This window comes from Miniopterus natalensis, chromosome 2, assembly GCF_054644295.1.
Source record: "Miniopterus natalensis isolate mMinNat1 chromosome 2, mMinNat1.hap1, whole genome shotgun sequence".
Lineage (NCBI taxonomy): Eukaryota > Metazoa > Chordata > Mammalia > Chiroptera > Miniopteridae > Miniopterus > Miniopterus natalensis.
The window spans coordinates 143,821,294-143,893,382 of NC_142082.1; the positions used below are offsets into that span (position 1 = coordinate 143,821,294).

General features: G+C 41.4%; 1 protein-coding gene across 3 annotated transcripts; it reads left to right on the top strand.

The window, feature by feature from the left end:
* Nucleotides 1-4,075: 4,075 nt before the first annotated feature.
* On the top strand, nt 4,076-51,093 carry SENP1 (SUMO specific peptidase 1). 3 transcript variants are annotated; one of them, XM_016201195.2, is made up of 19 exons: nt 4,753-4,887; nt 8,195-8,242; nt 10,219-10,349; nt 11,577-11,661; nt 12,497-12,538; nt 17,195-17,354; nt 22,068-22,239; nt 26,022-26,113; nt 26,194-26,477; nt 28,494-28,548; nt 34,730-34,768; nt 35,629-35,713; nt 35,948-36,103; nt 37,162-37,293; nt 46,928-47,131; nt 48,277-48,356; nt 49,232-49,316; nt 49,832-49,927; nt 50,745-51,093. In XM_016201195.2, the coding sequence occupies exons 2-19, from the start codon at nt 8,239-8,241 to the stop codon at nt 50,805-50,807; spliced, it is 1,965 nt and encodes a 654-aa protein (XP_016056681.2). In that variant the 5' UTR covers nt 4,753-4,887; nt 8,195-8,238; the 3' UTR covers nt 50,808-51,093. The 3 variants fall into 3 exon arrangements, with proteins under 3 accessions (XP_016056685.2, XP_016056681.2, XP_016056683.2); XM_016201199.2 differs by lacking the exons at nt 4,753-4,887; nt 12,497-12,538 and adding an exon at nt 4,076-4,260; XM_016201197.2 differs by lacking the exon at nt 12,497-12,538.
* The last annotated feature ends 20,996 nt before the right edge of the window (nt 51,094-72,089 follow it).

Consider the following 72,089-nt stretch of genomic DNA (forward strand, 5'->3'; position numbering starts at 1 on the left):
AGTGTTAGGTATAGAGCAACATGGGAATGGGAAAAGCAGGAAAGATGAGGGCAAATAAGAAATAATCAAGCCCTGCCCAGGTAGCTCAGTTGGTTAGAGCATCATCCAGATATGCCAAGGTTGAGGGTTTGATCCCCCGTCAGGGCACACACAAGAATCAACCAAAGAACGCATAAATAAGTGGAACAACAAATTGATGTCTCTCTCAAATCAATAAGTAAACACTAAGAAAAAAGAAATAATCTATGCAAATTCAAGAAACTAGGACAAGGCAATTCAATAGGACAAGGCCACCAGCTGGGCTTATTTCTTGTACCTAGTGGCTTTTTATGCATGGGCAAAGCAAATCTGATTAAAGGGACATAGGCAACACACACTTGCCATATATGGACCAAAAAGAGGAGCCACATACTAAACCTGAAAGCTCAGGGGAGCCAGCATGGCAGGCCCTACAAACTCAGAGACTGAAAGTAACCATATCCAATGGTCTGAACATAAAAATTCCTGACTAAAAGGGGCTCATGGCAGGTAGTCACATCCTAGGCCTGTAGCTTCCTTGACAAAGGTCAATCTTTACTTAAGTAAGCCTGTCTATTGTCTTTTTGCATCTAAGATAACATACCTCTGTGTTTTGTTTGCTTGAACCTGGGGAACGTCAGAGAAATCTTTTCCAGACCCCTCAGGGCATACCCACAGCACCAGAGCTGAGACCACAGAACCTCTCGTTGTTATGTTGTTCCTGAAGACCATCTCTCTGTGCTGTAAGTGTTGTTAATTATCTACACCCAGCCATGTAAAAGAAGTATGTGTCTCTCCATTTTACTCTTCACCCAATCTCAGAGATTTCCCCATTTTGCTTTCTCCTGACTCTCTAATCTACCACCAAAGAATTTCATGTAACCCCCCTTAGAGCTCCTCCTTTGATGCTAATGTATAAAATAAGCTGTAAAACTGTCATTATCAAAAGTATCTTCTCAATTCATTGAGACGCTGCATCCTAGCAAATTGACATCCTCTTTTGAAATTCAACTTTTTGAACCAAAGTAATCAAACTCTTAACTTACACATTGTCTCCTATTATCTCCTTTCTTAATCGGCAGCTTCTGGGGGATGGGCAGTGTCTAGTTCATTTCCTCATCTCCTATTGAGCCTAGTACAATGACTTCAAATAGTAAATGCTCAAAAAAATTATTGAATAAGTTGTGCTATATATTTCACAAGTGCTGGGAGTGATTATTCCAATGAATTTAACTTCTTGAGGAAAACCTTCAGACCTGAATTCCTTCTGAAAATATAGAGAGTTGGACACATAACCTCTAAGGAATTTCTAAAATGTAAACTATTGGGACAATGGCAGGGTTATGTGTACACACACACACACACACACACACACACACACACACACAGTGTCCCCCCAAAAATATATACACACTTTAACAGCTGATAGCTCAATTTTGAAAATGAAATGTATTTTAATAAACACTGACTTCATAATTATTCGAAGTGTGTGTATACATTTTTTTGCATCATCCTATATTTAAACTCTATCATTTCAAGTATATTACTGGGCACATAGTGGGAACTCAATAAATATTTGCAGGAACTGACTCCAATATAGACATATTTCAGTTGAGAAGGAACAGAGATGTGTTTCTGAAGTTTCATATAAACTGCTTATGAGTTGAACACTACTTAATATATACAAGAGAAATTTGTTATTAAATGGTTCCTAAGGTGAATATTTTTTACTATATTTGGAATCACTTTGCAATATAACTCCTTAATCTAATCCGTTTTTAAGTTTCACATTTTTATCTGTCAAGGTTGCTGATTGGTAGCTTATAATTATAAGGGCATCAATTGACTTACTATTGATGAAATCACACTATTCTTCAGAGAGAACTGTCCCTCTTTCTACAGTTTTCAAGATGATCTCTCTCTCTCTCAACTTCCCCTCCCCGCCCCCATACACACACAGTTTTTCCCTTGTATTTTAACTCATATTTCAAATTTGGTAGGTCTATACTAAATTATAATGCTATGCATAAACTTTTCACTTTCCAGTACTCCTTTCCACATTCCTCCCCCTTGTTTAACCACATGCCTCACCATTTTTAAAAATAGGTATACCTTCAATGGTGTCTGGATCATCCATAGAATCTAGACTCTTCGAAACATCTGTCTCAGGTGGTGTCTTTTGTATGAGCATGCTGGAAGTGGAAGCTTCCCCAGCTGAGAAACAATATCTTTAGGTCACCCTCAGGGTAGGATCCAGAGAAGGGAGTGTGCTCCTTACTCACTTTCATTTCCTCTATGCCTCTCCGCTGTCCAGGGCCGTTTCCCCATAAATCCAGTGAAAAATCATAAAAGTGATGACTCTTCTCAACAACTATCTTACCTCAGAAAGGTTCTACTCCTTAGATATAAATGGGTAAAAGCAGAATATGTAACTAGATTCTTTGAGACTGGGGTAGAAGAGAAAGCCAGTTTTCTTTGGGACTCTTTATTTTACAGGCTTTGGAGTATCAATTACGATGTCAAGAAGAACTCCCAAAAGTGAGCCCAGAAAGACTGAAATAATTCACAAAGGACAAGAAATCAACTAGCAGCTCATGTACTATAAATCTCACTTTCTTTCCATTTCCAGGTCCTCCTTATCTGCCTGGGGCTTAGCCCCACATACCAGGCCAAACTCTCACCTGATACTTGTACCAGGAAAAAACAATGACTGATTGACAAATATTTTATCACAGTGGGAATGGAATAAAAAAGGAGGTTGGCTCCTAAAGTCTGCATTTACACTAGTAAGTCTCACATCCTGTACTGAGACTCCCTTCAAGAGAACCCATTCAGGAGACAACGGTACCTGTTCTCTGAGGAGTCCTGCCTAACTGGCGAGATTGAATCACACACATGAAAATTTTCAGATGCATTTCCTCTTTATGCATGGCTGTCTCCTAGAAACAGAGAGAGTTTAATCCAAATGAACAGATTTATGAAATGATTAAGACGGACAAAAGTGACACGGACCAGGTATGCTCAATACTAATAGGCCTTATGACTAAAATTCAGCATATGAAGTGATACAAATAATCTAGTTTTATACAGTTGACCCAGCAAGATGCCCTGAACTGGGCAAGCACCTCCTTTTCCCAGCTGCTAAGAGGAGCTAAAAGGCTGGGGGCCTCCAGAGGCTTCCGTTCATCAAGTCTGAGCTCAGACTGTGGCTGTCATTTGGGTCTACTCAGAAGCATTTCTGAACTTCTAGACGGGGCCCGAGGAGTTGAGGGGCTTGGTTAAAATTCTGAATGAACAAACATATTTCCTCCCATTGTTTTCTCTTAAAAAGTATGGCACAGATTGTAGGTTAATCAATGCAGTCACAGGAACACCACCAGGGCCACTTAATTCTTCAGAAGGCAGACCTTTTGGTCCTTTCCCCTCTTTACTTAGAAAAGTAGATCTCTGGTGGACCCCCAACAGCTTTCCTCACACCTATACCAGTGTTTCAAACTCCACCGAGTTCTGGAGGTTTCTACATGTTTACAGTCTAACCTATGCCAATCCCAAGCTTTTATTTTTTTCCTTTTTCGTTTCCCAAATGGCCAATCAAGCATGGCGTGGTGCAGAGTACAGGACTGCAAGTTCAGAAACTTGTTTCCTAATCTCAGATCTGCTATGCACTTTATAACTTTGGGAAATGACTTCACTTCTCTGAAACTGGTAGACTAAACTACCTCCAAAAACCTCTACAAACACCAATGTTCTTTGATTCTCAATAAAACACAATATAGCCTGAGCTTGATTTAGCTCTCAGGTCTACATCTGCCAAGGTGGCCACAGGTTCCCGCAGATGCAGGGCCACAGAGAAAGCTGCCATGGAAACCGGAGCTGTAAGCAAAAATCGGCCAGCGGAACCAGAAGACGGCGGGTAAGGGGGTCGGGGGAACAAAAAAGCGAAGGACGAAAGGCGCACTAACTGTGTTCCGAGAACAAGGAAAAACCCAAACTGAAAGGGGTTCAGGGAAATTATGACTACAGCCTTAGACGCCTCCTTGGTTTCTGAGGCCTCGCCACACTGCGCAGGCGTTCCGCGGGTCCTTCATTGTGCTCTTTGACCTCCCGCCCAACCCCCTTCATCCGCAGCCGCCCAACGGCTCTTCCGGTGTTGGGGAGGCGGTTCCGGTTCGCGGCAGTTCCCGGGTTTTGCGTTCCGCGCCCGGCCGGAAACCCCTTCGTATAGCAGCCGGTTCCGGTTCGGTGAGTGGCGGCGGGAAGCTGGGGGAGGGGTGAGGATGGAGGGAGCCTTAGCCGGGAGGCAGTGCTGCTCGGGGCCCGGCAACCTGGGCTGGGCTGGGCGGAAGCCGGGACGGCTGTGGGGACGGCGCTTCTCCCTCTGCCCCGCCCCCTGGGACCACCTCCCCTCCCCCGTGCTGTTCGTCAGCGGCGACCTGGCCGGCGGCCGTTAGGCTCCCAGAGGCCGTTCCTTCAGGCCTTTTCCTTCTGGGTGGTGGGGAGGCGGTCTCCCTGCCGTTACCGCAACCCCCCTCTCAGCGCCCAGCTCTCCTCGTGGGGAAACAGGCCGGTTGGGATTTCGGGACTTTCCCGCCAGAGCAGGGTCATCTCTCACGCGAAAGCTGTTTTCACCGGGAAGATCAGCTTTCTGTAACACCTGCTTCCTCTCCCGCCTTCCGTGAGACCTGAATGATATTTCTCGACTACTTCTGCGTCTCACGTAAACATTTCTCCAACTCTTTTACTCTGGTGTCTCCCTGAGATGTGATATCGCTAGTGCCACCACCAGAAAGAGACGTCTGGACCTTCCTGCCCAGGTTCTGAAAATCCCCTTAACTGCCACGGTTTGCTTACCTGGCTCATCGCCTTCTGGTAATTCCCTTGAACCGTCTCTTTCTTGGTTTACCCTAACGTGGTCTCTCTGGATATATGCCCAGTTTCTCTTGAGCTTGGTGATTTCTGTTTATCGCTGCCTCTGCAGTATTTGCACTATCTTGTTGGCAATAACTTGCTCTTTATCACTTTCAAGTCAGCCTTGTTAAAGTCATTTCATTTCACGTTTGGTACACTTACTATATTTGGGGTGATGGTGATTATAAAATTTATGTAAAGCCTTTTGTAGGTTACCAACTATTTGACTTAGGGCTCTGGTTCTAATTGGATATTCTGGATGGAATAGACCAGATGGTTTCCTAAATCTTTATAATTTGTGTTCAGGATGCATATTGAAAGCTAAATGACACTAAATTTGAAATTACTTTTACAGTGGAACCTTAAGCATCTCTTTAAGCATAATTTCTCAACTTTCTTCCAATTTAAAGGTTCCCTTCCTCCTCCCACCCCAGTTCCATTTTGGAAGCCTCATTCATTTTTACCTGATTCCAATTAATTATCTCAACCGTAAAGATGGTCTTCATATCACTCATCTGATGAGTTAAATCTAGAGAGAGCAAATGGATTGAAAAACAGGTTCTGCTACTTTAGGCTAAGATGATGTAACTCTTAACTACTGCTTTGGAAGTCTTTTCTTTACCTGACTCCCACACCTGCCAATTGCTCCAGCTTTATTGTCTTGCTGGAAGTATCCATTTATGGATCTGACTTCAGTAGACAGTGAGCTGCTTAGCAGCACGGACCAGTTCTTATTGTTCTTATTCCCAGTACCTTGTATATAATTGGTGTACAGTAAATGTTTGTGAAAGAAGTTGAATACTTAGTATATAAAGTGTTAGAGTGTTGAAGTGTTTCCTATGTTAGAGTCTAATTGGGAGAGAATACATGTAAAAATATCAAAAACAAAAACATGATGATATATAGCACAACTTGTATCATATAACAACGTTTTCCAGAGTTCATAGTAGGGTGATTCACATGATCACTTCCACACCCTTTTCATATCATAAGTTGTTCTAACCACATCTTAGTCCTAGATAAAGCTAATTGTACAGTGGTTCTCTACAGTATATACTTTCTAATAACTTAATAGCTCTAAACATTCTCTTTTATAATCACCCCTTTGCATGTATATGAGCTTATAAATGTTTTACCATACTTGTTACATTCTGTTACTGTAAGGACTTTGCCATTTTTTTTCTTTCAGATTTTCTATTATCCTCTGTTCAGTTACTAACTTGACTTCACTTGACTATCTGTAACTGCTTATGTTCTTTCAGGAAAATTAATGACCAGTGTGAACTAGGAAATGAGTTATTGGAATACTTTTCTTAAAAGGAAAAAATGTTTGTGCTTGCAAGAATTTGGTGGCATCAAAGGTTCCAGATCCAGCATTTCATGTTGAATATTGGGGTTGAATATCCCTTCTACCAATGTTACTGCAAAGTGACAAAATGAAAGTACCATAAGCACACTGAAGAAGCTGGATATATTTGTATTAAAATGTAAATTTGGCTCTTTAATTATTAAAGTCATAAAACGGCATAGATTTCCCCAGAGTTAGCTAGGGATTACTTTTTATCTTGCTAAAGTGTATGAATCCTTGAATTGAGGATGTTAAAACGGGTGGGGAATTGCAGGCCGTACAGGGCCCATGAAATCATTTGGCCTGGCCCCGCCAAGGCAACAGCAGTTCCAGCCATTACATTAGGGGTGAGTTAATTAAATGTTTGGCCAAATATATAGCAGGCTAATTTTTAAGTTGATAATTTTGTATGGCCTGCAAATAATGTTGTAAATATCCAAGTGGCCCTTTACAGAATAAAGGTTCCCCACTCCTGTATCAAAGGATGAGAAGTTTTGTGATGTTTCTGAAATCACACTTGCTTGGAAGTCAGGATACCTGGAGTTTTGTTTTCCCTTTGCTCCATCTGTGTGATTTTAGGCAAGTCACTTAACCTCTCTGGACATAATCTCTAAAATTCTTTGACTTTTTGATTTCTTGTTTGCTTCCCTTTTCACATCTATCTCAGCAGTGCAAAAGAAGTTAACATGGGATTTGTTCTGCTGAGTACCAGGGTTTTAAATTGGCATCCTTCTTAATACAGCAAAAATGCTAGCGATGACAATTATGAAATGGCCTAATAGAATGAAACGTAGAAAAGCTACTAGTTTATTAGCTGATGGGATTCCCCGCTCTTCCCTAATCTGAGACCCAGGGGATTCTGCTTTATTAAAAAGGAAAGAAAGGGAAAACAAAAAAAGTAACTGGGAGAATTTCCAGGTGGATAGATGCGTTTTGTTAAGTTGAGCATTTGCAAACATATTTACAGCCTAGATCTAAGGTTTAAATTCTTTGGGAATCCTCACTGGCAAGACTAGGTAAATCAGATGATTACTCTGCTTAGTCTGTAGCTATGCCAAGAAAAGCTGAAGCCCCCTTTCTTTGTGTTTGCACTTCGTTATTGTGACCATACAGAATACCCGTTAGCATCAGCCAGTCTCCTTAGTAGATTGAAGCCCTGATGTTGCTACGTAGTTGATGAAGTATTCAATCTTTTTAAAAATAATGGTGATAGGATTATGAATAATAAAAGTGTGACTTATCATCCCTAGTCTTCTTTTCTTGGAAACCTACCAAGAAGCATGTGTGCCGAGAGTATGTTTATTAACCTAATTCCAAGCAGTTAGGCTTTTAACTTCCTTTTTTTGGGAAAATTGGATCTTTTAGAGGAGAAAGTAATTTCATATAGGCAAAAGGGCTTTTCTGTTTAGCAGTCTAACACTGGGTGAGAAAGTACTTACTGTAACCTCAACCTGCTCCTTGACTGTCCTCAGAGTGTCAGTAGCTTTACGTTTGGCTATTGAGTAAGACATTTATGAAAGACAAGTCTTAATAGGACCACCACAGGAATATCACTTGTTTATGAAGTGCTTTAGCATGAGCAGTGGACTGGGAATAATTCTAGGCTGTAATTTCAGTGTAGTCACTAACCAGCTTTATGACCAAATGCAACTTAATGTCCGAAGGGTTGGCTCTCCCCTCTTGCTTCTTGTCATACCCGTGCCTCTGGGTCGCCCCTCCTGCTGTTGAGCACCGACCATGCGTGCGATGGCCTCCCGCTCGCTTCTGTTCTCATTCTCTCCAGTCAAGCCAGCTGTTCTTACCACCTCATGCTTTTCTGACCTAAAAACACACATGTCACTTCTGAGTGGTTTCCTGTTTTTTAATTAAATGAAGGAGGTATTTCGGTGCGTAACATTTGTTTTCTGTCTTCTTCTATAGGACTTTGTATCCCTGCCAAAGTCAGTGATGTGAAAAGACCTGACATGGGTAAGACTGACTATGAAGTAGTCGTTCAGTCCTTCTGGTTACTCGAATTAGTTAAGCTGGAGTGAAAGAGCAGGTTTTTCTAACATTTTTAATATTTGCACTTTTGTGTATAATAATTTTAAGGGAGATCTCGTACTAATTGGCTAATATAGTATACCAAACAATTTTCTTTTAGTTGAGACATTGTCTATAGCATTATTTGGAAGCATTTTCTCATTCATTGTATTGAAAAAGCCAAATACACACTAGCAGACCTTTACTGTGTGCTAGGCTCTGTTCTAGTTACTTAAAATATATTTATTTAATTTACGGTCACCTTACAAGGGTAGCTATAGTACGTACAAAATAGGTACTGTTAGTATCCCCATTGTATTGACAAGGAAACTCAGACACAGAGGTTAAGAAAGTTGCCTAGGGTCACATAATTATAACTGGAAAGCCAGAATTTAAACTCAGGCAGCCTGGTTCCAGAGTCCTTGTCCTTTAGTACTATGTTATAGTTCCTTCTGTATGATAAATAATTTAATTAAGGTAAATTTTAAGTTTTATTTAGCTAGTGGCACTGATAATTAATTGTGACTGGAACATTTTCCACTATTCATAGTACTTTATGTCTGTAAAGGGGGTCAATATAAGGTCAGGACTAGTAGACAAGTTAAGAATAGGTTGAGAGCCCTGCCTGGATAGCTCAGTTGGTTAGAGCATCATCCCGATACGCCAAGGTTATGGGTTTGATCCATGGTCGGCACATACAGGAATCAACCAATGAATGCATAAATAAGTGGAACAACAAGTCAGCATTTCTCTCTCTTTCCCCTTTTTTCTCTCTCTAAAGTTAATAACATTTTTAAAAAAGAGTAGGTTGAAATCTATTCAGTTAGATCTTACAACATTCCATCTGCTCCTTTTTAATTCACATTAGTCTTCTCTCTTGTTTCTGTTTTTTCTTTTGCTTTGTCTACCTTCTCTTAGTCATTTTTTCCCTTTTTTCTCATTGCTGATATTATAAGTTGTTGAGTTCCCTTATTCTCATTTGTTTCTATTCTAGCTCTTTTATAACAAAGTAACAAAGGTCTCAAAAAATGGTTATAAAGATTCTGCCATAATATTACAGAAATTGAGCTAATGCCTGTTAAGAGCCATACAAATAGCCCAGCCGGGCGTGGCTCAGCAGTTGAGTGTCGGCCTAGGATCCAGGTTTGATTCCTTGTCAGGACACATATCTGGGTTGCTGCCTCAATCCCCAGTGGGGGCCGTGCAGGAGGCAGCCGATCAATCACTCTTTCATCATTGATGTTTCTATCTACCTTTCCCTTCCTCTCTCTGAAATCAATAAAGATATATTTTTTTTAAAAAAGAGCCATACAAATAAATACTGCTTTTTGTAGGAAAAAAGTTTTAGATCGATTAACTTTCAAAGCACTTTTTTTGAGTTAGAAGAAATAAACCAGATTAATAAGTGTTTCTTTTTTGAATTGTGAATTTCCCCCCCATTCTTTTTATAATTAAAATGTTTTCTATAGTTAAAACATTCAAAAATTTCTTTTGGGAAAATTTCATTATTTTAAAAATTTTGAATTTAGCTCTTGACAGTTTTGAGATTTCTTTCCAATGGTTATTTATGAAGGAGAGGTTTTATTTAACTGTAGGGCTGGTCTTTAGGAATTATTATTATTATTATTTTTATCCTCACCTGAGGACATGTTTTTATTGATTTTTAGAGAGAGAGGAAGAGAGAGAGACATCAATCGATTGCCTCTCATATGCACCCTGACTGAGGATTGAACCTGAAACCTAGGTATGTGCCCTGACTGGGAATCAAACCCCCAACCTTTTGGTGTGTGGGATGATGCTCCAACCAACTGAGCCACCTGTCTAGGGCTGGGAGTTACTTTTATTAGGTAAAAAGATTGGTGTGTAAGAGAGTAATTATTAAAGAATTATGTGACTTGAACTAACCCGGACTCTTTCCCCAGATGATATTGCTGATAGGGTGAGGATGGATGCTGGAGAAGTAACTTTAGTGAACCACAACTCCATGTTCAAGACCCATCTCCTGTCACAAACAGGTTTTCCGGAGGACCAGCTTTCACTTTCTGACCATCAGGTTAGGAATAATTTTCCTTCCTCAATGAATTATTTGGCTTAACTTTTTATCTGATGTAGTTTAAATGCCAAACTCAAAAGTATAAGCATAGATGTAAACTTTTTAGAATCAGTGAGCCTAAGTTTGAAATTCTGTTTAATATATTAAAAAGTTAAGACAAGAACCAGGCTTTGCATGAATTCTTTGACAACAGTACCTTTGAGAAAACTCTTTATTATTCCTCTGAATATTACAATGACCAATACTCAGATCTGTGTTGTTTTAAACTAGTATCATAAAATTGTTGAGCATTAAATGGGGTGTGTATATTTGTAAATATACAGCAGTTCTGAGATTTCTCTGTTCTACAAAGCTTATATTCTCCAAGGACCAGCAGCTTCAGCATCACCTGGGAGCTTGTTAGAAATGCAGAATCTTGGGCTTCACCCCATGCCTGCTGAATAAGAATTTACATTTTTTAAAACCTCCAGCTGATTTATATGCACATTAAAGTTTGAGAAGCTATATTAATAAAGCAGTCTTTCTCAGTAGAAAAGTCATTACTAATTTGAATGAGGTGATTCTTTGCTGTGTGAGTCTGGCCTAAGCTTATCAGAATGTTTAGCATCCCTGGCCCCTGTGTACTAAATACCTGTAGCATCTGCCCCCAATAATTATTTTAATAACTGAATATATATTCACACATTTCCAGATTTATGCTGGGGTACAGCACCACCCCTGATTCAAAACTAAAGTTTTCAAAAGAATCAAAACCAGGTTGATTTTTTCTGCCTTTTTAATATATGATACACTGGCTTTCGGAACAGGATATACTAAATGCATATTTATCTTCTCATGAGCATTTTTTAAATTAGGTTGTATAACAGATATTTTCCCCATTTTTTCCCTCTTGAAGCCTAAGTCATTTTATTAGATTGTCTGTGTTTTCCTTCTTATTAATATGTTGTTTAATTTCTAATATCTGTAAATAATTTATACAGGGGTTGGCAAAAGTAGGTTTACACTGTTTTTACACTGTTCATATGGAAAATAATACAATAATTAATAAATAATAATACAAGAATAAAGTGTGTTTCCCATACAACTGTAAACCTACTTTTGCTCCACCCTGTATTGAATTCTGAAATATGTCATAGTCTTGTTTAATGATATATTTTTTCTAGTATAAATTCTTATTTCATTTTATTGTCAAAATACGATTTAAGAAAAATCTTCTGCTTTGTTTAGATATTACCTTCCAGGCAAGGAAATTTGGATGGCTCTTATACATGTTCTACAAGAAGTGCAGCTTATGGTCCAAATTATTATTCAGGTATGACACATTACTTGGAGTCAAGACATTTATACCTTTCAGATTTCTTCCTAGCACATCACTTGTGTTTACTATCTCTAAAAGTATGAAAGCATTGTCAAAAGCAAAATCGCATTTTCTCAACTAAAACATCATTTTAATAAGCTGTGTATATGTGCCTGTGTATGTGGTTGTTATGATATTTTACTGATCTGGTCTCAACTAAAAATTTTTTAATGGGAAAGTTGTTTTGAAATTCATTCTCCTACTTGTTCATTATGTCATTGTAAAAAGCTACAGCTTTTTTTTTTAAAGATATGTCTATATGATGTAAAGGTTATTTGTATTGATTTAAAGCTCACAGCTAGCCTGTTTCTATTCTGCTTGAAACTATGAATTCTGAAAATTTATTTCTGCCCAAGTTTATCCCTCCATCAGGGCAGGAAATGTTAACTACATGTCTCTGTCTAGCACCTGCCACAGCCATGCTTGCATATTCAAGGGCTTGCCTATTCAACTTGTGATCCATGACAGAAGTCAGCATTCTCTAGGCTATTCTAGCCCCTGGTCCACCTGACTTTGCATCTTCCCTTCCTAAGGTTTGGACTTCCAAAGATCTCCTGGCTCTGTTTTGTGGAAATGAAAAGTTTTGTTCGTTAGCCTCCTGGCAGTATGACCCAGGAAGATATTAGTGTCCTCCTATCTTTTTTCACTCCTGCTCAGTCTCCTCACCCTATCACAAATGTGGGAATATTAGTAATACCACTGAACCTGCCTCAGTGAGATTTTTATGAGGGTAAATTGAGATAATAAATATGAAATGCAAATAATAATTATTGTTATTTGGCTTCCTCAGGATTCTTTGTCAGCAAGATGAGATCTCCTCCCCTAAAAAGACGTTAGTATGATGCTCTTTTAGATTTACATTATATTTAAGTGTCATTTAGGTGGGTGGTAATTTATCCCGGGTACTGGATTTCCTCTCCTAGCATGGGAAATGGTCTCCACATTAGAATGTGCTTAGTTTGTTTAGAAAAATCAGTCATCATCATCATTGAAAAATCCTTCCTGATGAGCAGAAAGCCTGAAATCTGGTTTGATAGCTCATTGTTAATCCTAGAGGAAGGACAGTTGAGTGGATAATGAAATCAGATCATTAATATTTCCATTTGAACTCAGGTTGTGTTTCCTTGTAATTTCATGTGCTGATTTACCATTGGGCATAATGTTTGCTTTTAGTTAAAAATAATTGCTCAATAATAAACAGTTATATAGAGAAAATTATATTCATAATCTCTTGACCATAATTCAACTCTTTCTTAACTCTGTTGCCTTTTCTGGTTTTTACCTCTGTGTACAGGCTTAGTGTACATTGTATGATTTGGTACTTATAATCTGTTTTTAGCCCAATATTTTTATTTTTACTTTCCATCTTTTTTCATGTGTTTCTTCATATTTACCTTTTTCTGTTAATTTCTAATAATCCATGGAATTGATATGCACATTCACAATTCTTTTTTTATTTTTATTTTTTAAATATGATTTTATTGATAGCAGAGAATGGAACTGGCAACCTCCTGGTGCATGGGATGATGCTCAACCACCTGAGCCACACCAGCTGGGCACATTCACAATTCTGTATGTGCAATTCCAAAATCCAAAAGGCTCTGAAAACCAACATTTTTTTTCATAATTCATTTGGCATCAAAACTTGACCTGAATTCATTCCTTGGCAAAACCTACATGAACTAACATGAAACTATTTATATTTTGTCTTTTATCTATCTCTGTAAATATGAACATTCATACATTTTATGCACATATATCAGTATGTGTGATTACATTGTGCTGCTTCAGCTTATGTGGAAGCATTACATAGTATATTCCAGGTTATCTTTCTAAAATTCCAGAAATTTTAACTCTGAAACAACTCAACCCAAGGGGCTGTGATTTAGGATAATGAGCTTGTGCCTTCATTTGCTTTATTGTTTTCCCTGTAATTTAGGTCCCCTTCACTCTTGCCATTTTCAGCTTTTATAAATCACATTACTTAAAAACATGTTATATATAGCATGTTTTTAAAAATTTTAGTAGACCTTTGATACTCACCTTTGTAATCTCAAATCATCATGTTCTTAACTATAGTGATATTTGACCAAATTCCTGCTTTTCATCTCAGCTGTGTGATTTTTGAGAGTTACATTTTTCCTATATTTGTTTTTATACAACAAGTTGATCCTCCTCTTAAAATCTTACACTGACATTTTCTCTCATTTAAAGACCGTCTTTTTAGGAAAAGAAAAAGTTACTTTTTATAATAGTTACTGCATACATGATGATGAATGGAGAATAACAAAAGTGAATGGTAAGGCCACATTGAAATGTGGATGCTGAGCTATTAGACTTATTCTTTAAATTACAGCCTGAAGCAGTTTGCCTCTACCAAATTTCCCCTAGTCACTGACAAAAAAAAAAAAAAAAAAGGCATGTCACAAACCTCTAGGGTCACTCCTTAGCAACAAGAGTTTTAAGTCTTGAATGCCAAGGGTCTATATACCTTTTTCTTATAATGAAGTCTTTAATTCAAATCTACTTTTTACCATGTACTTTTTAAAACTTTGTTTCTTTGCCATACCCCTTTTCCAACTCATTGCATGTCCTACGGAATTTTGTCTCTGCTATCTCCTTTGGATGTATTATTTTCTGACAATCTCCACATTGATTTCTGTGGTCAGTCACTTTGAGCCTTACCTCTTGATTGGGCTAGATTAGACAATGGTTCCCAAGTTTACCTGCCTTAGTTTTCTCATTCTGACTGTGTTGATATTTCTCTCCTCTCTCACCTTCCTGTCCTTTCCTTCACCAAAATGAAAACGAACACAGGAAAGCCTCAAAATTTAGAATGTAGGATCTTGAGCTTTCTTATTGCTTTACTTGATCTGCCTCTTGATATAAAGTAGCCTTCTCAATGGCATGTGACAGAGAGGCATATCAAGCTTTTAACAATCTGCTTCTTAATCCACTTTAGATTATTAAAAAATTGATTTAAAAACAATTTTTAGAAAGCAGAGAAAATGCAGCACTTTCACTTTAATAACTTGGTGCTGGTCAGGCTGTAAGACCTCTTGATTTTATTAAGAGTACAATTGAAAAGAAAATTAAAACATTTTAAACCCTAAACAAAGAAATGTAGAGTAAGGTGAAATGATTTTGCTCATGCTTAGAATCTTTATCAGTGTCTTCTCTTTGAAAATATGTTAAATTAGGTTGCCAAACTGGCATTTAGTAGGTAAGATGATTTAAAGCATCCTGCTGTTTATAATAACTAAATAAGTCCTGAAGTTAACAGGAACTACTGTTGGTTACTTTCATAGTAAGTGATTGATATACTTTTTTAAAGACATAAAGTTTATTTGATTATGTCCATAAAAGTATTGCCTGTCCTGTATAAAATTAATAGAGAAAAGTAGGAAAATACCCATTATTTTATTGGAATAGAGCCAAAATTAAATTTTAGTTTTGTGTGTGTTTATGTGCACATGGTAAATAATCTTATTTGTGGCATAGGCAGTCTCATTTCTTAATGATGACAGAATACCAGGCTAAATCTCACCAAAAAATGAGTGTCGGCAATCCCATTGGTCCCTCTCTAACTTTGTTTGATCACATCAGCAATAGAGGACTGTTCAGTGATTTCATTGAGTAGGGATAGAACCACCTTATTCTGGTTAAACAGACTGCTTGATTCTGTGCCTTTCCCTTGCATTTTATTTTTATTTTTTTAAAAATATATCTTTATTGATTTCAGAGAGAGGAAAAGAGAGGGAGAGGGAGAGAGAGAAGCATCAGTGATGAGAGAGTCATTGATTGGCTGCAGCCCTCAACCTGGGCATGTGCCCTGACCGGGAATCGAACCCCGATGGCCTGGATCCTAGGTCGATGCTCAACCGCTGAGCCACGTCCGGCTGGGTTCTCTTGCATTTTAAAGCTGAAGTCTGTCACATGCCCTTGAGCAGGCTACTCTGGTTTATCCTTAGTCTCAAATTTCACATCTGTCAGGGTAATTTTCATTTTTTGGTAGACATCTCTAGTGAGACCATTCCCTAATCAAATTTTAGCAAAAAGTGTGAGAGACAAAAATTTCTATTATTACTTTGCATTTAATTTAAAGATAATTTTCTGGTCCTTTATTTAATGAGACTCATGTTCATTAGCCTCATGTCTCTATCTTGAAAGTAATGGTAATAGATGCTAAGCATGATTACAAAGGAGAAAGGTTATAATTCATTTTGAAAGTAAATTTAATCATTAGATTAGATTTATCCACTGGTGAATCAACTGGTACTAATACCACCCTGACTGCTGCTTTTTTATATCTTACTTACCCTGAATCCTGATAATCCTGATCAATTGAAAACAAACAACATAATACAAAACTTACAGTTTTTTCAGCCGCCATACTTTTTGGAGAGAGTATCAAGAGCTACATTAAATATTTTAAATAACGTAAATACACAATGTGCAAAGTTCTATAGTAATATGCTTTGAAAGAAGATCTTCAATGTGATGTAGATAGACCAAAAAATTTAGGAAGTAGAGAATTATCATTCTTGTTTTTCCACTGATGCTCCTCTCAGTTCCAAAGCCTAACATCTGAAGTTATTTTGAAGGTGTTTTAAATTGTTTAGTCCTGATGATTAGGAGAGGAGGGTATAGAAATTATTCTCAGCTGAAACTTGGAAATACAGGGTGTCCCCGCAAAATGTATATACACTTTAACAGCTGATAGCTCAATTTTGAAAATGAAATGTTATTTTAATAAAAACTGACTTTATAATTATTTAAAGTGTGTGTATACATTTTTAGGGGGACACCCTATGTTTATCATCTTTGCTTGTAAGCCACAAGTCAGAAAATTTAAGAAATAATTCTCACTTAGCCTGATTGCAGCAGCAAGCATTGGAGTATTGATATGTCTGTTGATTATGGCATTAAGTGACTGAAGGATACCATATCAGAACCAGATGAACATGATGGGTCATTCTTGCCATAAGCTGGCCAGAATAAGCAGCAGCTAGGTTATCTCTGCTCTTAGAGTCTCTCAGTTGTGAACATGGTAATTAAAAACAGGAGATACCAGCTGCTTATTAAGCAATAACTGTTGTTCATTTGAATTACAATTCTCGGCCCTCCACCTGCTTTCTTACTGGTCTGGCCTACCTTCTTTCAGGCCCAGGCCTGGGAGTGCTTGCAAGATATAGTTGGGGTAAAATGTTGACTTTTGGTGGACACCACGGAGTCACATTGATGCAGATAAGGCACATGGCTGTGGCAGGATTCAGCTCCTTCAACAATTTTCAGGTTAGTATGGCTGAATCAATTATAGTTTATAGAAGTTCCCTTACTGCAGACTTTACTGGCAGTTGAGACTGGGATCTTCCATGAGAGACATGGTAATATGCCACATTACTTTAGAATACAATGTTGGACATGGTTGCAGTCATATGGAGAACCACTGTAGGTATTCAATTTATTCAAATTTTTATTTCTTTAGATAACCCTTCCTTAGACAGTTTTCTTGGCTCAGGAGACTTAAGAACCTTTGGCCAGAGTGCAAATGGCCAGTGGAGAAATTCCACTCCAGCATCAGGTGCAGCTTCACAAAAATCAAGAAACAGTAGAAGTCTTTACCTCGAAACCCGAAAGACCTCAAGGTAGGTATTCTGGCTGCTTAGTTCATAAGCCCTTCCTGCGATATAAGAGAAAGTGGCTATAAAATAGTCGTTACATTGGCATTTTAAAAGAGTAACACCATTTTTGAACTTTAAACCAGAGAGATATGGAGAAGTCCATTTTAAACTTTCAACTTTTAATTTACTCAGTGCTGAATTTTGGTGACAGCCAAATCTTATCATTAGAGGAGAGAGTTTTGAGGGACATCTTGTTGGATATGCGTATATTGGGACCCTTCAGGATCTGTACAGCTATTATGAATCTCAAAGTGAAAATCAGTTTCTACAACTTCAGTAGCAAAGAAACTAGCACATGTTGTGAGTTCTCATATAACAGAGACCTGACTTAAATTGAGGCAGCTCTGCACCTCATGGTCTTAGTCACCTAGACCTAAGCTACTTCTGTTAGAAAATAGAGTCACAAAGAACTTGATCCTATCTAGCCCACTTCCTAAGCCCTACCTATTCCCTCACCAAGCTTATACTGATTATTAAAGGCAGATGAAATTTGGCTTAGAAACTTTTCCGTCAGGTGTTTTATTATATTTGTAAAAATCTTTCTTCTTTAAAGTAGTATTTATGACTTCTTCAATTTTATAGTGGTGATGGGTTTTAGGAATGTGATATCATTTAATTTCCTGCTTAGTCAAGGCTAAGGCTAAGCTTTCTGGTGTTGATTGAAACTAATAAGATGGCTTTTATTTTATTTTGTGATTATCAGCACATGAACTCTGGAAATGTGTCAGTATGCCCAGAATCATTTTCCCGCTTCTTAATATTTTAAAAAATTATACCAGAATTCATTAATAATTCATATTGTAAAAATTAAAACATTACTCATAAACCTAAAGACCTGTGACCGCTATCCACAATCTTATTCTTCTCCTCTTGGTGTGTTTCTTTCTAAACCTTTCCTACTCTTGTTCTTCTTACACTTTCTTATATATAGCATAATGTATATGCTGTGTATACTATGAAATGTGTAATACTATTTTGTCTTCATTAAATATATTCTGTGTGCACCCGGGCAGGTGGGCTCAGTGGTAGAGCATCAGCTGGCTCACCAAAGGGTCTCAAGTTTGATTCCCAGTCAGGGGCACCTACCTCGGTTGCAGTTTCTATCCCTGGACTCGGTAGGGGTACATGCAGGAGGCAACCAATCAATGTGTCTCTCTTACATCGTTGTTTCTCTCCCTCTCCCTCTCCCTCTCCCTCTCCCTCTCCCTCTCCCTCTCCCTCTCCCTCTCCCTCTCCCTCTCCCTCTCCCTCTCCCTCTCCCTCTCCCTCTCCCTCTCCCTCTCCCTCTCCCTCTCCCTCTCCCTCTCCCTCTCCCTCTCCCTCTCCCTCTCCCTCTCCCTCTCCCTCTCCCTCTCCCTCTCCCTCTCCCTCTCCCTCTCCCTCTCCCTCTCCCTCTCCCTCTCCCTCCCCCTCCCCCTCCCCCTCCCCCTCCCCCTCCCCCTCCCCCTCCCCCTCCCCCTCCCCCTCCCTCCCTCTCCCTCCCTCTCCCTCTCCCTCCCTCTCCCTCCCTCTCCCTCTCCCTCCCCCTCCCCCTCCCTCTCCCTCTCCCTCCCCCTCTCTCTCCCTCTCCCTCTCCCTCTCTCTCCCTCCCCCTCCCCCTCTCTTCCTCTCCCTCCCCCCCACCTCCCTCCCTTCCACTCTCTAAAAATCAATGGAAAAAATATCCTCGGGTGAGGATTAACAAAAAAAATAAATGAAAGATATTCTATATGCTTCACTTGGCAGGTTGCTTTTTTTACTTAACAATGCCATACTGTTATTTTTTAAAGTAACATTACAAAAACAGTACATGTGCTTTGTAAAAAATTGAAAAATACAGATAAGCAAAAATGAAAAATAGAAACTTGCATTCCCACCAGTCAGAGATCACCTTTGTAATATCTTAGTACATAGCCTTCCAGATATTTTTCTCTGCATTCACACACTTTTTTTTCCAAAAATGAGTTTATACTGTGCATACTTTTGTTATCTGCTTTTTCAGTCATCTCCTTTTTACCATTCAGTAAATTTTATCTTGTAGTCTAACTAAACTATATTTAAAATTTCCTAGTTGACTAAAAGTATCCTTTACAGCTAATTTGTTCAAACCAGTATCCAATCTAGGATTACATCTGGTCGCTATTGCCCTTAAGTCTGTTACAGTCTAGAGCAGCCCCTATTATTAATGACATGACTTTTTTCTGCATTATGTTTCCCTTTTTGGGTTTGACAGATTTCTTCATAGTATCATTATTTTGTCCTCTATATTTTTTGTAAACTAGATTTTTGACTTGAATAGAAGGTGATGCTGTCTTATGTCACATTAGGAAATCTACAATATCTGGTTCTCCTATCATTAGTGAAGCTGGATTGACCTCGATTAGGGAGATAGCAGTCTGGTCCTTATTTGTACAGTTAAGTTTCTTTTCCCCTTGTGACTAGAATGTAATGTAAATGATGTAACTTCGGCATTATATGAATGACCAGTTTCACATCACTCTAATAGTAATTAATCTCAGTTAATCTCAATTGAGAGTAATTACTCTCAATCTGGTAATAATTTTTTAAAATTGAAGTCAGTTGGCATATAACATTAATTTTAGGTATACAACATAATGATTCGATAGTGAAATGATCACCACAATAATTCTTGTTGACATCCATCACCACACATGGTTCCAAAAATTTTTTTTTCTTGTGCTGGGAACTTTTAAGATGTAATCTTCACAACTTTCAAATATACAGTACAGTATTATTGACTGTATTCACCATGCTGTACATTACATCCCCATTACATTCATTTTTTAGTGGGAAGTTTGTACCTTTGGGCCCCTCTGAGCTTATAATAATTTTATTAGAGTTAATGAAATAATACTTTTCTAATTTTCTCCTACACTTATTAATTGGCACTCTGCTAAAGGAGAGCTTTTTTCCCTCATTAGCTGAGGCTATTGGGTGACTCTGGAATACATTTCCTACTGGGAAAGCAGGATATGTAATTAGATCTTTCTTTTTTTTGTCCTCACCTAAGGATATTTTTTCTATTGCTTTTCTGAGAGAGTGGAAAGGAGGGAGGGAGGAAAAGAGAGAGAGAGAGAAACACATCAGTGTGAGAGAGACCCATCGATGGTTGCCTCTTGCAAGTGCCCCAACCGGGGCCAGGGAGTGAGTCTGCAACCAAGGTACGTGCCCTTGACTGGAATGGAACCTGGGACTTTCAGTCTGGGGGCCAATGTTCTAACCACTGAGCCAAACTGGCTAGGACATAGATCTTTCTTTTTTTTATTACCAATTTTCAAAATATGTTTGTTGTTTTTTTTTAGTGTCATTGTGGATTTAATGTGTTTCAATCCACTACAATCATTTTTTTTAATGCTTACATTCTCTCAACTTTATCCAAGCTTACTTCTGTGTCTGACCCAATCTTGTTAATTGTTGGTAGCACCCTTGCTGCCTAGCATTTCAAGATGCCCTTATACGATTTCTTTAGAAAAGAATCTTTCATTAAAAACACAAATACAACATGCTCTCTAGGAAGCATAAATACAGAAGACATTGAGGGAAATTCATTATATCTTCACCAAACAAATTATATTACCCTTGCCGTCTTTTCCTAGCTGTATCCACCCATCCTAAGAAAATAAGCCAGTTCCTGAAATTCTGAGTCCTTGCTCCTTTCTCTACTCTTAGACACATAGAAACCATTAGAGTTTTAAGAATTAGAGTATATGTGCTTTTTGATTTTTCTTTAGACCTAGTCTGATTCATTTCAGCCCAGACCACATGTACTGATTTAAAGAGTTGATTTTATTGGATTCAGTCTAGTCAACTATGTAGCTCTATTTTGCATCCTCAGCCAAAAAAAAAGAAAAAGGAAAAAGAAAATTCATTATGTTGATAACAGGTACCTCAGACTTGTTTGGTAATGATAGATGAGAAAGAACACAGAGAAAAAAATTTTAAATTACTTACCTATCCTTAGAGATAAAACTGAGTTTGAGTTTACAAAAATATTTCCTGCCAATTTTTCCCATTATTTGGGGTGCAAATAATGTAAAGAAACAAAAACAAAATTCCCTTCAGAGGAGGTAAACAGTAAGGCCAGAGGAGAGTTCACAGAGAGTGGTGCAGCCTAATAAAAAGCCTCTGGTTGTTTCTGATGAAGGATGGGAGCCCTCTGTTGGTGTTTTAGGAAATGTTAAAATTCAGTTTGAGAGCTTAGTTGAGAGGCTTCAGTTTTATCCATCTCTGTATATTTAACCTTAAAATAATTCCCTCCAAAAGGCTTGGGGTAGGGGGCTGTGGGGAGTAAAAAGGAAGTATATTGTGTTAGCATACTGGATATGTTAGCATACCTAGAATTCAGGTTTTCTGAAGAGGTCTAATATGATATGCTTTCTGTCATACCACACAGGTCTGTAGGTCCTGACTAAAGGAACTTATAGATTGTGAAGCTGAGACATATAATTTTAGGTGTTTGATAATTATAGTTATATAGTTTGGCAGTCTAAGACCTCTTAAGTGGCAGAACCTGATGCAGCAATCCATGTATCATTTCTTGTGTATTTCCCTTAAGTGGTACATCTGTTGTTCTACCTGTTAATTTTTTGTTTTTGTTATTTCTTGAAAGTGAAATAATCACTGGTTAGATTTTCTTACCGTACTGTTCTTATCTTTTCTTACAAACTTTTTTTTTAGTGGATTATCAAACAGTTTTACGGGAAAGTCAAATCACCACTGCCATGTGTCTGCATATGAAAAATCTTTTCCTATTAAATCTGTTCCAAGTCCATCTTGGAGTGGTTCATGTCGTCGAAACCTTTTGAGCCCTAAGAAAACTCAGAGGCGACATGTTAGTACAGCAGAAGAGGTAAGAAAAACCTGTAATAAAAGCTGTGGTTAGAATCTTTCCCTATATTCAGCTATTTGTGCCCTCCAGTCATGTTTATTAACCATTCCATTTATTTAATCTTTTCTATGGTTTTTCTTTCTTACTCTTTTTGAGTGTTGTTATCTGTTCTAGTTTAGAACTTTATTATTTTTCTTACCATCTCTATTTCTGTTGGACAGTAGACTTAATTTTCATTATTATTTGAATAACTTCTCATACATCAAACTATCTCTTCTCTCTTTTTTGGACCCCTTCTAAACTTGTTTCATTTGGCAAAACTGTTAACCTGGCTATATTTGATAAAATACCCACCCTTAACTTCTTACTAGGACAGTTTTTCCTCAGTATAAAAGAAAACTCAAGAAGCCAGCTAAATAATTTATATCCTTTCAGTATGAATAAGATCTTTGAGATCATAGATTTTTCCCCCAAAGAAAGATGTTCTCTTGACATTTGGGTGCTTATATTTATTCAGTAAACCTGAAGGAAAAAATAGATTATGTAAATGTAATATAGCATATAATTTATACAATAAGAAATGTGCAGCATGGCTGGTGTGGCTCAGAGGTTGAGCATGGACCTATGATCTGTAAGATCACAGTTCAGTTCCCAGTCAGGGCACATGCCCAGGTTGCAGGCTCAGTCTCCAGCAGGGGGCATGCAAGAGGCAGCTGATCAATGGCTCTCTCATCATTGATGTTTCTCTCTCTCTCCCCCCCTCTCTTCCTCTCTCTGAAATCAATAAAGACATATTTTAAAAAGTTTTTTTTGTAAAGAAATGCAAATGTGCTTATACCTGTTCAATTAAATATTTATCATGCATCTCATCAGCTTTGTACCGATTGCTTTGGAGATGCAAATGAGTAATAATGACCTTACATTTATATAGCATTAGAGTTACCAGTGTGCTTTCCACACGTATTGTTTTGAAATTTTTTATCTCTGTTATACAGGTAGAAGTGAGGTAATACCCACATTTTACAGATTTGGAAAGTAAAGGTCAGAGGTCATACAACTAGTAATTGGCCAGCCTGCAACCCAGGTCTTCTGAAGGAGTCTAGTCTGGTGTGCTTTCTGTTATATAACCTGTTGATGTGGTTCCTGCCCATCGAAGCTTACAGATGGAGAGTCAAGAATAATTATATAATTTGGCAATGAAGACCTCTTAGGTGGCAAGACTTGATTATTTGTGACTTAGTAACAGTGCTATGCATTTTTTTGGTGTGAAGTTCGTATGGAATCTAAAATATTCAAACGCCCGGCCAGCCGCAGCTCAGTGGTCGAGCATCTACCTAGGATCCAGAAGATCACGGTTCAGTTCCCATTCAGGGCACATGCTCGGGTTGCGGGCTGGATCCCCAGTTGGGGGCATTCAGGAGGCAGCTGATCAGGGACGACTCCCGTCATTGATGCTTCTATCTCTCTCTTTCTGTCTCTGAAATCAATAAAGATAATATTTAAAAAAAAAAATTCAAGCAGAGGATGGCAGAACTAGTAAATCATAGTAGGAAAAAGGATAGACAAGAAACTGGCAAAAGTTGGTGATAAGAACTGAGCAACAGTTACGAAAAGGACTTATTTTTCACTGTACCTTTTGTACTACTGAATTTAGTACCATGTATCAGATACTGCATACGTACTTTTTAAAAAAATTACTGGAGTTGGAGTTATGCTTCTGCTGGAGCCTTGGCAGCCTACAGGGTAAGAGAGGCTTGTTGGGGAAGGAGACAGCAATAGCATGGCAGCTGGATACAGGCCTTCCAATACTCCCCTGCTGTATTGCTGCCCCTGGGATCACCAGGATCCTTTAGACTGTCTGTGTTCATTGTAGGCCCACCATTTACTCACAAGTCAACCAGTCCTTTGGACCACTCAGCCCCTTCTCCTTTTGCTTCCACTTCTAGCCTGAGGACTTGTGCTAGCTGGGCCACAGGTTGGGACAATGGAGGACATGAAGCTAAGGTTCCTCTTCCTTCTGTAGTGTCAAGAAAATGTCAAGGATTGAACCTATCCTATGAAACAAAAGATAAAAGAAATTTTGCCTCACTTGTTTTTATGTCTATATTCTGCTATGAAAAGCTGTAGTACATGGAGTAACCCATATAATATGAATAAGACAAAATATTGGATCAGACTTTATTAAATCAGACTTTCAACAGATTATTTGCATATTGAAACAGCACAGTGCAAGATGCTGCTAGCCCTGGCACAAAGTATTATAATTATTTTGTGAAGAATGGTGGTTGTATTAAACTGTATATAAGATTTAAAAGGGAAAAAAGTACTGGGCATATTATTTAGTGAATGCAGCTTATTGCTTTAGGGGATCTGTATAGAGTAGATGCTTTACCATGGTTACAAGTCATTATGTAATCTGTTTTCCTGCTAAGTGACCTAATTTCTTACTACTATTCTGATTCACAATGACCTTACTATTCCTTAAACATATCAAAGAACAAGCCTGGGTCAGGGCTTTTGAATTTGCTGTTTCTTTGTCTGGAATATTGTTATAAATTTCTTTGACTTACTTCCTCCCTTGATTTAGGTTTCTGTTGAAATGCCACCATTTAAGAGAGTTCTTACCTGTTCCCATTGTTGGCCCTCCATCACTTTCTATTATTCTCTTATCTTTAATTTTGTTTATACTACCTAACTAGTTTTTTGTTTTTCTTTCTTCCTTTCCTTCCTTTCCTTCCCTTCCCTTCCCTTCCCTTCCCCCTTCCCTTCTCTCTTCCCTTCCCCCTTCCCTTCCTCCTTTCTTTCTTCCCTTTCCTCCTTCCCCTTCTTCCATCCACTTCCTCCCTCCCCTTCCTCCCTTCCTCCCTTCCTCCCTCCCTCCCTCCCTCCCTCCCTCCCTCCCTCCCTCCCCTCATCGAGGATATTTTTTCCTTTGAGAGAGAGTGGAAGGGAGGGAGGGGGAGAGAGAGTGAGAGAGAGAGAGAGAAACATCGATGTGAGAGAGAGACATCGTTTGGTTGCCTGCTTCACGAGCACCAAGGCCAGGGTGCGAACCTGCAACCCAGGTACGTGCCCTTGACCGGGAATTGAACCTGTGACCCTTTGGTGCATAGGCCAACACTAGCCACTGAGCAACATGCCAGGGCAGTTTTTTGTTTTTCAGTCCTTTAACTGTAATGTAAGCTCCACAAGAGCAGGAACTTTATTTTATTCAGTGCAGTATTTCTAGTGACTGGAGCATAGTCGGTATTAAAGTCAATGAATGAATATTATGGAGCATGTGCTTTCCCCTAAGTCCAGTATTGGGAGTTAAGAAAGATAAATATGCGTTGGAGATGAAAACCATCTCTGGAAAATACGCTCTTAAAAATAGAATAGAAAACTGTTAGCAAGAGATCTTGACTGTTCTGGTTACTTCCTTGCAATTTTTCTAGGAGGTATAAAAATCAAGGATTTTGTTGGAATCTTAATTTAGAGGTCCTCAAATGTTTTATTCCTGGGGCTCTATCAGTTGACTTAGAAATGGATGCCTGCTGGCCTTCTGGTTTCATATCCTATATCTCCTCTGCACTGTTATTTACATATATGCCCCATAATTTTCTAAAATATACTATCTAGTATTTACTTCACTAAACTCTTCTTATATATACTTTATAATTTCCTAGAATATCCTTAATGAACCACAGTTCTTAACTACCCTGAAGACTCTGCCTGAGCTTTGGCAGGGCTTTTGGGAATCTAGATGCTACTTTGGGAAATACTTGCCTCATTGGATGTGCTTAAGATTTTTTTTTCTTTTATAGACAGTTCAAGAAGAAGAAAGAGAGATTTACAGGCAGCTGCTACAGATGGTCACTGGTAAACAGTTTTCTGTAGCCAAACCCACCACACACCTGTGAGTCATGAAACATACTTCAAATGAATTTAATTCTACGTGTGTTATATGATAATTGAAATATATTCTTCTTTTGCCAGATCTCGATGTCTTAGTTCCAGTAGGAATACTTTGCAAGACTCACTGTTTAAAAATGGAAACTCTTATGCAGCTCAGATTATTGGCTCTGATACGTCATCATCTGGATCTGCCAGCATTTTAACTACCCAGGAACAACTGTCTCACAGTGGATATTCCTTATCATCTTATACTCCAGATATTTCATTTAGATCCAAAGATTCTGATCCTCTCCATCAGCTCCAACATCACCACTCTCTTCCACATCAGCCAGATAACGTTTCTGCTTCAAATACACAATCTAAAGGTAAAAATGATATCATATACTATCTTTTCAATATAATTTAACTACATTTCCTAATAGCCAATTTATTGGATCTTTGTGAATTATAACACAAGGTTGTAACGCACATGTAACTTAAATAACATATTAATACCTTAAGTACATATAATTCATTTAGCCATGCTACGAGTAAACCTATAAGTAACTTTTTTCTTACATGGAGTAGCAAATGATTTTATATAGTATTTGACTTAAGTACTCTCTCTGTTTCTAGTACTTTACAATGAAGATTAAGTACAATTGACTCTTGAACAGTGTGGGGGTTAGGGTGCACTGACCACCCCTACCCCATGTAATCGAAAATCTATATATATGACTTTTAACTCCCCCAAAAACTTAGCTGCTAATAGACTATTGTTGACCAGGAGCCTTACCAATTATATAAACAGTCAATTAACACATATTTTGCATGTTTTCTGTATTATATACTGTATTCTTACAATAAAGTAAGCTAGAGAAAAAAACATTAGTAAGAAAATCATAAGGAAGAAAAAATACAAATACTTAAAGTATTTTTTGGAAAAAACCCACATATAATAGACCTGCGCAGTTCAAACCCATGTTGTTGAAGTGTCATCTGTCCTTTGATGTTCTAGGAGCTTTAGAACATCAATTAAATATTGAAGTAAAAGTTCTTAATCAGGTAATACTTATAAACCTGTATATATTTATATATTTTAGAATGGTTGTCAGCAAGTTTTGGAAACAAAATGAGTTTTCTGCTTAACTTTCAGCTAATGAAAATATTCTGCCTCTTAGCATTCTAGTTAATTAAGGTTTTGCTATGATAATTTTTTCTTTGTTTAGTTTCCCCCTTTTTAGGTATGTGTTATGTGTGTATTTATGGCATGCATTTAGGTATGTAACTTAAAACAAGTTTTAGGTTAAGTGATTAGATATTAGGAATCTTTTGATAGATCCATCTCTAAGGCTCTCCTTCCTGAGTCATTTGATTTTTTTTTAAATCTATTCCTCACTTTCTTAAAATTCTCATTGGGAGATTAAAATTGTTGGGAGCATCATTATGTAGCTACACATATTCATGAAAACTTGTATTGAATTTTGTGAGGTGATATGAGAACTATCATTTTTTAGCCTTTAACCTCAGAAACATACATCATATGGCAAATGCTTAGATACAACTAAACTGGGACAAATGTATTATATCGAACTGTTCAGTTACTTTCCTTGTTCTATTTAATAAATATTCTAAATAAGGTTTTAATCGTAGTGCTTTAGAAGGATATGATTCTTGCCTTTATCAACACACAAAAAAATGAGAGTGATAGAATTTGTACTTTTTGTCTCTGCTACTTCTCTAGCTGGTTCTTTCTGTTTTCCCTCCCTCTCCCCCTCCCCTTTGCTCTTTCATCTTATTCAGTCTCATGGTAGTTCATGAGCTAAAGACTTTTGAGATATCCTGGCATGCTTGTTCCCCAGGAACAGAAAGGAAGCACAGGGAACAAGCACACCCCAGGAGTAGTGGCTGAAGCCATATTTACTTACATTTCAGAGTGACTGCTTTATTTGTGGGGCAAGCTCTTCACTAAGCCCTATTCTTGGCTCAGTGAAAATGGACCTGCCTTTCTCTCTCTTCCACTTTATCTTTGTAAATTTATTTTAAAAAAATATATATATGTCTTTATTGATTTCAGAGAGAGGAAGGGAGAGGGAGAGATAGAAACATCAGTGATGAGAGAGTCATTGATTGGCTGCTTCCTGCATGCCCCCGACTGGGGATGGAGCCTGGAGCCCAGGCATATGCCCTGACCGGGAATCAAACCACGATCTACTGGATCCCAGGTCAATGTTCAACCGCTGAGCCATGCCTGGCCGGGCTATCTTTATTTTTATCTTTATCTTTATGCTTTGTTGTTTTTATGGGAATAGGATATAACAGAGTATGGGAACCACAGGCATCTAGAATGTATAACTCTGGAGTTTTATCAGTAATGATATGCTCTTGTGTTTGTTGTTTAGGATCAGACTCTGTGATTTTACTCAAAGTGCAAGATTCCCAGACTCCAGCTCCCAGGTAAATTTTGGAAAAAAGACATTATTAAGATATTTTCCCCCTCTTTATTACAGTTTCTTTACTACAAATTACATAATATAAAACTAAAACTGCCTCAGTTCAGACCTCTGTGATGTGTTGTTTGAATTATTTCTATGACTTTCTAAGTGGTCTTCCTTTCACCAACTTCCATTTTGTTCCTCATTCCATCTTCCACCATATTTTCTAATCTATTCTTTGCATTATTCTTTAGTCCCTCTTTCATTCTGCAACCAGAGTGATCTAAAATGCATAGCTGGTCATTCATTAAACTCCCTCAAGGTGGCTTATCAGACAAAGAATCAAGCCCAAACTTCTTAGTGTGGTATACAAAGCACTTTCTTCATAAGTCTCACTTTCTAGCACACATTCTTTCCTGTAACAAGTACTTATTAATAGCCTGCTGTGTGCCAGTTGCTTGTACAGACATTGGGATAAAAGCAGTGAACAAAATGAAATCTCTTCTCTCCATCAGTTTACATTCCTGGTATTGTTCTAAGTTGATACAGTTTTCCCTTGCTCATTATCCTTTAGGGCCAGAGAATTTGATTCATCCACATCTAGAGTATTTCCAGGAATGCAGCAGGGGTGGAGTGAACCAGGAGTTAGGATGGGTGACTTGAAATCTACACACTTGTATTTAATTGAAGAGTGTGTAGCTCCAGTTAGTAATCTGCAAATATTGAATATGAATAATCAGATAAGACACTTCCTAGTATAAAGAAACCAATAAACTTTACTTTGGGGTACATTAAAGTCAAATTCAGATAAAATTTTAAAATTTTAGCATATGTATAAATGCTAAAGAGTAACCATATGATAGCTATGTATAAATCTATTTTAGAGATATACAAGCAGAAATTATGGAATGCCAGAGCAAGTTGATTTAGGCTGCTTTTGTCTAATATAAATAATGCAGAGTGCTGCAAACATTCAGGTGCACTTAACTGAACATAATTAAAATATTGGAACATACTCTGAAAATAAGTAGTTAGAAGTATCTGCAATACTAATTCAAAGTGATAGTCATATGGTGATTATATTATACAGCTTACCCAGTATTTTTGCGTTAAAGTACACTAGTAAAATTTGCGTTTAATAAGAAAAAAGAGGAGCTTGCTTTCTAGCTGTAAGGGGTGTAAGGAGGAGGGGAGGGGGGGGACAAATAGTGAGCAAATAAACAAATGAACATATATGCCTGGTGGTGATAAGTGCTGTGAAAGAAAAATAAAGTAGGGTAATATATAGATGGCGCAGGGGGCGGGGGGTCCTATTTATCTAGGATGGTCATGGCAAGTCTCTGATAAGGTGACAGTTGAGAGACATGATAGAGGTGAGAAAAGGAGCCATATGGAAATATGAGACACTTTTATGTGTTTATTAAATGCTGAACTGTAATATGATACATATTTTCTTCACATTCAGTATTCTTTCTGCTGGTGTGTTCTTCCTACTTCAACTTGTCTATCTGGCAGTAGTTGCTTTCTTATCTCTTAAGTCTCAATTCAGGTGTGATCTATATGAGACTCTACTCCTCAGGGAGTTATCCAATACTTCTTCCTCTGTAATCTAATAGGTTATTACTTAGATTACTATGTCTTTGCCATATATGGCCTTAGCAGTTTAATTGCTAGAGTGGTAATAGCATCAGTTTTCCATTGAGGAGATTAGGGATAATAAAATGTTATTTTTTCTCATCTCAGTCCCCCTAATTCTGTGCAGCTCCCCTCTATGTTCTAAACTTAGATATTTTTTTTAAAATGTTAACAGTTTCTCAGAGAGACTTTACAGTTTGGATTCTTTTTTAAGAGTCAGATCTGGGCTCTGTTCTTGTCTTTTCCAGGCTTCACATAACTTTGGACAAGTTACTCGTCTTAATTTTAGTTTCCTTATCAATAAAATGTCAATATTAATACCTTACTCTTGAATTGTTGTAAAGATTAACTTACAGATAAAGTACTTATAAAAGTTTTCCACAGGTACTACACAAAAGTAGGTATTCTTTCTTGGGAAAAGGTTGATCTCATTTAAAGAGTGCTTTCAGGTCTGTAATAGTTCTTCATTAAGTCTGCCTTTCCTTTATGGAGGATTTTTCCTAGTGATAACTGAACAATCAGATGGGAGGAGAAATGGTATATTGGTTAAAACTTATTGAATAATGCTGTTTATGGAAATTGGAGTAACGTTACTCTCACAGCCTTGATTGATTGGTTCTTCGTACTTAGTCTCCTACCAGCAATGAAGATTTGCCCTTATTTCCCAGAATATGCCATGCCATTTCATGCCTCTGTGCTGTTGTACATTCTGATATTTCTGCTGGAATTCCCTTTCCTTGTTCACTTGCTAAACTCTTATTTTGCTTTTTAAAACTTGACTTGGGTGTTATTGTTTCTCTGACTTCTTCAGGTAGCATTAATCTTTTTCTCAAGCACTTCTATCCCTGTATCTTGTTAGCTACTAACACCTTTGCATTTATCACTCAGGGCCAATAATCATAATGCCTGGTACATGATATGGGTACTTAGTAAATAAATCTTTGTTAAATAAATGAATTTCCTGGAAAGCCTGCTGTGCTCTCAGGTACTCATCACTTTCTTTTTGGTTTAATGCTTTGGTTTATTAAAAGACACTTTACAATAATAGAAAAAGCACTGGTGTTAGAATTGGACGGACATAGTTTCTAATCCTGGCTCTTTCAAGACGAATGATCCTTCTGGGCCTCAATTTCCTTTTCTGTATAGTATGAGTAATAATTCCTTAATGTGTATTATTGAGGTTTAATTAATATAAGGATTATCATGAGACTTAACTAATGTGTAGTACACCTAGAGCAGAGTTTTACACATAAAGCACTTAGTAGGTGTTCAGTAAATAGTTGTAGCTATGATTACTGTATGCTTCAATTATATGAGAAAAGCAAACAGATTTTGTTTTTCCCCCACATTTTGCTTTCCTAAGCCAGAAGGTACCTCAGTCCATTAAAGAGAAGTACTTGTCTTACATTTTCAGTTATTCAGTAAATATTGAGTGCCTGCTGTGTGCCAGGGACTATTCTTGGTCCAGAGGACACAATAGTAAATTCAAAAGACGAATTTTGTCCTCATCGAGCTTATATTCTAATATGGGAAGTAGACATATTTTGAATAGCCTGACCCAATACTATGCAATTCTGGGTGGTTCTTGTCATCTCTTTATATTGTGCAATAAATGTGTTCTCATATTTTTAGTATCATACACTAGCCCTTCACTGCTACCACAGATTCTGTGGCTTTCTGTGTTAGTTGTTATGTCAGTTGTTCACTGTCCCAAGGGAATAAGCCACCTTCTCTTATGCTCTCCCTTTATTAACCTCAGTGATGGTGGGGAGGCAATAGAATAGCGTTGTCATTGCCAAAATTAGGAATACTAATTCTCATGAGTTAGGCTAAGGAGCAAGGCATACCCTCTGAGCCCTTTTTCTTGCCTTCACTAGGGCAGATTGTAGAGATTTAAGAACTGAAAGGGACTCTAATGTCCAGAGTTCACAAATCCTAAAACTGTCTCATAGAAATGACTTGCTCAAAGTTACAAAACCTAATCAGGATCAGCTCCAGGAGTTTCAGGCCTCTCAATTCCCAACTTGATGCTCTGTTTACTTGTTCGGCGTATCTAGAAGTTTTCTTTGGAAAAGAGTTCACTCTTCCATTTGTTTCTGCGAGAGATCCTTCAGTCAGGGGTTGGCAAGGAGGTGAGGAAGTTTGAGAAGAGCAAAAGGCTTTGGGACATACAGTTAATATGCCTGCAACTCTGCTAAGCATTTTGCACATAGGTTGTCAGCAAGAACTGAATTGATTTCCCATCTTTGGAGTGGAGCTGTGCTGCTGATCCTTTGTTTTGGTTTATTCATTGACTCGTCAGCTGTTTGATATGGACTGTCCTGTGGGTGGGGATTTTCAGTATCTACTTTGATTTGATGGTTGTTCCAAGTGCACTTTTTTTTTAATGTCCAGCTGCTTTTTCCTCCCAGTTATGGTTGACATTCAGTATTATATTAGTTTTAGGGGTACGCATAGTGGTTAGACATTTATATCATCTAGGAAGTGATTCCCCCTGATAAGTCTAGTACCCCCTTGATACCACACATAGTTATTACAATATTATTGACTATATTCCCTGTGCTGTACTTTAAATCCCATGACTGTTTTGTAATTGTAATTGCCAATTTGCTTTTTTTTTTTTGAATGTTTTTTATTGATTTCAGAGAGAGGAAGGGAGAGGGAGAGAGGGATAGAAACATCGGTGATGAGAGAGAATCATTGATCAGCTGCCTCCTGCACGCCCCCTACTGGAGATCAAGCCCGAAACCCTGGGCATGTGCACTGGCTGGGAATTGAATTGTGACCTCCTGGTTCTTGGGTGGACGCTCAACCACTGAGCCACACCAGCCGGGCCCAATTTGTACTTCTTAATCCCTTCACCTTTTCGCCCAGCCCCCTAACTCCCCCCCTCACCTGGCAACCATCAGTTTGTTTTCTGTATCTATGAGTTTGTTTCTCTTTTGTTTTTTGGTTGTTTGAATATATTTTGATTTAATTAGACTGACAAGAAGTCTAAAAACCCATAAGATTTTATTAAATTATTGATAAATCTGTCATTCTGAACCATTTGGGAAGAGTAATACTCTAGCTTAATGTATTATCTTGACAAGTGATGTACTCTTTCACATAATGTTGATCTCATGCAAGTAAGGAGCTATGTTAAATTTAATTTCTCTGCTGAACTTTGGGTCATCTTTTTAACTATAATACAGGTGTAGAAGCAAATAGAAAAGTAAGAAACAATAACATGACAATTGCATTCAGAAGGGTTTCTTGACCAGAGAGTGTCCAAATACAAAAACAGTTTTGCTGAAATCAGTAAGATGCAACACAAGAGAGGTAGCTTTGCATGTCAGAACATCTGCTGATGCAAAACCCAGAGCTGAACTAAGAACATGAGTCATAAAGAGTTTCTCAGACATGATGGGAAACCTGTTCTTTTGGATCTGACCTCATCTGTTTAGGAATTGTCTTCACTGTGATGCCCAGTGGCAGGACACATGTGTCAAGCATGTTACTGCTATGTTCTTGCTTAGAAGAGCTGGATTTTATGAAAATATGAAAATGTACCTGAATATCATATCGGTTTTCCTGCATAAAAGCAGGGACATAACCCAGTCTCCTATCTGCAAGTTCAGAAAACTCACCCCTATTCAGTAGTGGATTGGAGCCAGCTCTCAGCAGCTCATAAGAGGTAATTGTTAAATTTTCAGGAATTTTGAGAGCTAGTTATTAAGCACAGCCTCTATTCATAATTAAATTACATAAGCATACAGTTATATAAATTATATTGAAAACAAAAGTAATAAATATTCAAAAGTCATCATTTCCTACTCATTTTACTATTATCTGTGTTCTTAAGGTTATTGACATGTATCGTATCTGTGTGGTGGAAGTACTGTAGAATGATGTCATGTTGGTAGGTTGAAGTAGGCCATGGTGGGAGCAATTATGTCACAGAAAATTCCCACACCACAAATCAGGGCTTGATTTATTATTTTGTTGATGGACTAGTTGTAAGGAAGTGATGGAGAAACTGTCAATAACTCTGATTAAAATTGTGTGACGTCTGCAGTGATTACATTGTGAATAGTACAAAAGACTGAAGATAAATTCTTCAGGAATTAACTATTATCTGATTAACAAAGCAGCTGCTCACATTATTGACAAATGACTTAAGTGAAGTTATGACATGTGTCCTTGTTACTTTCATCTTACTTCTTGACATAAATGAAACTGTCAACCACCATGCATGTTGGACCTATACTCATTTGTCAGTTGCCACCACAAGGTTGCTGTGGATACAGAACTTGACAGAAATCAAGGAATGCATTCTGTAAGAATCAATTGTAATGCAGTCAATAAAGTGTTTTTTATTATGGGAAAAAACCTAATATGTATATATGCAAATTACTTATTTGTATTTCTTTTGTTCCCAATTGCAGTTTTATGTAATTTAGGTCTTTGTATTTATTTTGTACTTGTAAAGTATTCTTGTAAATTATTTAAGTGATTGGTTTTCTTGTTGATGTTATTTGAATTTTCTCATAAGCCTCCTGCTCACATTTTTCTTTTCCCACCCATAGTCCTACTTTTTTCCAGGCAGAGTTGTGGATCAAAGAATTGTAAGTTATTAGTTTTGGTATCATTTTTTTCTTCTCTATCACTTCCTAATTTTAGTTAGGAGAAATCAATTAGCCAATGATCCTACCTGTGTTTAGTCAGTAAAAACTCCCTGTTTATAGCTATTTAAAAAACAACTTAAAAGTTAGTGGGTTTTTTAATTCTATTGGTGTTAGGACATTTCTATGCTCAAGTTTATTAAATTTATTGTTGAAGCTAATTGAATTGAGAAAATATTTCAAAATTAGCAATTATATAGAAAGGAAAATAAGTGCCCTTATTTTTACATGGATACAACTAATTTATTGACTAATTTCTATTTCTGGAGTTTGCAAAATCACTAAAAGCTTTTAGTCTGCAGTTTTAAGAACTCACTCAAGTTATCTAAACCCCTTGGTCTTGATTTTTTTTTTTTTTTTTAAAGAAAAAAAAAATAAACCCATATTTTTCCTTTTGGTTCATAAATACAATATTTGAATTACAACCTCAATGATATTCTGTATTATTTTCTCCTTTGGGATTCAGTCTCATTTTTGGATTTGCAAAATAAAGCTTAATTTTCTCATAATCTTAGGAGCATGTTAAAAAAAAAGGACTATATATTTACAGATATCCACAGGAGTCATCTGTTCACATTTGGCAACAAACTAATAATTTTTATTATTTCACTAAAAACAATAGGAAAATTTTGATAACAATGTGGTTTCATTCTGTTTTAAAATATAAGCATAATGATAAGTTAGTGAAAGGATTTTAGACTTTGTATATAAGTGTTTTATATTTAATGCTCACTGTACATCAACAATGGGCTGATGTTAAGCAAGTGGTCTGTATTTGTGTCACATTTCTTTTCACTTCCTAGAACTAGTGTTTATGATTCTCGAGCACGGGAAAGATGGCGCCAGATTGAAGAGCAAAAAGCACTGGCATTACAGCTTCAAAACCAGGTAAAAAAATTTTGAGATAAGATTATAAATAAATAGCATATCCAAGTTGAAACTAATTTGGAAGGCTACCTGTATTTGGGGTCAGAGCTGTTGAAATTACAAGATAGTATGATCCCATAGTATTGTGTGAGAGGTGGTTGATGTTCTTGGTCTATCTAGCTGGTACTATTCAGTTTACATAGAGATATAATGCATATTTCTTTATCCCACTTATCCTGAACTACTGTCTTTCAGAGACTGCAGGAACAGGAACATTCAATACATGATTCAGTAGAACTGCATCTTCGTGTACCTCTTGAAAAGGAGATCCCTGTCACAATTGCCCAAGAAACAGAAAAAAAAGGTCGTAAATTAACTGATAGTGAAGATGAATTTCCCGAAATCACAGAGGTAAATTACATAATATAAATTCTTGCACTAGCAAGTGTTGTGTTTATAAACAATGCTTTGGATGAGGGGGGAGGGGAGTTGGGAGACTGTGTGGAAAAGGTGAAGGTATTGAGAAGTACAAATTGGTGGTTACAAAACAGTCATAGTAAAATGCAGATAGGGAATGTAGTTGAGAATATTGAAATAACTATGTATGGTGCCAGGTGAATCCCGGAAATATTGAGAGTAACACTTTATAAAGTATATGATTGTTCAACCACTAAGATGTACACCTTAAAATAATAGAAAATAATAGCGAATGCAAACTGTAATTGAAAAATAAAATTTTTTTAAATGTAAAAATTGTATTGCATACTCCTGCTTTCATTTGTACAGCCCAATCTCGGCTTTATTTTTAAACGATTATTCAACATTGAGGAAAGAATTATGGGTAGCTTTTAGCAACTTCAGTGAAAAACCATTTAATAAATTTGTTTCATGTGCAGTAAGCTGAGGCTTATTTTTATAAGTAATAAAAACTTGGTATAAAATTTGGAAATTACACAAAGTCTGTCCATTTTAAAGTAATCTTTTCCTTAATTCAGTCTTCTGTTTGAAAAATTCACACAGCTGGTGAGTATAACGCATGTATTATAGTTGTATTGGATTCCATGTTTTACATTAAAAAAGGAACAACAAAAAAAATCCAGGAAAATGTATCTAAAAGAGACTACCTTTACTTAGCTTTCCTACCTTTTAGGAAACATTCTATTTCTCAGGAAACTGTTTAGACCAAAAATAAAAAATATAATTAGGTCTTCTCATAGAAGACTTAGAAAATTTGGTAGGAATAATATGAAATGAGGGTCTGAACTGTTGTGCTGAAAAAGAGAAGGGAGGACAAGGCAAGGTAGAAGGAAGTAACCAGGAGATTACTACTAGAAGGAATAGAAACCAGAATGTTAGAAGTAAACAGCTGACTAATGATAAATAGCTTGGGGATTGTGTAGGGCTTGGTGAGAAATCTGGTGTGTCTGAAGGCATGTTTGCTTAATCTCTGACACCTCTTGCTTCTCTAGGAAATGGAGAAAGAAATAAAGAATGTATTTCGTAACGGCAACCAGGATGAAGTTCTGAGTGAAGCATTCCGCTTGACCATTACACGCAAAGATATTCAAACTCTAAACCATCTGAACTGGCTCAATGATGAGGTAATCATGCACCTGTTTTTATGTTCAAATAGTAAGTGAACAACATTTAGTGGAAATTAAATCAAGGCATTATCTCAGTGTTTCTCAAAGTGTGGTCCTTGTATGACCTGGATCAGAATCAGCTGTCACAGGCTTCTCAGTTCTCCTGAATAAGTATGAAGCAGTGTGGTAGAGATATGCATTTAAAAAAAAAAGATCTCAGGTGATTTTTACGTACTTTAAAGTCTGAAAACTGCTGGTTTACCTTTTTATGTATTGACAATTTGGACATTGAGGGAGAGGACATTCACTCATTAGTATTGTTACGGTCTTTAAGGCACCTACCCTACAGCTCACATCATCAGAGAAAATACTTAATAGCTGACTATGTTGTAGCATGAAGGAATATTGTACATGTAGGAATCCGTTTATATTATTAAATATTTGATATATTGGGTAAAAAAAAGTTGCCCTCAACTTTTGAGTCTTAATTATTTTAAGTAAATTGATTACACTACAGTCTTTAAGCTGATCTGTCTTATTCTATGCCTGTAGGAGTTTGTTTTATTTCAGAAGAATATTTTCACAACAAAAGAAGAAAAATGTTTTTTCCCCCTAAATACCTGTCTCATTTCTTCGGCTCACTAGTACTATCCCTGCCCGATATTTTTGGGTGTACTGAAGATTCACAACTATGGAGGATTCTAAGATACTGAGTCTAAAAAGCACTAGTTAGTCTAGATACTTATGTTCTGGTATTGTATGTGAAGGACTTTCCAGATAATAATACTGGCTAACATCTATTGAGCATTTACCTCATGTTAGGCACTGTTCTAAGTGTTTTATGTTTTCTGCTCATGTAACGGCCACCACAACCCTTGGAGGTAGATAAATTAATTATTATATCTTTATTGATTTCAGAGAGAGGAAGGGAGAGGGAGAAAGAGAGTGGAAACATCAATGGCGCGAGAGTCGTCATTGATCAGCTGCCCCCTCCATGCCCCCGACTGGTGATCAACCCCGCAACCTGGGCATGTGCCCTGACTGGGAATCCAACCGCAATCTCCTGGATCCTAGGTTGATGCTCAACCTCTGTGCCACACCTGGCCGGGCGTAGATACTATAATTTTATCATCTCTATTTTATAGATGAAGGAACAATATATAGAAAGATTAAGAAACTTGCAGGGTTAAATGGCTAGTAAGTAGCAGAGCCAGGATTCAGACCCAAGCATGGGGTCTTACGCATTATATCATACTGCTTCAGAATCTTAAATTGGATCCTGTTTTAGGATTAGGTGTATGGAATTTGAGAGCTATATGTCATGCCCAGCATGTTGCTTTTGTTTGGGGCCAGCTGGACTAGCCCTGTTCTCTTTGCCACTGGTGAATTTATAAGATAATAAATTTTCATCACTCCCTGAATAATATCTTTGACCAAGAATAGTAAAGAAGGTATGATTTGATACTGTCTTACTTTAGGACAGGGGTGGGGAACATCTGGCCCACAGGCTGTGGGCCCCGAGAAATCATTTGGTCTGGCCCTGCCAAAGTAACACAGGTGGAACTCGAAATTCAATAAATCTAGATTTTTTTCATAGCTAATTTTTAAGCTGATAATTTTGTATGGCCGATGAATGATGTTATAAATATCCAAATGTCCCTCTGCAGGAAAAAGATTCCCCACCCCGGCTTTAGGGGATACTACCCTTGCTTCTCTTGGCGCATAATAATGATATTAGAACATTGGATCAAGTAACAGGGGGAAAAAAGAGCTTACTAAATCAAAGGACAAAATGAAAATCAAGGACAGTCAAAAGTATCCATCAATTAAGTGTTTTTGATTTGGAGACATTAATCTGTGGTCTCTTGCCAATTTTTGTCTGCCGCTGCTAAATGGGAAGGGGTTAATTATTCTACGGGAATGTAGTCTGTTTGCTGTAAATTATGCAAAACCGTCTAGGGGGCAGCAATGAGTAGGCTATTAGCTGAGTTCTTGCTATTTACTATGGTGGTTACCTCAGTGAGATCCCTTACAGAGGCAACATTCATCAGGACATATTTTCCATTCCCTGGGCCCATCAGAGGCTGGATTTTTAGCAAGCAAAGTTAATGGAAATTACATTATTTAGAAGAGATGAGGGGAAGGAAAAATTCTTTGTCCACTTTATCTCTGTCAAGCCTACCCTTAACTTGTGGGGAGTGCTTGTCTCCTGAGTTCAGAATAATGGTAACGGTGAAAGCAGGTGCCAATTCACATTTCCATGATGATGATGATGTGAACCATTTTAAAAAGCACCATTTTCAAAGTACCTCGCTTCTCAGGCTTTCAAAGTTATTGCCTGTTAGAAGCTAACATTTTGATGGGGAATTAGTAGGTTTTCTTAAGTATTTGTATTCATTTAATAATACTTAATTCTATTTCTCAGTTGTGAACTCTGAATCTTCTTTTGCAAGTAATTTGTCCTCTCTTCAATCCTGTTCTTCTTCCTTCAAATAGATATTTTCATTAATAACCATTCCTCATCCTTTCAATTCTCCTGTCAGTTTTATAGGCTGCATTAAAACTTTCTCCAAAATAAGGTGATTGACAGATTATGCTTTACCATTTTTTAGACAAGGAATATAAGATCCTAGAAGTGAAATGGATCAGATTTAGTTTATAAGGAAAATAAAATTCAGAAGTTTCATATTTGGGATATGTACAGAAAACCATTAGGCTGCCCTTAGGACTAGTGATTGATAGAGTTGACATTATACCTTACTACTAAGAAAATGAAACTTCTCAAAAATGGAATGTGGGAACTGGCTGCCTTGTAAAGAATACAAAAGGAAGGCTGGTAATATCAGAGACATTGTAGATGGGGTTTCTATACTTGGTCTGCTGATGAGTTATTAATAGAAATATCTAATTAAGGGAAGGAGGACAGGGTTAAAGAGGAGGAATTAGTTGTGAAAGTAGATTGAAAGTCACAATTAAGAAACAAATGAAAATATTTTTAAATGGATATCAATAATGGAAATTATTTATTGATTTCTGGAGATTGAATTGGATAACTTCTGGAACCCAACTCTGATTCTAGATTAATGATCCTGAGGAGAGTACTGCTTTGGGCTTTGTGTTTCTCTTTATGGCTTGATAATTGTGCTGCTTAGAGGGTCTAGGAGTTGTTTTAAAAGGCATCAGATAAACTTAGAAATACATGGAAATTATTTAGGCATACAAGTAAATGGATCTGACTTCTGCTTCTGGTCATGATGGAATTAAATGGATTAGATTTACCCCTTTGAACTACCTGGAAAACTAGACAAAACATGAAACAGCAATTTTTGGACATTGGATAACAGTGATCCCTGAGAGAAGGGTAATGATTTCCCCAGCTTACTGGGGTGGTGTGTTGAGGGCGGAGGGCTGGTAGAACCTAGTAGTGCCTGACAATTTTGCTGAGAGGAGGAGACAAAGTTCAGAGTTTGGGAAGGCCAAAGTGGCTAAGATTTGTGAGGTCAAATACTGGAGGGGAGGTTACTGTAAAAAAGAAAGTTCCAGAAATGTGCAGAGCCCCCTCCTTGAATCTTTGGTTGAGTACCCACCTGTATATATTTGGGAAGAAACTTCCAGAGGCTGGGAACTGCCAGGAAGGAGGGAATCAGAGCAAGCCTCAGAGCTAACACAGGTGCCAAGAATAGTTCATGTTCCAGCCAGCCATAATGGAAAAGTCATGGGGCATTGATTGACTAAAGTCCTCAAAAGGGTATTATAGCCTTAAGATTGGGGCCAAACTGACCCTAGAATAAAGGCTGCTCTGGACCCATGGTAACAAAGCTTAAATACAAGTCTTAAAAGATTGAAACTTCCAAGTAACTTAACTAAATCACAGAACAAAGCCCAACAATATTAAAAGGAATACAATAAATTTTAGTAACAAAGCCCAACAATATGAAATTTACAGTATCTAGCATCCAATCAAAAATTAACAGACATGCAAAGTAGAAGGAAAATTAAACTTAATAGCAAGGGAAACAATCACTAGAAATACCCAGAAATGACAAAAAAAATGATAGAATTAACACACAAGAATACCAAAACAGATATTATCAACATATTCCATATGTTCAGGAAGGTAAAGGAAAACACACATTATGAGAAGAGAAATGGAAGATATATAAAAAAAAGACAGAAATTGAATTCGTAGAGATGAAAAATACAGTATCTGAATTAAAACATACATGAGATGGAATTAACAGTAGATTAACTGCAGAAGAAGAAAAAAAAGGTAGAGCAAAGGAACCATCCACATGAAACACAGAAACAAGGCTGAAGAAAGATAACTAGAGCATCAGTGAGGTGTGGGACAATATCAAGCAGTCTAAGCATGTAATTTGAGTTCCAGAGGGAAAGGTGGAGTGTAAGTGGTGTCACACAAATTAAGAAACATTGGTGGAAGATTTTCCAATTTGAAAATGTACAGCGACAGATTCAATTCAGCGTGCCCCAAGTAGAAGAAACACCACACTAAAATATATAATCAAATTGCTGAAAACTGGTGATAAAGAAAAAAATAATAAAGGCAACTAGAGGAAAAGAGACACATTATATACAGAGGAACCGGGATCTTTCAGAAACCATGTAGGCCAGAAGACAATGTAGTTATATCTTTAAAGTACTGAAGGAAAAAACAAAACTTGGCAACCTAGATTCTATATCCAGCAAATATATCTTTCAAAAAGAAGGCTATACTTTAAAAAATAAATAAATTATTATTTAATTATTTGAGAGAGTGGAAGGGAGAGAGAGAGAGAGAGAAACATTGACATGAGAGAGAAAATCTATCAGTTGCCTCCCGCCGGGGATCAAACCCACAACTTAGGTATATGCCCTGACCTGCAATCAAACCCGCCAACCTTTCAGTGTATGGGACAATGCTCCAACCAACTGATCCACACCAGCCTGGGCAAAGGCTATCCTTTTTTAGACAAACAGATGCTGAGAGAATTCATCACCAGCAGACTGTTACTATAAGAAATATTTAAGAATGTTTTTTAGGCAGAAGGAAAACATGAGGTGGAAATTTCAGCCTACACAAGGAATGAAGAACAGTGGAAATGCTCTTATGTTTTAATATCTCTGAAAGACAATTGATTAGTTAAAGGAGAAACAAAACAAGGTACTGTGGGGTTTGTAGCATGTAGAGGTTGTTTCCAAAATGCAAAAGCATTTGACTGTTGCAGTACTGTATTTCTAACTTTAGAGGCTGGGGAAAGGCCATGAGGAAAAGACTTGTAACAAATACGGGGAGTGATGGAGTGCAGGAGCAATTAAGGTAGACTCTACGTAGCGAACTGTAACTACATGAATGATAGCGCTAACCAGGCAGACTAATTGCCTATTTTGTTAAGTCTCACCTCTGAAAGGAAAGAGATATCTTAGCTATTCGACATCACAGTAGCTTTGTATATAAAGAATGTATTCTTCCTTGATTGATAGTGGAGAAGTAAAAAGACTTTATAAGGGATGTATTATTAAGGTCACCTGATTTTTATTGCAGAATCAGGGTCTAGAATCAGAGCACATAACTCTTGTCTAGCATTCTGACTTTCAGAACACAAGTCTTCTATGGAAATGGGGAATTGGTAGTTTTTATAGCTTTCTAATTGTTTCCAAGAAGAGTTAAATTTAAGTGATGCTCAGTAAAGAGAGGAATTATCTTGCAAAACATTAAGTCCAACTCAACAAACCTAGCACAGGGAATAAATTTTCCCCAGGGAATAAAAACTGATTGCATAAGAAGGGGAGAAACTAGGCAAAATTAGATAAATTAGTTAAGGGAATCTGATGGGTCTACCAGATGCTGTGCCCTCTTACATGGGGAATAAAATGATCAGAATGGAAGTTTTAGTGTTTCTAATGCGAGTCATTGGTAGATTCCATATCATTATAGTTGACTTCTTTAAAGTGTTTCTTAATAGAACTAGTCCTTTTAATCAACTAGGAATTTATGTGGGATAACACGGAGAATCGTAATTACAGTTACCATGACTCCATAAAAATAGGTGTTGCCTGCCTGTCTTTCTCTAAAACTTTAGCAGTAATTCTAATACTTTGTTGCTTAAATTTGCATGTGAGAAAAGTTTTTGGTACATGATCACAGTGAGGGATGCGATAATATTACTAGGTTAAATCTTAGGAGTGAATGACCTTCTGACTCATAATATTCAGGTGCTGCAGCATGGTTAGTCTTTTGGGCTTTGTGGTTGGCTAGGATAGGTTTAATTTAAAAATCAGAATGGAAGATCAAAGTGAAAAATCTAGAGAGGTAAAGTAGGAAAAACAACTTTGTTTCCCCTAAAAGTTGTCTTGGTCTCTGCTCAGGAGCACTGCCATGCCCAGGACTTTTAGAACATTTTTTTTCCTAAGCCAATTTGAAGGGTTCAGAATGCAAAATTGGAAAGAGAAGTCAAGATTTTATTGTTAGTGAGATGTTTTACTTCTAAATACATGAGAAAACAATAGTTTGGCTGGTTTACTGGGCAAGAAAGAAGATACAAATAGCAGTGGCCATTTATGTCATTGTGGTAACATACAGGAAAAATGAGTCCTTAGTTTGAAAACATTGTAGGCTTTTCTTTTAAAGAGAAGTTTTTTTTTCAGTTTCAGCCTGGCAGCTCTTCAAATAAAATCACAAAGGACAAGACACTATAAACAACCTCCCACCCCCAAACAGAACTGCATAGACAAGCAGGCGCTCATGACCAAGGCTGTGAAGGCAGCAGGAAGGGCAGCTCCTTAGGCAGTAGGAGCCACAGCAAACAAGCAGAGGCAAACATGGGCCCCCAAAAAAGTGACAAGTGGACTAACACTGGCCGTTGTCCTCAGTTGCTGGTATATTGGCAATACAAACAGGAGGTGCAGGGCTGATTTGCTACTTTTAGCCCCTTATTTCAAAGAGAATTCAGAATCTTCTGGAGCTAATAGTCTTGTGTGCAGAAAGGCTCTCTCCATGGGAGGGAGGGGGCCCTTGTCTTCACAGAATACAAGCACATACTCTGTCACTGCCTCTTTTTCATCTTAAGCACTGTTATCCCTTCTCTTATTTCTTTTTCCTTTATCTTCAGCCCTCCTCTGTGAGATGACATGTAGGATTCTTTTTGTTCTCTAACTCCTGACTTGTTTTTTTGGTATGACTGTGTCTTGGCTGAACTATGGCAACTTTCCTCATTTGGACAGAGTAAGAGCTAAAAAACCAAGGAGAGAAACTTGAATCTAAATTCTGCCTCAGATGTCAGATTACACATTCTCAGCTAATGGGAGGGAACATTGAGGCCACCATGCTCCCTCCTACTGGGATACAGGGGAAATGAAAAAGAACCCACATCACTTCTAAGAGCTAATTAATAAGCTGACTTTGGAGTAGGCTATTTCCCTCTCAGTGGAGAAATGTTGGTTGGAGGCAGAACTAAAACAGTGGAAGAGGGATTCTCAAAGGAAGCAGATAGTGTTAGGTTTGCTAGGTCTCTGTTTCTGGTCAGCTGGGTTGGTCTTTAGCATTCTCTTTAGTGGTCTTTAGTCCACTCTTTCAAAAACAAAAACAACTCAGGCAGTGTAAGTCCAGTTAAACTTGATTGGTCTCTAGAACTCTTTCCTCCTAAAAATTAGGATAGGCACATGTAGCATGACATTCATTTATGTCATCCTTTTTTACTTCAGGTTAATTATCCCAAATGTCATAATTACTTTTATGGGCACCTGGGAAAGAAATATCTCCATGGCTTTCATGTGCTTGGCTGTCCTTATCTCTCTGCCTGATTCCTTCCACCTTTCCCTTGAGTCCTTATTGCCTGTTAAAATATATAACCTGTCTTCCCCATGTAAGGTTTGGCTTACAGTGATGGGCAGGTCATCTGCCTATTCATTTCTCCCCTTGGATTGAAGGGTTTAGCCTTCTAATATGGTTAATATTGTGGGATGGGTAGAATGCCACAGGACAATCCCTTCTTGCTGACTTTCTCTCACTATATAATGTAGTTTATAGCCTAGAAATCTGTGTTTGCTGGGTGGACCCTCCTGTATACCCGGCTGCCTTCGTTCCTAGAAGCATCATTAGCACCATTGTCCTTGGGGGCAGAGTTAGATTGGGAACCTAGATTGAGAAATCTATAATCCTAATTGTATTTCGATTCATTATCATTTAAAATAACTGCGTTTCAATTATCTATTGGTCATCACACTAGGCAGAGAATTAGCCACAACCTGAGTCCTCTGGGCCTGCTGGGCCTATTGCTCAGTCTTCAGAGATGCAGGCAGAACAGTGTCTTTCTTCAATCCTAGCCATTCCCTTTCTCCCTCCTCTCAGTTCTGCCTCATAGCAAGTGTGGTTTCCCTGCAACTGCCGAGGCATCCTCATCTATAGGCCCTTTCTCTAGTCTAGACCATGCTCTGGTGTGTTCCTGGCAGTGGTCCCTGCTGCCTGTCCGGTATGTAGTTGCCTACTATTGGGCAGTAGCTCATTGCTCTGGCATCCTAATGTGTAAATATTTGTCAAAGGACGGGGGCATTTTCCCATTCCCCAAAAAGCATTCTGAAAAATATGCCTGTTTTCTTAGTCATGTTTCCAAGCTGTGGATCAGTTAGCCCATTCATTCCTTGCAGTTGACAGACACTGGCCTGGCCTCATCTGACCACATAAAGTAAGTATGCAGTAACTTCCGTCCCAGTAACTTTCAAGCTTAGTACCAAGGCATCCTGGATCTCAAGGAACCATAGACAACATGGTCACTATTAGAGAACGCATTGTTTCTTTAACAGAAGGAGTCATATATTTCCTACATCAAGCATTTTAATTTCTTTCACTCATACTTGACATTGAAAGCATAAATGGAATCAACAAAAATGAGAAAACCATTTAGATTCTGGGGAGAACTTTACTCTTATGTGTGTGACTTTACTTTCAGGTCTCATGTTATATTGGTTTTTATACTACATTCAGGTGTGCCTCTATAAAAGGTGACATTGCTGAGCTAGTGTCGTTTTATAGGTGTTTTGTCCAGTATAATTGCTCATTTATCTTGTCACTCAGGTCTACTTGAAACCAAAACAATTTGCCTCTGCAAGATAGCTTAAAGGCTAAAAGACAGTCGTTAGCAGTGAAGCAAAGTTTTCTATCTTTGTGTAAAAACAGGTGACCCATGTATGAGAACTGAACTCTTAGTCTTAGCCTTGTTAACACTACACTCTACTTAAGCTCAGGATTTATTTAAATTGCTCACACAGTCCCAATAACTGCTAATGTGTTTTATTTAAACTGCTCGTCCTCTTTTCTTTTTTTCTAAGTCTTGCCTTAAAATATCCCTGCCTTTTCATTCTGCAGTCTTTTGACCTAATCCTCAGTCATCTGGCCAGCATCTGCTCATATGTATCCCCAACCCCATTATATATATAGTCTCAGCTTTTTGTTTACTGTTTATAGCTTCTCTTCTAGTTAGAATTCAATATAGGGCCATGAGGCTGTTGGGTGTTAAAATTTTACTTGAATTGATGAGGAAACAGTAGCATATGCTATATAATAATACAGCAACTGCATTTCCTTCATATAACACATTTCCTTCATATTATGAAAGGCCTGGGTATCTATTTTAATACATGTAATGTCTTCCCACAGATCATCAATTTCTACATGAATATGCTGATGGAGCGAAGTAAAGAGAAGGGATTGCCAAGTGTACATGCATTTAATACCTTTTTTTTCACTAAGTTAAAAACGGCTGGTTATCAGGCGGTGAAGCGCTGGACAAAGAAAGTGGATGTATTTTCCGTTGATATTCTTTTGGTGCCCATTCACCTGGGAGTGCACTGGTGTCTTGCTGTGAGTACCCATTTGTTTTTGGTAAAATTTAAAAGAAATTTATGTAATTATAGAATACACAGAGAGTAGTGAGTATTAGTTCCGTGTCTTCACTGGATGATTGAGAGAAGAGTAGTATTTAGTTGGCTAAGAATTGGGTAGATTAATGAACTTTCTGTCAAGAGTGAGAGATGCTTAGACTTTGAGGAAAGCTGTGGAATTTCCTTTTCTGGAAATATTTAAAAAGGAGTTATATAAGTCTAAGCAGCCTCAAGGCAAAGCATGGGGAGAAAAAGTGACTTTTTAAATGTTTCCACTCCCATCCTCTTTATTATGCAGAGCAATTCAGTAATTCCTCCACTGCATCTGTCTTTTCAGGCTCTGCCTTGTCTTTTAAAACCTGCATGTGTCTTCAAGGTAGTTTCCTAAACAAGAACAATTCCTTCCTGTAGAGGGAGTCCTACAGAGGACTTTTTTTTCAAGTTTAATCCTTTTATTTCCTTCACTTCTACTTAGATCATGCTTGACAATTTTAGAATTCTTTTTAAGGACATCAATAAACTGCAAGGCAGGAGAATCAAAATAAAACTTTAGCTCAATTTATCAAAACTTGTGTAAAAAGTGACTTCTTGATGATGCTGCCAAATCAGATCCTGTGACTATTATTTTCTGCCTAATCAAGACTTGCCTTGCATACTTGGTAATTTTTTATGACTCTGAGAACATGGCTTAGTGTATTAATGAAAATACAAGAGTTATTTCACGATCTGTTTTGAATTACATTTGAAAAGCATAAAGCCAAAGGAAATTCTCCGGGTAAAGAAACAACATCCACAATCTGCTACCATCTTTCTGAAATTGTGGAAATGATCTCAGTCAATTTACATTCTCTGAAGAACATGTTCTTCACTGTTGCCCACTTTGTAGATGGGACCCTGAATACAGAAAAAGGTTTTAGGGCAATTAATGGGGCCACCAGTTGATCAGCCCCCATGGTAGTTCTATGTTCTGTCTTCTACAGATTAAGCATGGTGTGATGCACACTGTCAGTCATACTTGTTATGATTTCACAGGAAATCTAGCAAAAGGTTCCGAGTTCCAGGGAAGAGAAAAGCTGAGAAACGGGCTTTCTTCACTTTATAAACACAGGTTTTTTTTATTCCCAGGTTGTGGACTTCAGAAAGAAGAATATTACCTATTATGATTCTATGGGTGGTATAAACAATGAAGCCTGCAGGATCCTTTTGTAAGTAAGGAGTTGAGTACAAAAGAGTCGTGTCTGTGTATTTTGTGCTTTTCAGCTGTTGAACTCAGTTTTTTAATACATTCAGTGGACTGATTAATAAAGGAAATTCTCTTATTAAGTAAGAATAGGTATTTTACATCTAAGTAAAGTTTAATAATGTACTAATACCAAATATATGCCCTAATGGAGATAATTATTGTCCTAGTGCACTAAAATATAGAGTGGGTATATACATATAGAAACTACTTAGAAATCATCTAATCCAACCTCCTAATTTTTCAAATGAAGATACCAAACCCACAGAGTAATTTTTATTTGCTTGGGTCCTACTAGTTAGTAGCTTAACTGGGAACCAGAATGCAAATCTCTTTATACCCCATCTGTCTCTCTTTCTAAAGTGCTTATTCCTCACTGTACCACTCTGGTAGGTAGGTTCCAGATTGGTGAGCAGTTTGCACTTAGGAAGAGCGCTCTGTATGAGGGTTACGCCCAGCAGATTGTTGGTTTGGATTGAATTTTTGCTTGGGAGACTCAAGTTCGATATTGCCAGAGAAACATTCTTCTTCCATTAGATTGAGTTCTAAAGGACCACATAAACCAAGGAACAGAAGCAAAACTTGTTCCTCAGGGGGAACAGCAGGTAGAAGGAACCTGGATATCGGAGGCACAGGTCATATGTTTCTCTTGGGTTGACAGGGTGGGCATGAATTGTGGGAGCTCCAAAGGAGGTGCAGCCTAAAGATGCCCTGCCCAGCATTATATACTGTTTTCCTCAGAAGCTGTATGAAAACTCTTTCTAAGGATTGTCAGCTCCATTCTTTGGGTGGCAGCGGTCATTCTCCACATCTCAGTTCATTCTCTTTCAATACCTTTAGGCAATACCTAAAGCAAGAGAGCATTGACAAGAAAAGGAAAGAGTTTGACACCAATGGCTGGCAGCTCTTCAGCAAGAAAAGCCAGGTACATTTTATCATGATGAGATAAAAATTCCTGACATCAGGGTGGTTGGGAAGGAAAGGATTTACTGCTTCATTCCCAAGGGCCTATCTTAGTGTCTCACCTGACTTCAGTTTGGTCGTTTGGTTCCTTGGGGGGGAAGATAGAGGAAGCTATTTGTGGGAAAACTGGTAATGTGTTTCTTACGTAGAACTAGGTTTTCCAGATGCCTAGCTGTTTTGCTAAGCTTTTCATTCCTGTGGGACATGTTTGCTGATTGTTTGGCCCTAGTGGGAGGGACCAGTTTTTATACCCTTAGGTGCTGTGGAAGTCTGATAGTTTCCTGTGTGGTTAATATGAAGTCCACTGTCCTGTATTTTTTCTCTGAGCCTGTGTTGTTCTGAGTGGGGAACAAGGGTCAACTCTTTAAAATTCAGGGAAACCTGTAAAGTTTTTATGCTTTGGTTCTTACTTATAGTCTAATAAGAAGGAAGGAATCTTGGAAAGTGTTAACCTTTTCATTGTTTTTGGTCTTTCAGGAAATTCCACAGCAGATGAATGGAAGTGATTGTGGGATGTTTGCGTGCAAATATGCTGACTGTATTACCAAAGACAGACCAATCAACTTCACACAAGTGAGCTGGGGCTTCAGGAGGGAGGGAGTTCTGTATCTACTCTGTCTCCAGGTGCCCGATAGGTGTTTTTCTCTCCACTTGGTCTGCGTAGGGGGCTCTGCCTCAGCCTGTAGCTTATAACACTGGTGGTTGCTGCCTGCCACATCACAAGAAAAAGAAGGGTAATAATAGGCCACACCCCGGGTTCCCATATATCACATATTGAAGTCAAGGAATCCTGGTTAATAGCAGAGCCTTCTCTGCCATCTCTCCCACCTACCTCAAATCTTGTAAAAAATGGAGAACTGAGACCAGAGTACATTTTCCTCAGTTTCCCTTTACTTGGTCAGCACTCAACTTTTGCTAACCTACACTAACTCTTTACTTCTGTTTGAATTAATGGCTTTACTGGATTTTTCCACCACAACCCTTGGGTGAAACTGACTCTTGCAGTTCCTATGACTCTTCCTCTAAAAAGTGACTTTTTAGATTTTTCAGGCCTCAGATCTTACATCCTTTTTTAAGATTTCAATGTAGAGGACTTGATAGACGTTATTCTAAAATTCTTGGAGACATTTAGGTATAGCCTAGGGATGCCTGGCAATGCTCAATAAAACTTCTAAGGCCACAGCAATGGAAAATAGCAGTAGAGATAGCAATAGAAAAAAGCAATGGAAAGGAAAAAAGTCACATAATCAAGAACGAGAAATTTGAAAGACCAGAAATGCATCTGAGACTGTTTTAGTTGAAAGCCTCAAGGAGGACAGGAACATGGGGAAAGGAGTGTTGGGTTGGGATTAAAGAAATGAAAGTGAAGGGTGTCTCTGTGTCCTTACAGCAACACATGCCATACTTCCGGAAGCGGATGGTCTGGGAGATCCTCCACCGAAAGCTCTTGTGAAGACCGTCTCTTTTAGCAGACATTGACATTGTGGGGGACCAGCTCTTTGTTGTCTACAGCCAGAGACCTTGGAAACAGCTGCTCCCAACCTTCTGTTCTTGTAAAGCCCTTGATCCTGGACCAGGCCCTGGCGAGATGCATTCACAAGCACATCTGCCTTTCCTTTTGTATCTCAGATACTATTTTTGCAAAGAAACTTTGGTGCTGTGAAAGGGGTGAGGGACATCTCTAAGCTGAAGAGAGAGACTGCTTTTCACTTCTTCAGTTCTGCCATCTTGTTTTCAAAGGGCTCCAGCCTCACTCAGTCCCTAATTAGGGGGCTGAGAGAAGCTTGGAAAGACTCTTGGTTTCATATAAAACTCTTGTTGTTAGGCCTTACTAAGAGGTAGGAAAGGGCATGGGCAAAAAGGTAGGGATAAAAACCACCAGCATATACACGCACACATACATACACACATGGTTTTCAAGATGTTTTGTCAGGAAAGTGACTGTAAACTGGACTTTGGGGCACATGCCTAAGTCCCTCCTCTAGGACTTTTCCTATTTATACTCCCCTTTGTAATATCTGACTGCTTCTATACCAGGCTGTTCTATCATCTATAGCTTTCTCCCACCCTGAGGCACATGTGAGCCCTGGGTGGACTCCAAAGTCCCAGGCAGTCCTTTCCTTAAAAACAGGGGTTTTCATGTGCTCACAACACATGATACGGGGAAGACCCACCCAGGGAGCGGTTAGTGGAGCAACAAGGCACCACTTTTACTGCCGCCTACTTCTGACCAAGAAGAAGGACCTCAGTCTTTAGCATAAAATTCCAGCATTGGATGAATGCAAGTCTAGTTTGGTCTGTGGCTAGTTAGTTTAAATATGTTTCTAACCACAGAGAATTTAATATATATATAAATATATATATATTTCACAGGGATATGCTCTTTTTTTTTTTTTTTTTTTTTTTTTTGAGGCTGAATGTATTCACCATTTTAGCCTGTAGATTTATTTCCATTTTCCAAATTTAGCTCCAGCACGCACAGATCCCAGCCCTTATGTGTAGGGTGTTTGTGGACTTCCTAACAGAATATTTGAGACCTGGATGAACTTTGGCTTAGGGATAGAGGTTACAGACGGAGGTGAGATTTTCAACTAGAAAACGGGTGGAATTTGGACTGATCAACTTGAGATTGAAAAACTGCTATTCCTTTTGTTCTCTTTAGCACCTCCCCCACCCTCTGAGAATTCCTCAGGCTAGATAGTGAAATAATCCAATGCCAGTGTCATTTTTGTACTTAAGTTCCAAAATAGGAACATTTTATACTTTTTTCTGTATTGTAATAGGTAGTTTTGTATGAAATCTCTTCTCCTCTTCCCTTGTACCCATCCCTTCCGGCATTGTGCTTTCTCCCTGGGCTTATTTGAAAATTTTACTCTGTTTTATACCAAGCTTGTTTAGTACATTTTTCTATGTTTACCACAGGTTACAATTTGAAAAGAAAACTATTTTTTTTTAATATTCCATTGTTAACTGAATGTTACTGTTTCCACTCCAGCAACCAGATGTTCTACCCTTTTCATAACTGCCTGCCTTTGGGGGGAAAACCACCTTTTGTTTGTTTTCTTTCTTTTTTTTTTTTTTCTTTTTTTTTTTTTGGGTGTTTTCTATAGGAAATAAATAGCTTCCTATATATGAGACCTTTCACATTCTCTTTTAGAAAGCAGTGACACGCAGCCTCATTGCAGGACTCCTGAACATTGACTCTTGGTACTTATGTATTGAGGTGACAACTTGAAAGGTGGCAGTATGGTATAGATGTGGGTGATGAATCCAAAGACCAGAGTTTTTCAGGCTCTCTTGCTGTTGTCTGGGGTACTCAGAACAAGATAGTTTTCTGTATGTATTGTTTGTTTAGATAACATCTGTTTTACCTCCCTCACAGACTTTTTGTACAGACCAAAGCAACAAGTATTTATTCCATGTATAGCAGAAAATGAAACGTGACAAAAGCACTTTAAAATATACATAAGGAAATATTGAGCCTGTCTGGACTTGGCCCCTTTTCTGAGCAATGCAGTTTTATACAGGCAGGAGTTGGTGATCCTGAGACCACCCTTCATGGTAGGAGTGATCCAAGCTGAGACCTAGGTTGTAGCCTAGATGGCTCAGTGGGACCCAAATATAGACTGTTAGAGTGGGCCATTCTTTCCAGAGGGCCCACCAACAAGAGCAGGACCAGCGTCTAGAAAGTTACTTTTGCCTTCAGTTAAGGGTGGGCTATGATGACCAGTGGGGATAAAAAGACATTCCTGTATTACATGGCCAAGCGCATGTTTCCAATATCTTGTTTAACCTGCTTTAAAGGAAATAAGCCTATTACTTTGCTTTTCTTCTGTTTTCCTCTCTCCCCTGTGCTCATAGTCACCTACCTTGCCTATAAAAGGAATACTTGAGGGATGATATGCTCTGGGTGCCAGACATTGAGCTTTCAGCAGAAACCATAGCCCAACAGTCACTCCTGGGCCCTGTATAGAGAAAGTCAGACCATCCCTGCCCACTTGCAATAACATGGGCCGAGGCATAGAAGTTAGTTCCCATCTGTTATCTGGGACCCACTGTTGCTCCTGGGAGTCCTGTTTAGGGTTGAATGTAAGTACTTTTTCTTATCCAGCCTGGAGACTGTGTAAATTGACTCTTCTGTATGTCAAGTGCTTCATACTTCTCTGTAATGTCAACTTCTCTCTTCTTTAGCCCCTGTAATCATACTAGCATCTACCCACCATCCCTAGCACTATTAGCCCCAAGTTTTAGTGATCTTGGGGTAGAAACATAACCTGGAAGAGCACTTCCAGCAACCCCATCCCATAGTCCGTCTGTCACCACCTGCTTTTACATGCCCATAAAAGGCTCCAGTGGGTAGAGAGGGAGAGGGTTCATGTAAGAACCCCAGTGTTTTTAACGTCTCAGCCTCTGGTCCTTCCCTGCTATCCCTTCAGCTCTGAAAGATGTCTGCCAGGTTAAGAGAGATGATTGACACTCAGGCTTTGTCTTCTCCCTTGCTGTACCTGAATGGGTCAAGGTGAAGTGGCATGTGATGCTTTCACCCTGTGACTTCTCACACCCGAGAGAGTTGGAAAAGGAGGTGAAAGGCTCTTGGGCACTGTTGTTGACTCAATCAAGCTATGTGCTGAGCTTATGAGAAAGTTGCCATATTTCCCTAGAACAATCTATCGAGAGCTTAAAATTCATTCTGAAATTTTGGAAGGGACACTTTAAGGCTCAGGCCAGTTCCTTACAATCCAGGGCCTTATTTCACCTGTGCTGAATCCTAACATCTGTTCTCAAGAGCCCATCACTACTATTCCCAGCTTTGGAGGTGGGGAAGGACATAAGGGCATGTGGGGTCATGCTGGTCACCCACTGAGATGAGGGAGAACTTACATATGCGTCCCCTGGGGGATAGAGAAACTAGGAAACAACTGGAAGATAAACCTTGTGGAAATGTTCATGTGAGCTGCCTCTCTGCCTGTTGGGTTGGGTAGGGTAGGGATAATTCCAGTTGTGACAGGTTGGACCAGATGTCTATAGAGTCTTGTCAAAGTCTAAGATTCTGAAATGTTAGGGCCACAGTGCTGCCTGGAATTGAAATCAGTCAAGGTAGAGGTCTTTTAAGGCCAATGTTATCATTAGCTTGGTCTTAGAGTTAAGGCCCAGATCAATCTTATCCTAATGGGACAGAGCATAGCTGCTAACTTTTCTCTATTCTCAGCTGAGTAGCAGCATCCACTTCTTGACTTTTGGAGGTTGTCTGTCCTTCCACACTTTGAAGAACAGAAGTACCATGAGGGAGAGGTGCGTGCACAAAGAGCACAGTCTTCAGTCTGCTGGGTGCCCCTCATTCAGTTACTCACTTATTCCTTTCATAAATACAGAGTGCACACCTGAGTCCCACATCCTTGAAGCCTTCCCTGATCACGTTATCTTAGCATCTCTTACCTGGACATCTGCAGCCCTTATAATCAGAAAATAACATAATTCCACATGGTATTTGTATGTAGTCTGCCTCTTTACATCAGGAATGGACTGAGACGTCGCCACTGAGGGCAGGTGAACAATTTGGTGCTTTTTTCCCAAGCCAGGAGTGTAAGCTGTCTCTCCCGCCAGCCAGGGAGGAGTTAGTGCTAACTCAATTAAACATTTATTTAGAAAGACAATATTGTGGGGCGTGGGGGGAGGAGGACCACTCATGGCAGCCTGCAGTGAGGCTGTGCCTTCTTTGTGGACCCCAACAGTTCATCTCTGGTCCCAAACCTAATGCCCCTTTCTGCCCTTAAACACACCTTGCTCAGCAGTTCAGCATGCCCTTTGGAGGTTTCAACCTCTATCCCAAAGGGCTAATCAAAGTATTGTTTTCAAACCACACATTTCTATTATGTACAGTTTTCTCCATCTTTTTTATTTCCAGTGATACTGTACATCGCTTATATATTGATTGTGGGTCCCTTTCTGCTGCCTTGTCCTTTAAAGGGACTTTTTTACATGCTGCCTGTACCGAGTCTATTAGCCAGAACGAAGTTCCTGAAGGGCGTTTGCCTTATACTTCTGGGGAGCCCATTATCCTAGGTGTTTAATAAGCATATGTTTAAGCACCAAGCTTGGGGACCCTGAAGGGTGGAATGAAGAGATGGTTTGACCAAGGAAATAAAAGCCACCTTTCCTCAAGGGCCTTTTAGTCTTATTAGGGAGGCCAGGTAGACACCAATGTACCTTATGGAGAAGACAGACTCCAAGGCACACAGTCCAGTGTGAAGCTGGATGTGGGTGATGGAGAGGCAGAGGTGGAAATATGGATGAAGTTGCCTTTATCTGCCATTGTGTGTGTGTGTGTATGTGACTCCTTAGTTTTTAAAAGGTGACTTATTTAAAATAAATTCTGTGGATTCTACTTTCTTGCTTTGACTGGAAACTCCCTGGTAGAAAAGACTCGATGGTGTTTGTCTCTCTAAGGCTGTCTCTCTGTCTCTTTCACTGTTTGTTTGGCCTCTGCCTGTGTGTGTGTCTCCTGATCCAAGCTGAACCAGTGATTGGATCCTCAGTGTGGTCTGGATTCCTGAGTCCACCCCTTAACCAGGAGTCTGAATGCTGTTCATTCATTCTTTCATTCCACATACCTGGAATTGAATCCTGAACGCAAATAACATGCAAATCCGTGGCTCCTTGGCACTTTTTAAAACCAGGTCTGTCTGTGGAGCTGGCCAGAGAGCCCTTCTGAGCCAAACACACCAGTCAAGACTCCAACCCACCCTGCTCACAGCATCCCTTGTCTCCTTGTCCCTGTCCTGCACCCCTTCTCCTTACAATCTAACATCAAAGAAATGCTCCCTCTGCTTGACCTGTAAAGCTCACACTCCAAAGAATAAGACATAAGAAAGCACAACTTCTGAGAAATCTCCCACTATGTTGGTGAAAGCATGTTGAGTTACAAGAGTTCCTTGTAGTCTTTAGGACATTCTTGAATTCTAACATTTTTCTAGGCATGGTTAAGATTGTTCAGCCATTTGAAAGCGGTTGGAGTGAGGAGGAAAAGTTTCAAGCCACCGAGCTTGGGGACCCCGAAGGGTGGATTGAAGAGATGGTTTGACCAAGGAAATAAAAGCTACCTGTTCTCAAGGGCCTTATAGTCTACTTATTTGGTTCCTGAATGTGGTTAAAGATAGCTGCCAGTTGCCTGGGTCTGCATATCTCTTACCTCACAGTGGGGACCTGGGCCCGGTTGTAAGTCGGAGTCAGAATCAGCCTCTTTCCCAGCTGCTCCCTGAGTGCCTTGTTTGGTCTTAGGCGCTGCAGAATTTACAAAGGTAACCGGGAGTGGGGCTCATGCTCCTTAAGGAACTTGTGTTCTAGACACACTTCTTGAACCCCGGGAAAGATGTTTTGCTTCCTACGTACCTGTGCCCCATTTCCCATCAGCCCACCACCTGCCAATTATCTATCCTACAATGGCCTAAGAGGCCCTCCACAGTCCCCACACCACCACCGCCTCTCCAACACCATTCCCTACCGCTGTGCGCAGGCTCACTCGTCTCGGCCACACAGGCACTCTCAGGTGTTTGTCTAACAAACCAAGCTTGCTTCCACCTCACAGCCCTACTACTTGCTGCTTCCTATGTCTGGAGGGTTTTTCCCTAGATATCTTCCTGGCTCCCTCACTTCCCCCGAGCTGTGTGAAATATCCCCACACTCCAATTCTTACACGCCCTAGCTCTCTTACCTTCATTTTTCTCTGTAGCATTTAATATCTGACCATGTTATTTACTCATGTGTTTTGTCTGTCTCTCACTAAAATGTCCATTCTGTTCATGTTGAAGGCGAGAATTGTTGGAGTAAATGAATGACTGTTTTTCAGCATCTCTGAGTTGTGCTTCCCTTCTATTTTTATGGCCCCCGCCTATTCAAGTCCTCATTTCCTTATGTCTGGTTTACAGTGTTTCCTCCCCTGGAGTGTCTGGTTTCAAATTCATCATCCACTTATCAGAGCTATCTTCTTCCAGTAACATTAATAATAGACATTACCTATTTAATCCCACAAGTGTATGATGTAGGCACTATTACTATCCCCATTTCTCGGATGGAAAAATGGGTAGCATAGAGATTGAATAACTTGCCCAAAGTCTCAGATTGTCAATGATGAAAATAGGGATTTCAAGCCAAGAGCATGTGTCTTCAAAGTCCTGTGATCTGCTTCACACAGCCAGCATTTTTTGTGTCAACGGGGCAAGCGCCTAACCTGGACATCATGGAGTTCTACCAGTGCGAAACCAGAGACGAGAACCTTTGTTGAGACGCAAAGTCCAATTCTCCCTCTTTTTTCTCCTGAGCAGGACTAAGGTCCTTACTTGTCTTTTCACCTTAGTTTGGAAGGTCAAGGGGAATGGCAGGGTCCCTCTGCCTTTGGGTTCATTTCCTCTTGGCTTCTCCAGAAAGGGGTACTAAGGAATTCCCTTCACCCCTCCATTGACAGCCCTTTTCCCAACGGTCTTTTTCTTGGTGCTTCCCATTCTCCTCCCCAGCCCTAGGCTGCCCACATTAGCAAAACTTTTCCTTTGAGGTCTCTGGTTCTAACCCAGGAGGGGCTAAGGACTGGGAGGGTGGGAAGCAGGGAGACACCACTCAGATCCAGATCATCCCACAGGGCCTCGGGAGTCAGGCTGTGTATGTGCAGGGGCATGTGGAGACACTTCTGGTGCTCCATAGTGTTCCACTGATTTTTTTCACTTCTGTGTCTCATGCTCTGTCCCCTCAGTATGAAGTTCCCTTTGCCATTCCATGCCGTCTGGTTTGAGAATCTCAGGAATGCACAGCCCTGTGCCCTCCTGCTCCCCCTCCCACCTCCATACCCAGTGCCCCTGGAGAGGTGGAACTTAGTTCCAGCTGGAAGCGAGGAGGGAGGGGGTCCTTCTCTCTTACTGGAGAAGAAAGACACACAGTCTCAAGTCTTCCTCTACCCTCCCTCTCAGATTTCTTCCCCCAAAGCAGTCTGCCACTTTCAGCTTCCTCTTAAACAGACAGCCTTTCCCACCCCCACTGGGGGCCTCTCTTGATGGTAATTACTCCTAATTGTTTTCTCTTGGCTCTCGACCTTCCCTGCCTTCCCTGAGCCAACAATTCTGTGTCTGCTCAGAAAATGGACTCAACTCAGACCAGAAGCAAACCCTTCGGGCCTCCAAACCCAGGCTTTCCAGGTCTAATTCAGCTTTGCCCCTGGAGAAGCTCCCACTTACCCAGTGGGAGGCTCACTGGGACTCCCCTAGGCAGGTGCCGCAGGGAGTAATGATCAAAGTTCAGGGGCACTTCCCAGCAGCAGGGCCCTCAGGAGCTCTGCGCATGTCCTTCCGTGAAGATAGCACTGAGAAGATCTATTGGGTTTGGCCTGGGAGACAGGACTCCTAAGTGGGGTCTCCGAACCCCATAGTCCTGTCTGGCCTGGGTGGTGTGGACCTTCCTATTTTAGTAGCCAAGCCCCCCTCCTCCCCACCAGAGGAACAGCTTTCACCCACCAAACCCCCCAGCCTCATACATCATCCTATGCCCTGGCAGTGGGTGAGGAGGCCTTTGCCAGAGCTTGCAACCACCCGTTAGGCGCGCAGGCACGCACACGCGCACACGCGCACGCACACACAGTGGCCTTGTGTTCCTCCTGATCCGTGGTGGGGCTAGAGGAGGAGGATGGGTGTAGGGAGGGGACCATGGGTAGTGGGGGTGTAGATGCACACACTGTCCCTTTTTCCCTCTGCAGGGCCGATTACCCAACTCACTCTACCCCCAGAGGAAGGTCCTTGGTGGTCCAGAGCTCTTGAGCATCTATTTACTTCTTAGAAAAGGAGAGATGTTTCATAGAAATGTTTCATTTGTCCATTCAATGACGACTAAGTGCCTGCTCTACGCCAGACCCCTGCGTCAGGTGCCGGAGAGGCCCCCTCCCGTCCAAGCACACAGTACTGCTCCGGCCTGGGTCCTTTCATCCCATGGCTGTTCCACAGCACGCCCACCAGCCCGAGGCTCGTCTCTCTCCACCCTGACCCGGTGCTTCTTGGCCCAGCTGCAGAGCACCTTTTCTAGCAGGCAAAGGAGCCTGCACAGGAAGGAGCCTGAGGAATGGATGTGAGGATGGAGACACAGCCAGTCTCACCCAGCCAGACCTCCAGAGGGGTCTCAAAGACACTCTCAAAAGGATACGGGCTAAGATACGTCCTTTAGATTCAGGGATAAGATGGCTGCACCTTGTGGACTTGGGTCTCTCCTTCCTTCTTTCCCATGTTTGGACCAAGGAACCAGACTGGGTTTTTATCAGAATGTCTACTTGTATCTTAGAGTCTTCATTTATCTATCCACCATTTACCCATCCATCCATCCATCCATCCATCCATCCATCCATCCATCCATCCATCCATCCATCCATCCATCCATTTACCCATTCAGTCACTCACTCTTTTAGGACGTATTCTGTGCCAGGCACTGGGGGAAGGAGGGATGAATGTGGTATGGCTGCTGGTTTCTGTAGGCCTAGCCTTTGGTCCCCAGGGTATCTCTTTCAGTTTCAGCTACTTCCTCAGATCCTAGATCTCCCTTCTCCCCTCACATTGGAGGCCAGACTCCAACTGAGGTGGTCTCCCAATGGGTAACTAGAAGTCCTGAACCAGAGGCCACTGGTAGTCAGGCCCAACCAGGGGGATGGAGGCCAGGCTAGTGGTTGGAGGGATGAGGAAGGCACCCAGCCAGGTCACTGAGCCCATCACTGTGGTTTGGCTCCTTTGGTGAAAAAATAGCAAGTTTGGACAAGTGTCTCCCTGTGTCCTAAGCTCTGGATTACTCCCAGAAAGGAGTTGCTCCATTAAACAAACCATAGCCAAGGGCAACAGGGGCCCAGAGGGGCCCAGTGAAAACATGGGGCTCAGGACAGGACTTGAGTGGAGCTTGTCCATTGCAGGCATAATGGTGCGATGAGGCCTGCTCGCAGGGTGCGGGGTATGAGCATGCACTGTGGAGCTGCAGCTGAGGCAAGGGAAAGGAGCCGCACCCAGACTCACAGACACGCATACTAGAAACCTGAAACAGCCACAAAGGAAATGGAGTCCGCTCTCCAGAATCTGTGTTAGGACATTAGCTGAAAACACTCCCTGCAAAGTACCCAGATGAGGAACAGGTTGACAGTAGGGTTGACAGTAGGACATCAAAGGGGGTGTGTGTACACTCTACTCATATGAATCTGGGTCTGTATAATTCCTTTTTTCTGTGTGTTTTACTTCATTCTCAAATCAGAAGGACTCTGAGTGGTTTGGGTTTCTCCCGTCCTCTCCTCCCCTTTCCACATGTGGCCGAGGGGGAGTTAATGGACCTGTGCACACAGAGGCTCACACAGCCTTGGAGACAGAGGCCCATTCATACCAGGACACTGTGGCACCTCTCTCCCAGGCTGGCCTGCACTCTCGGCCCTGTAGCACCAACACATGCAATGAGAGACCTGCGCAATGAGAGACGTGCGCCTTTGCACATGCAACCTTGCTCTCCAGCACACACACAAAGCCACACTCAGCTCTGTTAACCCTTTGTCGCCATGTGCAGGGGGCTCCAGGCTCTTAACCTGGGCTCTGGCTTTGCTCTTCTCAATCTCCTCTACCCAACCCTGGACGCACCTGAGTTAACCTCTGAGCAACCTCCTCAGGACCCTGGGGGCCCACTGTGGGCTTGCAAAGCCTCCCAGTGCCTGGAGGGGAGGGGAACACAATCTCAGCCAAAGAACAGGAGGGAGGCATTTCCCTCCAGTGAAGGAGGAGAGATGACTATTAAAGTCTGGGTTCAAGTCACTGCTATGCTACCTGCAAACTGTGGGCCCTCAGACAAGTTATTTAACCCCTCTGGGCTTCAGTCTCTGACCTGTGAGATGAGTAGGGTTAAACCTAAAGTCCATAAATAAACCTACTGAGGTCACATTCAAAACATGTAGAATTCTACATTTTTCTGGAAAGAGGTTTCATAAGTTTAGCCAGCTTCTCATAGGTCCCTTGAACTCCCTCAAATGTAAGAACCAGTGAACTTCTTAGACATCCAGGACTCTATATGAGTCAAACGCTTTGTAAGCAATGCAAACGTGGCCATTCTAAGTCCACTGAATCATCCAAGGTCAGCGTCAACCTCCTCCTGTACCTGGTGCCTAAAGTTCTCCCACATGACCCCCACTAGTATACCCCAGGTTGGGGAACTGTACACTCTATCACCTCCATGAAGAGCCTGGCTCAGGGTCAGCTGAGGCTGTCACATCTGATGGACCCATTTGCTGGGATGGGGTCAGACTGGGGTCAGGCTGGAGGTTTAAACCCAGCAAGAGTCAAGGAGAAAGAGAATGGAGGATAGGGAAGATATTAGGAATAATAACCATGATACTGGTGTGTATTGAGTGTTTATTATATGTCAGGCATTGTGTAACCAACCAATGAAGTGAATAAAATTATTATTCCCATTTTCCAGGTGAGGAAACTGAGGTTTAGGGAGATTGTCAGTTGCTTGGGATGACTTGACCAATAAGTGGTAGAAACCGACACTGAAAGGAGGTCTGTCTGATTCCAAAGTCCTTACTCTTAAAAGAGAAGGAATGAGAGGACATGGAGGAGGTGACTTCCTCTCTGGTGACATTTCAGATGAATTGGCACCACGCTGGAGAATTTGGGCACAAAGCCGCATAAGGAATCCCCTTTGGGAAGAAGGGCCAGAGCCAGCAGTCTGCCCAAGCCAGTCCTTGGGGGTATGAGGGCAGAGGAGGCTGGGCTGAAGGCTCTGGCTCTTCAGAGCTTTCACCAAGGCCTGGCTCAAAGGCCTTTTTGTTCACTGCTCTGACTTTTACTAGGAATTCTCCACCCCAGGGTCCTCCATCTCCATCCACAGGGAACTTGGGCTGTTCCAACCACCTATTGGGGCTCTTTAGTCCCTTCCACTCTCTGTTCCCCCAGAGAAAAGACAGCTTCCATCACACCATGGGGTCCCTAAAGGGAAGTGGCTCAAAGATCAGGGGCAGGACTGCTAGGGAGATCCGGTGGACAGGAGGGACTGTGTCAGGGAGAATCAGAGCGGAGGGGCTGTATGCTGGCTGCTCCCCAGAAAGTCAAACATGTTTTACTTCTTTTAAGACAGAATCAAAGACTTATTTGCTATTTACTTTTATATTAAGATTTTTGCAAATTCTCATTGATTTGCTGTTAGGGCTCCGAATACCCCCAACCACTTGTGAATACTGATCCCCTATTCTTGCCATAATCTTTCCCATTGCCCCCTTCAGCCTCTGCAGGATCAAGAGGAGCAGGGAAATCATGACTGTTGGATATCGATGTGTACCCCTGAACTTAATTCCAGCCCTTTTGTCCTCAGACTGAAGTCTAGAGGGACCCAGGGAACTCAGGAAGGCACCCTAGCCCTCAGGAGACCTTGAGGGTGGAGTCAGCTCCACTAGGGAGTGGGGAGTCAGAAGCCCCGACTCCTTTCCTAGGCCCCATGCAGGCACACCTAAAACTCTATTCTTTTCCCTCCTTTTGCCTGACCCTCCTGGATTTGGGCTCCACCTCTTTCCTGGAGGTAGGGATGGCAGTCATTCTTGCTTTTCCCAAATCTGGGAAGAATATGACTTACCGCTGTAGAAGCCTCCATTTCTGTGGCCCTGTTTCCTTGCCCCCCTTTATCTCTCAAGGGAGAGCATGAGGCTGATCCCAGACAGGTTTAGTTTCTCCTGCTGACCTGGGTCCCATTCATGGAGCACCTTCCTCAGGTGCTCCTGGTCTCTGCTTAGCAGTCACCTACTGCTCCACCTCAGACATCTTCCTACCCTGGAAAAATCAGTCCTCCTTTGCCTCAGAAATTGCAGTGGAGAGATGGCAGTACTCCATAGGAAAAGGGCATAGGGTTTGGGACCAAGGGGCTTAGGTTTGAGTCCTAGAGCTATTATTTGCTACCCGAGGGACCTTGGGCTTGCCCTCTCCGAACCTCCACTTTCTCCTCTCTAAAATGAGCATCCACTTCACTGGATTGTAATGAAGGTCAAATGGAACCACAGGTGCCCAAGCACATTTAAAACAGTTACTGCATGCCCGGCCAGGCAGCAGCAGTTGGGCATCGACCTAGGATCCAGGAGATCGAAGTTCGATTCCTGGTCAGGGCACATGCCCGGGTTGTGGGCAAGATCCCCAGTCCAGGGCATGCAGGAGGCAACCGATCAATGACTCTCTCATCATTGATGTTTCTCTCTCCCTCCCTCCCTCCCTCCCTCCCTCCCTCCCTCCCTCCCTCCCTCCCTCCCTCCCTCCCTCCCTCCCTCCCTCCCTCCCTCCCTCCCCCCCTCTCATCTCTCTGAAATCAATAAAGATATATTTAAAAAAATAAAAATAAAACAGTTACTACATCAACATCAGTCATCATTACAGTACACGGGGAGGGAACATCCTGGGGAGACCAGAACCTGTATGATGTCATCTCTTCCACCTCTTGGACTCTAGTTTAACCCAAAGATATCCGGGGTTGGAGAAGCCAGCCCCCTCAGTCTAATTCTGGCCTCACAACTTGGCTATATTGCTGAAACACACACGTGTGGGTTATATGTACAGTAGTGGTTTAAGTTTAATTCGAGGCAAATTTCTAAAAGGACTCCCTTTGCTAACTGCAAACACAACCCCACCAGACCTCCAGAAGGAGGGGAACCTATGTTAGGGAGCCTGACCAGGTAGGGCATCTTGGTCCATATAGTGTCAACGGGGACTGTCATCTCCATGCTCACTGTTCTCCTCCCAGCCAGGGCAGAATGTGGCCCGTGTGCTGTGTCTGTCGTTTGGGAACACCGTCACAGCCTCCTAGGTGAAAATTGGCTCTCCTTGGACAGCCTTCAAGCACTGCATTTTTTTCAGCTACTCTCATCAGAGCCACAGATGAATTTATCTTCTCTGCGTGCACCGTTTGGCTGTTTCTGTTTCAGGGAGCCTTGAGCTCAATAAGCTCCACTGTTCTACCAAGCTGGCCAAACAGCTGCGTCTCTGTTCTCTCAGCCAGACCCTGGGGCCTGGAATCCTGCCTCCAGGAATTCCAGAAAACAAGAATGTCAGAGCTGGAAGAGACCTCAGTCCTTACCTAGTCCTGCCCCAATCACTGTATAGATGGGGAAACTGAGGCCCGGGGAGGGAAAGGCTTTCAGGAGTATAGAACATTGGCCTTTTCTTTAAGCCCAGCACCTGCCTTGGACCAGGCTCCAGTTGTCTCCTGGCCTGCTGACCTCTCAGCCACGGAGAGCTCAGACTCTCCCAGGCAGCCCACTCCATTGCTGAAACAATAGGAACTCTTCCTACCTGTGGGAAAAAATTGACTTTAATGCCCACTTATTTGTGCAGCCTCCATGGAGAGATAGGACCAACCTGTACAGAGCAATTGGAAGTCAATTCATCCTCAAAGGGAGTGGGGAAGGCCATCCCAGGTTACTCTTGGGCAGCCTCTGCCCATCAGGTGGGAGAGAAGGCCCAGCATCCTAATCACAGAGACCTGGATTCTGTTGCTCAAGAGCTATGTGATGGTGAGCATGTTACTCAGCCTGTTTAAGCCTCAGTTCCCTCATCTGTAAAATAGGGACAATAGTAGTTTCCATCTCCAAAGGCTTTTGCGAAGATGCACTGAGATGCCGTGAAAAGTGCCTAAGTACAGAGTGTCCGGTCAGTATGCAGCCAGTGCTGTCCGATGCTGTTGTAAGAGTCATACTGCCCTTGTTTGAATCCCAGCTCCTTCACTTACTGTGTACATTAGTTTACTTTGGACAAGTTACTTAACTTCCCTGCGCCTCATACCCTGCATACTTTCAGTTGCAAGTTACAAAAAACAAAACAAAACAAAACACAGCTCAGCTGTCTTAAACAATAATGGACTTTATTAATTCCCATAACTGAAAATTCTAAGGTCATGAGGGTTTCAAGAATAGTTTGATCAGGGCTCCAGCTTGGTCTTGTGAGTCTCTGTTTTACCTTCCTGATAAGTTGGCTCCTCCTCGATATGGCTCACCTATCCTAAGATCAGCAGTTCTAGGCCTGATACCTGTACACACCTCAGTCAAACACAAAAAGGAAAGAGAAGACTTTTCTTCCCTCATCATTAAATCAAGTTCTGCCCTACACTCCGTTTGGACCAAACTGAAGGAATTCCCCTGGCATGAGTGTGGAATTACCCCGATTGGCCCAGATCCACCAGGGCCAACCCTACCAAACTGCAAGTCTGCTACACAGTGGGGGTGGGGTGGGGGAGGTGGGGGTGGGGGAGGCAACTATCACATCCTCTACAGAGGACATTTTTAAGGGCTAAATGTGATAATGCTGTAACATGTTTAGAGCAGTACCTGACACACAGTAAGTGCTAACCACTTTTTTATTAACTCTTACTGTAAGGAGATCCTGAGCACACGCCATGAATCACTTTTCACATGCATTGCTGAGGCGGTCTGGGGTCCACTCCCAGTAGCATCACCAGGCCTACCCCTTTCTATTTCACAGCAGCCAGGTGGCTGCAGCCCCACTCCCTGTTTCTTTCTTTCTTGGGCCTCAGTTCAGCCTCATCCACTGGGAACACTTTAGGCCCTATAATGCCAACAGCCTGCTTTTGATCATGGCTCCTGTGGCTCCCTAGCCCTCTCCTAAATTCAGTGGACAGCTGTGCTGCCTGGCTCTTTGTCCCCAAAGTACAGCTTTTTCCTTTATAGTCTCTCCACATTTTAATTTCTGCCTCCAAAAGTTGCTTTAAGGCATCATGGACCCCAGCTCCAGTCTCCCAAGCTCCAAGCCCCAGGGGAGCTAATATGTCACCTTCTGCCAGCTCCATAAATTATCCCAGGAGAGATCAATCTTCCCTCATAGACAGGTTTCAAAGGTACCTTTAATGGCATGTGTCCTACCAACCTCTGATTCTATGTGGATCAATCCCAAGTTTTGATGATGAGAAACTATGGGAGATTTCTTATAGCAAATGACTTCACTTATATGGTTAACACTGGAATCTCCTTTTCTTCAAATGGCTGATGCTGTGGTCTTTTCTTTGACCTTCTTGCTATACTAGAGAGAGCCTCTCTTGCAGCTTTCAGGACAGACTAAGACTCTGATGACTTTTAGGTCAACACCAGCCCGTTGCCAGTACCTGGAGAAATGCGTGTGAGTGGGTCATCCGCTCTTGTCTCCCTGGCACTGCACAGCTCAGACAGCCCATTTGGATACCCTTCCATGGATCTGCCCAATAGCCCTGGGAGGTGGTGGTGGTAGGAGGGAGACTAGTTATTTATTTATAGTTTACAGGTAAGAGAACCAGGCTGGAAGACTATAAATGGTTTGTACAAGACCACCCAGTTAAAAAGAGTGAGAAGCAGGACTCGAATCCAGGCCTCCTGAATCGATGCCAGTTTTCTTTCACTCCTGCAGGTTCACTTCTTGCCTTTGGCCCTTGCTCTTGGGGAGGGTTACCTTAAGAAACCTGAGTCAGGCTTGGGTCTTCATGCCTAGCCCAGCCTGCCAGAGTGAGAGCTGGGATGAGCAGCTGGGCAGGGTTGGTCCCTGGAGACCGGCTGTGACCCTCCAGGTCTCCCTCAGTTGGGGGACACAGTGGGGATCCCAGGAATGGGACCAAATCCTTAGCTACATCTGGGAACACGTCCGCAGTCTCTTTCCAATCCCTTGACCTCTGTATTGCTCTGGGTGAACACCTCTCTCTCTTTTCTTTCTCCTTTGGCTTCAGCCTCCTGATTTTCCTGTCTCTTGGCCTCTTTGTTTCTCTCTTGATATCCAGCGAATCTCCATTGGGTTTAATTTCTTGTTGATTTCTTCCTTGCCTCTTTCTCTCCCTCAGTTCCTCCTTAGGAACTTCCTGGGTCGAGAAGGCAGGGAGGCGGTTTAGCGGTGCCCCCCCCCCCCCCCCCGCAGCTGCCCCGCACCCCTCTCACTTCGGCCCTCGTCACCTCAGCCAGCTCCTCCTTGATGCTTGGGACTGAGGCAAGGTACAGGGAGGCCGTTAGAGCCACTTCTCTGGATACAAAAGCCTCTTTCTCCCCCTCAGAGATGAGGTTTCCAGGCAGGTTATTTTTATAGCAGGGCTCAGGCAGGATCCTTCAGAGAAAATAAACAAAGTCACACACACCAGTCCTTCACACTCTTCAGCCCCTTCCCTGGAGAGGGGCCCAGCCTGGCTGGCCGACTCGGGGACGCCCTCCGCCCCAGAGGGCAGCAGGGGCTGCGGCCTGAGGGGAGGGCTGGGCTGGGGGAAGGGCGCCGGGGGGGCAGGCGGAGGTGCGCTGCCGCGCGCCCAGGCGGCTGGGAGGAGAAGGCTGGTGTCGGGCCACATCACCTAGTCCGGGCCAGGGTCTCAGGCTCTGCATCAGTAAGGGGGTCAGATTCAAATCCAGATTTAACTCGCATCTTCTAAATGCCTACCCAGAGCTTTCAAACACATCTCGCTTATTCCTGTCAGGCAATCCGGTAGAGTTCAGTTGGACAAACTGCAGTTTTGTATCCACTGCTGCGTGCCCTGTGCTAGGTGCCCCAAGAAGAGATTAGACAGCTTTCCAGTAATTTAGACAATCACTCCCGGCCCTCGAGGCAGGCTTTGCTGTGCTAGGTTTGCAGACGGTTAACGGAGGTTCAGGAAGCGAGGTGCAGCGCCTTGTCCCAGGGCAGCTGAGGGGATGTAGAGGGTGAGAAGCCTGAGCCGGGGCGGGGCGCAGAGCACGAATCCACGCCCAGCTCTCCTGGTGTCCCCGGTCCCCACCAGTCCAGACTTGGGGTGGGGCACAGGGTTCCTAATCCTTGAGGGTGGGCGGCAGCAGTGCCTTGGTGACAGGTCCCCAGAAAGGGAGGCCTTTCATAACTAGGTTCCCCGTCGTCTCCTCAAAGCTCCTTTATAAGGGAGCCTCAGGTTAAAAAGACTTCATAAATCACACACATTCCCCGCTGGGCAGGACAAAAATACCCGGTCCCTGCGCTCCCTGCCCGGCAAAGGCAGACAGCTCGCGGAGCTCGGCAGCGCGGCGGGCCCCCCCCGCGGCTCGGCCCCCCCCCCCGCGGGTCGCCGGGGGCAGCCCCCCAGGACAGGGAATTCCAGATTCCAGCCCTTCACACTAATTACCCCGCGAGGGGAGTGAGTTTCGACTGCCGCCTCAGCCCCAGTCCTCATTCAGCCTTTTTATGAATAACTGCGGGAGGAAGGAATGTGTCTGGGGTTCAGAAGTTCCAAGTGTCGGGAGGCAGAGTTCTAGTGAGTTCTGAAGAGCCAGAGGAGCCCCAAATAACCCATTCTGGTGGTATCGATACTTCCTTGTCTTTAAAAAGAGGCCGATAATACTTAGAGACAGGCAGTGCTTTGCGTGGTGCCGGGAGCTTAGCGAGAGCGCAGGGAGCCTGGGCCGCTGCTGGCCCGCCTCCCCAGCAACGGGCTGAATGCTCCATCAATAGTCGATCATTCATCAAAGGTTTGCTGACTCCCACGTGTGCAGAGCACATGCTGGGCACTGGGGCTCAGTCTCCTGAGGCTCAGCCTCCCTCTTCCAGGAATCCACATCATGGAGGCTGGTCAGACCACTGGCATCCCCAGGGCGGAGGCAGAGAAGCTGGTGGCCCTTCCAGGCCCCGGGGTCTTCCCCTCCTGGCTTGAGCACGGGCATCTCCTTTGAACTTGCCAGTTCACTTCCCACCGCTCTCCCAGGTCACGGTTTATTATTTTCCCCCTCCCAGCGGCTGACCTCAGTCTGGTTTAATGGCCTTTGCTCCTGGGGCCCCTCTCGGCTGACACCTGGAATGCGGCTCTGAGCTGCCGCGCGCCTTTCTGCCTCGGCTAATGAGGTTTTCTAACAAAGCCACGCGGCACTGGAGTCTGCTCGCGGAGGGACCGCTGGCCTGCAGCCGGGGACGGCTCTGTGAGAGGAAGGGGATGTGGCGGGGGAGGGCCGACGGAAGGCGGAGGGAACACAGCATTTCTTTCAGAAAAAACTGAGGGTGGGCTGGGGGAGGGAGGGTACCTAGCTCTGGGCCTGCTCTAGGGTGGCCACCGGCTGAGGCGCCAGGACCAAGGAGCGGGGCCTGGGTCTCATAGGGTGCACCTAGCACAGTGCCTGGCCCAACAAGCGCCTTAGGTCAGGGTGTGCCGTGGCCTCTCTCTAGTCTGTCCATGGAGGCGCGCTTTGGAGAAGGTGGCCTGGTGTGTGCTGGGGCACCATTCTGTCTCCACTCATCTGCTCGGGGAAGCTTCCTGTGCTGCCTTCACTGGCCTCGCCTGCTCCTGGGAAGACTGTCTATTAGGCCAGATGTAAAGGAAGGAGAGGCAGCTCCAGAAAGAACCCTGGAGACCAAACATAACTTGGCCCAGAAAAGAGAAGGCTGTGAGATAGGCCGGGAATAGATGCTCTTCAAGCCCACAAAGGGCTCTTAGTTAGACCCAGGAAAGGGGACGCCGCCCTCAGGCTCGGTGGAGTCTTTGATCAAGAGAATCATGCAGGAAACACATCACAGGACAGCCACAATCCATCGACACTTGTCTATCAAACACCTACTCCTTGGAAAACCACTGCCAAAGGGCTGCTCTTGGCAAGAACGAAGTTCCTCGTTCAAGGAAGCCACAGTCACCGCAGTTTACTTGTTACTCTGTATCTGGTGATATGCCAAGAGCATCATCTCATTCAATTCTCCCAACAAACCTAGGAGGAGGTCAATGTTGCTGTCATTAACCCCTCATTACAGATGAGGCAATTGGGTAACAGAGAGGGTTAGTAATTGGCTCAAGGACGCACAGCCGTCAAGCATTAGTGCTAGAATCAGAACTGGAACCCTGATCTTGAGCACTGTGCTGTACTAGCTGTCCCTCCCACAGGGAGGAGGAGGTCTGGGGGCCTAGGAGGAGGTTGAGGAGGAGCAGGATAGGTTGAAGGTGGGTGGGTAGCTCACATCAGCAGAGCAATGTGAGCTAAGGGGAGACCAGAGGATCCAGGCCGTGAGCACAGTGAGCCTGGGGCAGAGACAGGAAAGATGGATTGACAAGAACCTCGAGTGCTCGGCCGGGAAGTTGGCCTCTAATCTGGAGGCAATGGGGTGTTACAGGGGGCTTTTGAGAAGTTTGAGTGAGAGATGATGAGAGTGGTGTCTGAGGACAAGTCGGGCCAGGTACAGACCACAGAGGACAGACAGAGATCTGGGGTCACAGAGATCTGGGCCAGCCACGAGGGAGCTGCTTCCTGTCACTGGAGCTCTTTGGACAGGGAGCAGCCCCTCTCCTGACCAGCCCAGGGCAGGACCATCCTGTTCAGATCAAAACCATGTCCATCCGACTGCCATGTCCAGGACTCTTTAGGTGAGGGCTGAGATCAAGGGTACAGTGTTCCCAGATATCTTTGTCAGACCTGAGGGCCACCTAGACAAATATTGATTTAATACTTTCCTTAATCAACTCTCTCATTCTCTTGCTTTACTCGAGTTTACTTGATTAAAACTATTTCATGGGATGGATAGTATACCTTTTCCTCCAATGCTCATTAAAATAGATACATTACAAAAATAAATACATAACTAATAAAATGAAAAACATTTATCCATGTTCCACCAAAAATCACCCCAGGGACATCTGCACTTAGGAAATATCAGTGACCCTCCCCTGGCTCCCCCAGTTGAGAGACCTCATTCAGAGATTTCACACTTGGAAAAGGCAAGTCAGAAATCCTCAGAGCTAGGGGAGGGGATGAGGCCAGGCACGAGGGGGGGGGGGGGGTCTCTGTAACCAGGTCCAGAGGGGATAGCTAGTGGGCGTGGAGCTGAGGGGCTGGGAGCCACTGGGGGAGCAGCCTGGGGAAGTGAATGAGGCCTTGTTGAGAGCCGGGCAGCCAGGCCGTGTGCAGAGACTGTGCTGCAATGTAAAGATCCCAGCAACATATGGGTGGGTTCTTAATGAACGCCTGAGCCTCTGCACTGGGAGATGTGTCATCCCAGGCAACTGGGGCTGGGGCTGGGGCTGGGCTGGGCAAGGGGCTGCTGTCTGCCAGGTCCTTTGGGCCTCTGCACCCCTCCCATGGTGTCCCCTCTCCCCAGCCTCTACTGGCCCTTTGTCCTTCCTTTTTGTCATAGAGTAGCTGCCATTTGCTGAGCACTAACTGTGAATTGGGATTGTACTAAGTTCTTTCTACATTTGCCTCATTTAATCCTCACAATTGCTTTAAAAGGCAGGTGCTAATATTGTGCCACTTTTATAGGTCAGGACACACGTCGGCATGTCAGGTTGCACCCATGTTATGTGACAGCGCTGGGATCGGGCCCAGATCTCTGTGACCCCAAAGCCCACACTCTGAGCCACCCACACCCTGATAACTTTTACTACATCACTCTCCCTCACCCTCCTCAGCACACCACTGCCCCCTCCTCCTCTGCATCTCCTCTCAGAGCCAACCTCAGCCTGTGCCTCGCCTCAGATATCACGGGGAAAATGCCTCCCCCCAGGCCCCAGGGCAGAACTGGCACAACCGGAGAATATAGCAGGCCCGTCCGCAGCTCGGCTGACCTCCCGTGAGGGGACTGATGAATGCTGGGAAACCTTTTTAGGCTTCGAAAGCCATTTGGATTATTGGCTCTGGCTTCAGATAAACAGGATAAATAAACTTTGGCCAAAAAGGAAATGGTTTCTGGGGTCTTTCTCTGAATTTTGTACATCAAAGCCAAGTTCCAGCTGGAGGCATGAACTTCTTGCGAGCACCTTCCAGTGGTGCTCCTTG

Coding starts and splice junctions, on each gene's coding strand:
- SENP1 (XM_016201195.2), top strand. Junction 28,549..34,729: donor TCCCAGACTCCAGCTCCCAG/GTAAATTTTGGA, acceptor TCCCACCCATAG/TCCTACTTTTTTCCAGGCAG. Junction 34,769..35,628: donor GAGTTGTGGATCAAAGAATT/GTAAGTTATTAG, acceptor TTCACTTCCTAG/AACTAGTGTTTATGATTCTC.